Source organism: Pelodiscus sinensis, chromosome 28, assembly GCF_052426305.1.
Source record: "Pelodiscus sinensis isolate ZL-2025 chromosome 28, ASM5242630v1, whole genome shotgun sequence".
Lineage (NCBI taxonomy): Eukaryota > Metazoa > Chordata > Testudines > Trionychidae > Pelodiscus > Pelodiscus sinensis.
Genome location: NC_143079.1, coordinates 12,056,290 through 12,123,001, shown reverse-complemented (window position 1 = coordinate 12,123,001; position 66,712 = coordinate 12,056,290). Strand labels below are relative to the sequence as shown.

Below are 66,712 nucleotides of genomic sequence, written 5' to 3'. Positions count from 1 at the left end.
AGGCCCTTATTGCTAGTCACAAGGGACCTGAGTCCTGCACCAGCCCCAGAAATGCCAGAGGCAGCTTTAAACCGCGCCCCCGGCCGCCTCTCCCAGGTCCGAGTCTGGGGCAGGGTCCCCTGGCGGGGCGCACGTGCACACGGCCAAGGGACTGGCCCCCGGGCTGCACGTCACTTGCACGGCCCGTGCCATAGCGGGGCCCAGCTGAGCCAGGGACCTGGCGGGGCTGCTAGAGAAGACGACTCGAGGCCACCGAATGTGCTTGTCACCCAGACTATGCAGCCAGGTATGCGGAGGCTGTTCCCTTTTGAGGGGCACCGAGGGGCTGGGGGCAGGGGCTGCAGGTCGGGAGTGGGGGGCACCGAGGGGCTGGGGGCAGGGCAGGACTGGCAGGGGCTGCCGGTCGGGAGTGGGGGGCACCGAGGGGCTGGGGGCAGGGGCTGCAGGTCGGGAGTGGGGGCACCGAGGGATTGGGGGCAGGGCGGGGCTGCAGGTCGGGAGTGGGGGCACCGAGGGGCTGGGGGCAGGGCAGGGCTGGCAGGGGCTGCAGGTCGGGAGTGGGGGCACCGAGGGGCTGGGGGCAGGGCAGGGCGGGGCTGCAGGTCGGGAGTGGGGGCACCGAGGGGCTGGGGGCAGGGCGGAGCTGCCGGTCGGGAGTGGGGGCACCGAGGGGCTGGGGGCAGGGCGGAGCTGCCGGTCGGGAGTGGGGGCACCGAGGGGCTGGGGGCAGGGCGGAGCTGCCGGTCGGGAGTGGGGGCTCTGAAATGCTGGGGAGCTGCCGGTGACGCGGGCAGCTGGAGAGGCAGCGAAGGAGGCGGCTGCATTGATTCTAGTGCCCTGGTTTGCAGGGGGGGATGGTGCCCAGGCTGGGGGGGGGGCTCAGCTCCTGAGCGTGTCCTCAGCCGACCCCGGCTCTCACACGCCGGCACAGAGCTATATATAGCAGCTGGGCTGCAGTGCGGCTGCGCCAGCGGGGCCCTCGCGCAGCTACTGCTCCTCCGCCATTAATTATTCAGGCCTGGCTGCTCTGCACACGCCAGTGGGGGCTGGGCCGAGTGCCAGGGGGCATCAGCTGCAGGGAGGAGGGGAAGTCACTAGCCGGGAACGAGCTCCCACTAGGTGGGAACAGGTCTGGCTCGGAGTCCGGAGCGGTGCCCTTCCTGCACATGCACGCGCACTCCCGGTGCACGTACCCCTCCTGGTGCACACGCCCATCTACGCACTGTGCATGCCCATGTACACACACCTGTGCCGATGCATCCACAGCCAATCACGCCATGCGTGTGCACACGCACACACATGCACACACGCAGTTACCTGTGCATGTGCCAGTGCACCGCTGCGCCTGCGCTCGGACACACACTCGCCACTGCACACAGGCTGCCCGCTGCCTGCGAGCGAGATGCTGCAGCCAGGGCGAGACGCTCCCAGGCTGCGGAACGGGCCTCGTGAGTCGGAGCCGCGAGACGATTTTCCCTCGACCACAGCTCCAAGCAGGGGTGTATGGGGGGTGCGTGGGGCGGGGGCACAAAGCTCTCCTGGCCCCGGGTGGGGCAGGGACGCAGAAGAAGCCCCCCAAATGCTGCACCCGCCCGAAGGGCTAGAAACCCCGCAGTGACCCGGCCGGGCCCCGGGACCGAGCGTTCGGTGGGGCCGTCGGCCTGGCCGAGGAAGGGCCGAGACCTGCAGCTCGACACGTCCAGCTGGGAAACAAGGCGGCCAGTGCCCGGAGTGAGCGCCCCCCGGGGAGGCTCCAGCGCGAAGTCTGGGGTGTAGAGCTGGGCCAGGCGCCACTGCAGGCTCCGGGTCGCCGTCCGGGCGAGCCCAAAGGGCCCTCTGGCCAGGGGTTCTGTCGCACGTCTGCCCACGCACACACCACGCATACCCCGCACGCACACACACACACCCACGCACACACACGCATGTACGCATGCCCACATACCCCACACGCACGCACACACACCCGTACCCTACATGCATGCACACACACACGCACATGCACACACACCCACGCACGTACACATGCCCACATATACCACACGCACGCACACACACACCGCATGCCCACACTCACCACATGCACACACATGTACCGTGCACACACACGCGCGCGCCTACCAGCACACACACACACGCACGCGCACCCACGTACCCCAGGCATGCACACACACACACACACGTACGCATGCCCACATGTACCACATGCACGCACACACATGCCCGCATTCACCACACGCACATACATGTACTGCGCACACACACACCACACGTTCTGTGCACACGCACACGTACACATGCCCACACCACGCACCTGCACCCAAACACACCGATGTACATACACACACACACACACACACACACACACACACTCACACTCATGCCCACAGCAGAACACACCACACACAGCCCTGCCCCTCCCCCCGCGGCTGCCTGCAGCAGTGATCGGCTCCTGCGCAGGCGCCTGGCTCCGAGCCGGCTCTCACCTCACATGAACCCTGCGGGGGCTGCAGCAGATGGAGCTGACGCAGTGGGACGCCGCGCTGCTCGCTGAGCGCCGGGACTGCGCTAAGCGCCGGAGCACAGCGGGGGGGGGGGAGAGGGCACAGCCTTGCCCCAGAGCCCGGCCCCCTCCAGCCCGGCTCAGCCCAGCCTGGCCCGGCCCCCTCCAGCCCGACCCCCTCCCCAGCATGACAGCCAGAGCCGCCTACGCCAGGCCCAGCGCCCGCAGCCCCCTGCCCAGCGCCAGCGCCCAGCGGAGAGGCCAGCTGGGCCAACGGGCCCGTCCGGCACCAGACCGGGCGCAGCCGGGTCACCCAAGCAGCAAAGCGGAGATTCCCCCGCCCGCGCGGCGGCGGCGTTGAGCGCCCATGGCAGGCCGGTCAGCGGGCGCGTTACGTCCCCAGCTCAGCCCAGGGGCCGGAGCGGTGCCTGAGCCCCCCTTGCCCCCACTGCCCTCCGAGCCACTCGGCCGCAGCACGAGCCCCATCGCCACAGGCCCCACCCCACCTTGGCCTGGTGATTTCCGTGTCCTGGGGGCAGAGGCCACACATCAGGATGAACCTGTCACGGGCTGGGGGTCGGGAGCTGGGGGGAGGGGCTGGGCTGGCAGGGGCTTTGGGTCGGGGGGGCATTGGCAGAGCTGGGGGGAGGGGCTGGGCTGGCAGGGGCTGTGGGGGCACTGGCAGCGCTGGGGGAGGACTGGGCTGGCAGGGGCTGTGGGTCGGGGGGGCATTGGCAGAGCTGGGGGGAGGGGCTGGGCTGGCAGGGGCTGTCGCGTGGCAGGGGGAGGGGCGGGCTGCTGCAGTGGCCCGGGGAGCATGTGTCTCTGCTCAGGAATTCACACTGCACGGAGCACGACTCAGCACGTTCCCGCGGCTCCAAGCCGTAGCCAGTTGCCATGCAGAGCCCTTCCCCCCGCGCAGAACAGCCGCCTGCCCCCCTAGTGGGATCTGCTCTGGCAGGGCTGGGCGCCAAGGGGGCTGGGAGAGGGCAGCATATCCCAATGGGCAGAGCAGGCGCTGGGGCCCCTGGACACCTGGGGCCACATCACAGCGCAGCCCTGCCGGTGCCATGACAACCAAGCGCTGGCAGCCACGGTCCTGGTCTGTTTGAAGGACACGTCACAGGGCCAAGCGGAGGGAATTTGGGCAGGACCAGGGGCTCTGGGAGGCCCGAATACTGTCAGAGCAGTGGCCCAGCATCTGCAGCAGAGGAGGGGCTTGGCAAAGAGGCATGGAAACATGCCCAGCACCTGGCCAGCGCAGGTGAGCCTTCTGCCTGTGGAACTCCCTGCCACTAGACAGCATCCGCGCCAGAGGCAGCAGGCGCCCAGAGAGGGGCAGCCAGGGCCATAGCTGAGAACAGCAGCAGGCCCCACCCTGGCATAAACTCTCAGGAGCTGCCTGTGTCTGTGGGGGGGGTCACCTCTGTCCCAGCCTGTCGCCAGCTGGAGCCTGGCCGGCAGAGTGCCCGCGGCTGAGCCACGTGGAGGTCCCAGCGTGTCCGGGCCAACCTGCAGGAGACAGCAGCTTAACGGGACTGAGGCTAAGAGGGCTCCAAACTCTGCCGCCTCCCCCAAGCCCACAGCCTGGTTACTTACCTGCAGGCAAGGCTGGCCCATCTCCCGGCCCAGGCTCGGACAGGTCTGGCCAGGGGTGATCCCAACGGGGTGCGCCCCACCACACTGGGCATGCTAGGAGCATGGGTGGCTGGTTTGGGGTCCAAAGGAGCCGGGGAGGGGCAAGCTGCATCCATCACCCCTCGCCCCGCCTGCGGCCTGAGAGCGAGTCTGAGCAGCGGGCAGCCCCAGGAGGCGGGGCTCTGCCATCTCCCGGCGCTCGACCAAGGGGGGCCGGGCTGAGAACAGGAGCCCAGGTGCTGCAGGGGAGCAGGGAGCCAGAGGGCCCAGGAGTCCTTGTCCCAGAAGCTTGGGGGTGTTTTCTGAAGCTGGGGGCATAAACTTTCCACCTTCTAGCTGGAGGCCAAGCGTCCCGGCACTCCAGGAAGGAGCCCCTGCTGGAGGATGGGGGCTGGACAACCAAGCCCCAGGGCAGCTCCAGTTGCTTCCCACCCATGAGACTGGCTCCCTCCTCTTATCCCCTCAGCACCCGATGAGCCACACTGGGCACACGAGTCCAGTGCAGGAGAGATGCTCTTGGCCCTCTGGCCACCACCGGCACATGCCCCGGCTCTCAGCAGGCCCCCAGCCGAAGGGCTGTGAATTAGGGAGCCAGGTGAGCCGAAGCGCTGCCACTGAGCGTGCTCTGGAGGGGAGGGGAGGGGAGCTCACTGGCTGGCAATTCCCAACGAACCCTGCTACAGGCAGCAGAGGGTACAGCAACCCTAGAGCCGGCCAGGCCTTGCCTCTGGCCAGCACAGCTCCACGTCAGACTCCTGCGGAAGCAGGGGACATTGGCAGCCCCAGCTGGGACGCGGTGAGACGCGGCTAGACGCAGGGGTTCCCTCCGTGCACCAGACCAGACACTGGTACAGCCGCCCTGGAGCACACCGCCCAATGACCACAAGCTGCGGGAAGGGACCAAGGCACCAGGCCAGATTAATGGGGATACCAAGACGTGTCTGCCCGTGACAACGGACACAGCTGTGACGAGGGACTTTCCATTTCCCCCTCAGCTGGACACCCCCTCTCCCCCCCGACACTCTTCATGCCCAACGGCCACACACACGTACGACCCCGCTGGCACCCAGTACCTACTGGTTTCATTCAGTCCTGTTACATAGCATTTGCCTGGCTTGTCTTTGAGGAAAGGCCACTGTATTTGTGCCCGTGGGGGATGTTTGGTGCCAGCCCTAATATCGGGCTGTCCTGGTCCCACAGAATCGACATGAAGCTCTGCCAGAGCCGCCCTGTTCTAGCCAGACTCTGAGCAGCTCCCCCCTCCCCCCAAGCCGGATACAAGGGCTGGGCTCAGGCTCTGCCCCCCTGCTACAGGCAGCAGGAAGAATGCCAGCAGCCGTGGGAGGATGCTCTCACGCCTCAGAGATGGCCAAGGGCGGGACGGGCGGCCAGGCTTTCGAAGCCCCTGGCCTGGGGGCTGGCTGAGTCCAAGCACGTGGGGTTCACAAGCCCCCAGTGCAGCTCTGTGGCCCAGGCAACATCTGGATGCTTACAGCGAGGCTATCTCCCCTCCCTACAAGGCCCCAGGAACAGAGACAGGCGCCTTGTCTCCAGCTTCGGGGGCCACAGTTTCAAAATGATGTTGAAAAACTGGCAAGAGCAGAGCGCAGAGCCACGAATGTCTTCACAAACCAGAGAAAGGCCCAGTGGGGATCCACTCGAGGTGTTTAGCTTAGCACTCTGCTGGGCTGCGGGCAGGGGTGGCCGAGGGGCATGCTCTGGCCTGTATCGTCTTCTTCACATCTTTGCATTTTCATAAGCACCAACTTCCCACCATTTCCCTTAAGGTTACTGGCAACACTCACCTTTCAGCCCAAGCACCCGAGACAGACACAAACCAGATTCTCTTCCAAATAACCAGGAGGACGGCATGTCAGTTTCATTCACTTTTCCGCATACTTTATTTGTTACAAACATACAATTTTTTAAATATAGACTGTAAAACTCCATTTGCAAAAATCTGCTACTGTAGGGAGTGCTCACTAGCATGAGACTTTCTTACCATGGTTTGATTTCATCAATCATTGTTGCTAGTTAGCTAGTGGTAAATCCAGGACCTGCCATTATTTTGTCAACAGCCTGTAGCTTCTGGCTGTGGTCACACTGCTCTTTCAAAAAGGGAATCAGAATCTGAGCGTCAACCAACAGGCTGCAAGACAAAACCAGGCGGCTCGGACTCTGGTGTGAGTAGTTTTCAGCGCTTTGCTTGACAGGTGAGAAAGGAATATTTCGGGTCGTTTGCTGCACTTCCACATGCTTCCGTCTGTTTGAACTGCACCACGCAGCCATGTGTTTTGCCAGTTAAAGTGCATCTTTTTTTATTAAAAAAATAAACAAGAGGAATAAACTTTATTCTTTACTCAAGGTACTTAAAAGTGAACTTTTTGGTCTCTCAGCAGATATTCCTGACACCAGTCCTATGTACTACAAATTCCTTTCTAGCATTTATATATATTTATAGGGGAGCTTTATAGAAGTAGAGCTACTTTTGCATTTACTATGAGCAGAGACCAGTGTTTATAAATACATACACATGTACACAGACATCTCTATGCATACACTGTACAGACATGTGTATATTTACATATGGGTCAATTACATCCAAGGGTAATCATGTCACTTGCACAATAAATCATGAACCTTGTATCAAATTAACCTATTTGCCCACTTCCTAAACGCGTCCATTCAGCCCAACAAGTTGTCCCCGCGGGCACTGGCCCCCGCCTCTCAGGCTTATGCGCCTGCTGCTGTTTAGATGCGTGCACACTGACCAGCCGACGCTGAGAGACTGATAAGCAATGGCTGAATGGACAGAGGAAGCTGAGAGACGCTGGCTGGCAGGGACAAGCGTTAATACCACCGGGGGGAGGTAGCAGAGATGCATCTTGGGGGCATGAAAATGAAGCTGATCTTTTTGCCTCCTTAACTTTCCAGCCAGCTCTACTCTGGGCAGCCAAGCAGCATGAATGAACAGCATCACATTACGCAGCCATGCCCAATGCATCCGGAGGGCAGACGGCGCAGGAACACCGCCGGTGCAGCACACTGGCAGGAGCGGATTCCCTTCCTCGCCCCTGCCCATCCTGACCTGGGACCATGTTTACACTGGTGTAGCTACTGGGCTTTGGTGGCATCAGCCCAGAAGGACAGCAGTGTAAAGACCAGAATCTGGCCTGGGGAATCCACAGTAGCACCCATCCTATTAACGGGAAGGGGAGAAGGCTGAAGTATTACAAATGTTACACGTACAGCTGCTCGCAGTGTTATTAACTAATGACCCTTCCCCACCCGAAAGCTGGTATGGCCCCGTGTTCATGTTCCATATCATCCCAGACACAGCCGCTTGGACGCCTCTACACTAGGTTAAAATAGCGCTACCACTGCTTGAAGCCAGCTGTTCCAATTATGGGGGGTGGGGAGAGAAGAGCAGGAAGAAATTGAACAGACTAAGCTCTATTCTTCTTGTGAATCCTACATACATTCAAAGGCAGGATTTTCTAGCCAGATGGGTTTTTCACTACAGCAGCACAGAGCAGGAAATTAAACATTTGGCCTTAGAAATTCTCAGAGGTTAATGATGAGCCATAGCTGCTGCTGGAAATTAAGTGCTCTCTGCAAATTTCAACTCCCCCTCTCTACCTCGCCAGACACAGAGCAGCAGTAACTGAGACCAGCCGTCCTCCAACGGCTTGGAAAAGGCAGAGCACCTTCCCGCTCCCCTGTGGGCTGCGGCCCTTTCCAGATACAGTACGTAGGAGATTAAGGCTAGATAGCAGCATATTACAAGTTGCCTGTGACAAATGCACGTTGCTTCCACATTCCTTCCAGCAACACGCCAATGCAATCGCCAGGTGAGGGTTTCCATTTTGTTAGAAGAACTTGAGCCTACTCAAGTGCCCAGGCTACAGAGGAGAGGGGAGGCAGCAGGAATGACTAACAACAAATAAAGTCCTCTGGCACCCCAAGAGAGTGCCACTGCGCGCCCTCGTTCTTCCACCAGTGCGAGTCACTCCCCCACTTCGCAATGACTCCACCGGGCGGCAAATGCAACTCTCTTTGTAAGCATGGGCAAGTTTGGGTACTGAAGTGCACTGGCTCCTCCTCTCCTTGTGGAGAAGTCCAGACAGAGTACAGAACTGGGGCTCAAAGGCAGGGGGGCGTTCCCTGGCATTCCAAACACACAAAGATTTGGCAAGGGGATCAGACCAAAGCTTGCCATGATTTTCAGGGGAACAAAATCTCGGTGCTGTTCCATGTTACCATTAACTAGGATTGCTGGGTATTAAGCTGTTCACAAGATACAGGTAAGAAAACCAAAGCTAAGTGCCAGTGGCAAAATAATTGCTGCCACACGGGCCAGAGGTAGTCAGTGACCAGTCAGAAGCGTGAGTCTTGCCTCTGACACCAAGCCTCTGTGGATTGGAGAACACGGGCAAGAGGGCCGAGGCTTCCAGTACTATAAAGCTGGCTGACCAGCGAGAACACCACAAACAGCGCAAACCAGCATTTGTCACCGTTCCGTTTGGTATCTTCTCGTGCCGGCCAAAACCCGAAAGAGCAGGTGTGAGATTTGTCACAACCGGACAGAGGCTTCTTTCTGTTCATAGCCCTGGTTTCCCCACCCTCCTAATCCACTACACTAAACAAAGCACTTCGCTCAGCAGTACACAGCTTTTAAAAAAAAAAATCAACTGGGTCGTGGATCATTTTCAAAGCACATCTTTCAGTGCAGTGTCCTTGCCAACACCAAGTTCTCCTAGGCGTCACAGGACACACGACCAGAGGACCTGCAATCAGCGTGCCAGACCATTAGCTGGGAAAGGGAGCAACGGATGTTTGCCTGACAAGTGTCCTACTGAAGACACAGAACGAGCAATACCAACTCGGACAGGTATACACACAATTCAGAAACTGCCACCGCTGTTCCAACACGCATCTGCCTAGAGATACAAGCATCTGACGCCAGAAGAAAAGAGGAAACTGAGGGCAATAACTTGAGGATCTGCTGTCTACAACTAATCTTACTAGTATAGTATATTTATAAATGTATTCTTAAATTGATCTGAACTTTCAAAGACATTTCCCAGGGCTGACTTCTCATCAAGTTAAACAATTAAACCTAACACCAGATCAGTTATTCTACTAACACTATGCCTGTAAAAAATACCAAATGTGTTTGCAGCAAACAGCATATGGCAAGACACTAAGATTGTTCACCTGCTTAAGAGGCGGCATATTGGGATCCCATTTACTACCAAGAACTCACAACAATTTGCAACCAAAAAAGTGCCATTTTTTTATATAGGGAAATCGAGATTTTCCTTTCTCCTCCCCCAAAAATTAGACTCAAGGCCACTCTGGTTTTCAATGAATATCTGCTGAGAGATTAATTGTGCACCATATAAAGTACCATACTAATTCTGTTAAACTTGTAAGAGAAGACATCAGCGCATATACTATGCACTGAAGTTTTCCACCAAAAATTTAAAAAAAATTCAAGAAACTGCCACTCTCTCAAGAGCAAAGTAGTTTGTGAGTTATCAGTCACTTCTCAGAGCTTCTTGTGTGGAGCACATTCTACACCCTTATCCCGGATGGGAAAAGATCACATTTGAGCAAGTCCTCCTCAGCTATTACAATATCGGAAGTGTGCAGTCGTCGATGGGCCACTCAATATGAGGGGATTTATTGTAACCAGCCTCTTGTGTCCCTTACCCTGAACACTTCAAAATCAGACAGGATAATTACGTGTTTTTTGGGAGGGAAACTGAAGCAGAAGCTTGAATCTCTTCCTTACCAAGCCCTGTGATTTCTTACAAAAGGACTCCTGGCTAACTGACAGCACCGCCTGCTTTCTAAAGCCAGGCTGTGCTGCTACAGCAGGAATCCTTTTGCAGCAAACAGCTATGCAGCAGAGCACCGCCCCGTAACTAGGCGCAGGCTGAAGCTACAACCTTTAGACCTGTATGCCTCGAGTATGTACAGGTCAGGGTTTGGAGCTATACAAGATTTACATTGTGTTTTGTACAGCAGATGCTTTGACAGAGTTGCATTCTGGAACAATCATTCCCCGGGCAACAGAAATCTGGACATTTCAAAGTACCAGGAGATCTCATCTCATCTCCTCCACTCCAGAGGGTTTCTGCCATTTCCTCTACAGAATACAAGTTTATGGGGATTTTTTTTTAAAGAAACGTCCAATCCTTCTGATTGCAGGGGTCACCTTCTTGACCCAACCAGTAATACCCAGAACAGGGCACATTTTCCCTACTTGTCTTTCACTTCTACGGGACTTGCTTAAAGGTCACAGTTAACTATGATTGTCCCACAAACAATTCACGTGCTTGCCCGGAGCAAGCGGATTGATCATTTACATCCACATCTCTCAACCTTGCGATGCCAGATTCTATAGCCATATGACCGTTCTGAATATCCAAATAACTGAGAGGTTACGAATTAGTGTCAGAGCAAGGCAGTGTATCTTTAAGAAGTTGTGGATTGCAGGGGCTTTTCAGAGCACCAAGAGAGATCAACCCACTTATATGTATTGGATTATAAGTTTTCTGAATGAGTCTCTTTGCATTTCATAAGAAATATTCAAAGAGTAGGTCCAAGTACAATAGAAAACTAAAAATCTCGGCAGAAATTCTTGCAGTTCCGAGGCAAACTCTCTCCTTTCCTGCCCCACCAACCCTGATTTCCAGATTCCGGTTGCCCCCACCCCCAACGACAAGGAATGGTTTCCTCGCTCAGTGAACCACTATGCTCAACCTGGCCTAGTGCCACTGGAACTGGGCTTCATCTTCCTGCAGCGGGAAGGCCGGCCATGAACCCGCTGTAGGGAGAGATAATCCATAACAGCAGTTAAGACTCATCAACCCACCTTTCATGTCAGCTTAGCTGGATACAGGCAGGTTAACAGTTCTGAACATAACATTTCTTCTGGGAACACGCTGCATTCTTACCATACCTAATGTTTGCTGGAGGCCAAACTGAGCTGTACAGGAGTTTTGTACATAGATACATCACTTATCTGGTCTAATGACTACAGAATAAATGTTTCTGGTTGCCAAAGCTGGTGCCATATATGGCGGTGTTCTTGGCATACTTGATATACGCTTCTGTCCGATTCCACATACTTCCTAGACAGCTAATGATAGCATATGTAGCCATTGGCAAGGGACCGTCAAGATCCTGTCGCTACCACATTAGTAAAAAGGTAAGGCTAGGTACTGCAATTCAGCCAAAAAACAGAATCCTTTTGAAAAGGAGAGGTACTGCATCTTTGCAAAAAATGAATTGGCTCACTGCAGCTGAGCAACAAAAAAAAGTCAATCACCATGAAAGCAACAAAACAAGTTGTTGGTCTAGACATAAATTCTATGTTGTTTTAAAATGAAATGAAAAATCAAGCTATACACCAAATGTCTGCAGCCTTCAATTTTCATCACTGCCTCCAATCTCTAATTAGTTATGCAGAGTTCTCTACACTCCTAAGTGCTGTGATGTCCCAGCCCTTCTGTCTGCTGAAACGGTGGAAATTTGTTCTCCGCAGCAAAGAACTGAACACATTGGAACAAAATTACATAGGTAAATACAGCAGGACATTATTGAAAACAGCTGCCTTAGAGTACAAAATACAGTACAAGTATACGGATGTAATTAAAACATCAAGAAAAACTATTGCTCCCGTACAGTTTAGGAAACCCGGTTCTTTGCAACGGAGAAGAATTAAAAAAAAAAAATCTCTTTAAAAATTGGTGTTAAAAAGACCTACCATGGACAACAGGAGGAAAGAATTCATTTTAAAAGGGGGCAACAATACATTTCTGTGGCTGAAACAAAATTGTGGTTAATGTTCTGATAACCGATTTTTAATAGCTATCTCAAAAGCTATTTTTTTTTAAATCCTACCCCCTCAATCTTCCCCACAGCCACAACTGCATTTTGAAAAAAAAATGCATTTTGTATGTTCCTTATTTTCCAATAAATACAAAACAAAGATAGTATAGATAGAGTAATACCAAAATAAGGTAATAAGGGTATGCAATAAATTAAAAAGGCAGCTCAAATAAAGGACAGGCATGCACAGTTAAAAAAAAATATGAAAGATTCTATGAGGTCACCCAAGTAATACCCGAAACTTTGGAATGAACAGTGTACTCTCCATTCAGTTCAAAGTTACTAGTATACAACCAGGTGTCTAGAAATACCTTTCCGGAGGGGTAGGGTTGACTCGATTAGCTAAAAAAATAATTTTAGAGTGAAAAATCTTAAAATACAGAAGAGGCGCTCCCTGGAAAGAGCCCCAATTTAATTCTGGAACGACAGCTGGACGAATTGGCAGTAGCCAGTCTATGGTGAAATTTCAAGGTGGTAAAAAATGCTGCTAGGGTATATTTATAGTCACAGAGCTCATTCATTTCGTTTCGGCTCCTTTTCAGCGATGGATGTGAAGCTCCCACAGGTTGTGTGCTGCTCTGAACAATCCATCCATGCATTTTTGCCAACTCTGCTGTAACACAATGTGAGGTACTGAGGAAACAGATTGAGTTCTCTTTTTAAAAACTCTTGTAAAAGAATAAGTGATGGACTTCTGGACCTGAGGTTCTTGGTGTTTAGATTCATAGTTGAACATGTCCATTGATTTCTACTGAAGATGAATGAAGCCTTGAGTTTGCTCCTGTTTCACTGTGCCAGTCATTCTTTCACAGACTAGACGTGTAGCCACATGTTGCTGTTCTCAACCAAGTTATGGTTTAAAGATTTAAAAACCCAGCTAACAGGCTGGATTCCACCTATTCACTGGGTCCCCCACAGGAGCCAGGAGAAAGTTGGCTCTCACTTCTGCCTAGTACTAAAGCCATTTCTTTTTCAAGACCACCTTATTTGGAGAGAAGGGGAAGAACTTTAGTGAGCAGCAACCAATCCACTCAGCTTTCCTTGTGCTTTATGCCTGTTTTTTCTTTAACCTACCTCTTTGCAACCCTCAGGTTTAAAAAAATAAAATCAAAACAAGAAAGTGTCCTTTAATCTTCAGAAACCTGCCAGCTTTAATTAGCTCATTTACCGGTTCCAGCTCAGGTGCCCGGAGCTTAGCAGTTTGCATCCCAGAAAACAAGTCTGCAAGGAAAGGACAGAACGGGACGTTGGTCCAGAAACAGGCTCGGCCCCAGACTAAGCCCGAAGCAACCGGGGTTCCGCTCCCCACCCCCTCCCGCCCCGCGGCCCCCCGGCTAAGCCCCGGGCTGGCGAGCTCCTGCCCCATCGCGACCTGCACCCTCGGATCTGGATAGCTGCGGCGGCCTCTCCCTTCTCTTCAAGCGCTCGGCGGCGGTGGCGGCGCGGCCGCCGGGATGCTGGTTTCCATGGCGGGGCGGGGCGGGGCGTGGGGGGCACGATCTCGAAGAGGGCTGAGGATCCGGGTAGCGGGAGGCCTGGGTCAGTCGGGGCTGCCCCCCCGGAGGGGGAGGGGGCGCGGGGAGCGGGCAGGGTGCGGTCGGTGTCTGCGGTGAAGCTGGATTCTCCCCCCCGCCGCCGGCTCCGCGGGCTGGGGGCGGCGGCGGCGGCGGCTCCCCGGGCGCCGGGAGCGGGGCTCAGTCGTCGTCCACGTCGTCGCCGTCGGAGTCGTCGCCGGCCCCGCTGCCGCTGCCCGGCCCGGCCGGCCCGGCGCGGCGCTCGTAGAGCTTGTCCCGCTGGCGCTCCTGGATGTCGCGCATCTCGTCGGCGTAGCGGCAGAAGGCGCCGCCGAACTTGGCCCAGGCCTTGTAGGGCACGGTGATGGCGTTGCGGTAGGACGGCTTCACCTCGCTGACGCGCAGGAACACGCCGTACTTGTTGCAGCCCACGTCGAAGAAGAAGCGCTTGGAGTCCACCGTGATGGAGGTGCCCTCGGGCAGCTCGCCGCCCAGCCCGCCGCCCGCCCCGCCGCCGCCCGGGCCGCCCAGCTCCTCCTCCTCGCCGCCGTAGTCGTCGATGAGCTTGGCCAGCGCGTCGCGGAACTCGATGAGGCCCTGCGCCGGCAGCGCGATGGTCTGGCCGCTCTGCAGGCCGGGCGGGCCGCCGGGGAAGCCGGGCCCCGGGCCGCGGTTGATGGTCTGGCGGATGCGCAGGAAGCGGCCGCGCTGGTTCTCCTTGAGGTCCAGGTAGTACTTGCGGTTCTCCCGCACCAGGAACTCGCTCTTGAGCGCGCGGCGCGGGCCCGGCTCCTCGGCGCCGGCCGCCAGCTGCTCGGGGCTGCTGGGCCCCAGCTGCGCGTAGTGCTCGATGAAGTCGCCCAGGTAGTCGCGGAACTCGGCGGCCACGGCCATGGAGAGCGTGAGGCGGCTCTTGGAGCCGCCCGCGCCCACCTCGGCGATCTTGAGGAAGCGGCCCTTGGCGTTCTGCTTCACGTCCAGGTAGAAGCGCTTGTTCTGGATGTCCAGCCGCTTGGAGGCCAGCTCCTGCGTCTCCTGCTCGGGGCCCGGCCCGCGCGCCCCGCCGAACCCGCCGCCGCCGCCGCGCTCGCTGCCGCTGTCGCCGTCCGCCATCTTCTCCCTCGCCTCCGCGCGCCCGCCCCGCTCGCTCGCTCGCCCCACCGCCCGCTTCCGGCGCCGGCCGCGGCGCGTGGCGTCATCGCGCTCGAGCGGCGGCGGCCCCGCCCCCTTCCCAGACTCCGCCCCCCCGCAGGGCGCCGGCCGAGCCCCGTCACGCCGCGCGAAGCCCCCCGCCCACAGCTCCCTGTCCCCCCCTGGAATCCTCCCCCCCCAAGCCCCCCGCCCACAGCCCTCCCCCAGCTCCCTGCCCCCCCGACTCCCTCCCCCCCAAAATCCCCCGCCCACAGCTCCCTGTCCCCCCCTGGAATCCTCCCCCCCCCAAGCCCCCCGCCCACAGCCCTCCCCCAGCTCCCTGCCCCCCCCGACTCCCTCCCCCCCAAAATCCCCCGCCCACAGCTCCCTGTCCCCCCCTGGAATCCTCCCCCCCCCAAGCCCCCCGCCCACAGCCCTCCCCCAGCTCCCTGCCCCCCGAGTCCCTCCCCCCCAAAGCTCCCCGCCCACAGCTCCCTGTCCCCCCCTGGAATCCTCCCCCCCCAAAGCCCCCCGCCCACAGCCCTCCCCCAGCTCCCTGCCCCCCGAGTCCCTCCCCCCCAAAGCTCCCCGCCCACAGCTCCCTGCCCCCCCCCCAGAGCCCTCTCCCCCTCCCCCCAAAGGTCCTTGCCCCCCTCCCGGAGTCCTCCCCCATGGCCCCCGGAACCCTCCGCCCATCCCCCCAAAGATCCCTGCCCCCCCAGACCTCCCGCTCCTCCCCCAACAGCTCCCTGCCCCCCTGGAGCCCTCCCCCCCAGCTCCCTGCCCCCCCCCCCGGAGTCCTCCGCCCCTCCCCCCAAAGATCCCTGCTCCCCCAGAACCCCCTTGCCCCTCCCCCAATCCCGTCCCCTTCCTAGCTCAAAACTCCCCCACAGTTCTAGAATCCTAGGGTTGGCAGAGACCTCGGTGGGAATCAAGTCCAACCTCCTGCCCAAAGTTGGACCAACCCCAACCCCAACCTCCTCATCCCAGCCGAGGCTGTGTCAAACCGGGACTTAAAAACTTCTAGGGACAGAGATTCCCCCCTTCCCTAGGGAACCAGCCCAGCGCTTCCCCCCTCCTAGGGAAAGAGTTTTTCCTAATATCCAACCTAGACTCCCCCACTGCAACGTGAGCCCGTTGCTCCTTGTTCTGCCACCTGCCCCCACTGAGAACAGCCTCTCGCCAGCCTCTTTGGACCCCCCTTCAGGTAGCTGCAGGCTGCTCTCAGATCCCCCCTCCCTCTGCTCTTCTGCAGACTGAACAAGCCCAAATCCCTCAGCCCCTCCTGGTAAGTCATGTGCTCCAGCCTCCTCGCCATTTGGTCGCCTCCGCTGGACCCTCTCCAGTGCATCCACATCCTTTCCATAGTGGGGCCCCCAGAACTGGACGCAATACTCCAGGTGTGGCCTCCCCAGAGGGGAATAATGACTTCTCTAGATCTGCTGGCAGTGCTCCTCCTAATGCACCCCAATGTGCCACCTCCTCCCCCTACGGCCTCCCTGTCTCCTCCCACACACAGCCCCCTGCTTCCCCACATAACCAGAGCTGATCCCGCCCCCAAGCCAGTCCCCCGCCCCACCCCAATCCTCCACCCTGTTTCAGTCCACACCCTGCCCTTCCTGGACACCTCCGTCCCGCTGGCCTCGCTCTCCTGCTGAGGCAACAGCCTCCCCTCCTTTCCCTGCTCTCTCCAGGCCCACTGTTTGCTCTTTAGACGCACAGCTATACCCAGACCTCTGCAGCACCTACCGATAGAGCCCAGAAAGCCCAACCCAGTCAGCAGGCCAGAGGGTCCCCAGGACAGCTCCCTGCAGCATGGCCTTCCAGGAGCCTGCCCCTTTGCAGAGAGTGGAACTGACATTTGAACACAGGGCTGCAGCTAGCCTTGCTTGGGCAAGACGGGCCTTCAGCCACCCGAGTCACAGGGGAGCAGGGCTAAATTAAGAAAGGTGATTTAGGGGCTGCAGCGGGGAGGTGGAGGGGCCCTTACCTTAGGTCCTGCAGCTCCTATTGGCTGAGAATTGCAGCCAATGGGAGCTATGGTGGGCAGGGCCTGCAGGTGAGTGGGCCTTGTGGAGCCACCTGTTCCCTCACGTGCCCCAAGTGGGAACTGCCCCAGGTAAGTGTCCTGCACTCCAACCGCCTGCCCCAGCCCTGAGCCCCCTGCTATGCCCTAACTCCTGCCCAGATGCCGCACTCCCACCCCAACCTCCTGTCCTGAGCTCCCTCCTGCACTTTTAACCCCCAGCCCCTCACTCCTCTCCAAACCCCACACCTCTTAGCCCCAGTCTGGAGCCCCCTCCTGCACCCTCAGCCAGAGCCCTCCCCTTCCCTGGACTCCAACCCCCAGCCACAGCCCCTCCCACACACTGTAGCCTCACTTTTGGCCCCATCCCGGAGCCTAGTGGGCCCCAAGAAGAGTTAATCCTCCCAGTCGGGCCTGAAGCAGAGTGGCTGGCTTGCTGGGAACCCCTGGCCTAGCGGAGGAGGTGTTCACACAGACTGCAGGAGACCCCTTCCCACAGCCTCCGGGGGCCACACCCAACACTCCACGGCTACGTCTACACTGGCCCCTTTTCCGGAAGGGGCATGTAAATTTCAGCAGTCGTCGTAGGGAAATCCGCGGGGGATTTAAATATCCCCCGCGGCATTTAAATAAAAATGTCCGCCGCTTTTTTCCGGCTTTTAAAAAAGCCGGAAAAGAGCGTCTAGACTGGCCCCGATCCTCCGGAAAAAGCGCCCTTTTCCGGAGGCTCTTATTCCTACTTCAAAGTAAGAATAAGAGCCTCCGGAAAAGGGCACTTTTTCCGGAGGATCGGGGCCAGTCTAGACGCTCTTTTCCGGCTTTTTTAAAAGCCGGAAAAAAGCGGCGGACATTTTTATTTAAATGCCGCGGGGGATATTTAAATCCCCCGCGGATTTCCCTACGACGACTCGTGAAATTTACATGCCCCTTCCGGAAAAGGGGCCAGTGTAGACATAGCCCACAAGTTCCTCTTTCTGCAGGGGGAGGGGGCATTTGAATGAGGCAGCCACCTTTCAGGGAGGACTCTAAGCCGGCCTGTAGAGTGATCTAATTCCTTCACTGGCCCAATGAATATTCATTCCATTATTTCAAGTGGAACAGCTTCAGCAGGCGGGCTGAGGAGGCCTCAGTAGGATAAACTCTAGCCCTGCAGCGGCATGCACTGGAGCAGAGGCAGAGCCCTGTTCAGATCCCTTCCGCCTCTTCCAGAGAGCGTGGGATTTGAACTGGGCATCTCCCACGTGCTGGGGGATACCCAGCCACTGAGCTAAGGGCTCGGAGGCCGGTCTCACCCCCCAAGTCGTTAGGCATGAAGGTGCCTGTGGGACCCAAGCCAGCAAGCGATCTCTGTGCAAACGCTGCTGGATCAAGCCCCTGCCTCCGTAAAGTGTCTGGAGACATGGCTTTCCATGCAGGGGATGAGGAAGCCCTGGACAGTGCTATCCCAGGCGCTGCCCCACCTTTCTTTTGCCCCTAGGCCCGCCCGCCTCCTGTCCCTCATAGTTGGTGGCTCAGGTCCTTCCGGGGGCCTGGAGAATGGGCCCATTAGCAGCCGGGGAGGGGGGGCTGGGGTGATGCTGGGGCCAGCCCAGGGCTGGAGAGCTGGCCTGGCGTGAAGGAGAACTGGGGCTCAGGGCTCAGGGAGGTGGAGCCGGTAAGCTAGCCTGCCCAAAGGGGGCAATGGGGGGAGATGGGCACCCGGTGCCAGAGACACCATGTAGGCCCAGAAGCAGAAACATCACGGCAGCCGAGTGGGAGTTTTTTGGATCCTAACGGTGCCAGAGTCCCGGCTGTAGGGCCCTGTGTGTCTCCGCAGCTTGCGCCCTCCGAGCCGCTCACAGGGCACGGAGTGTTGCTTCCAGGGACTTCAGGAGGGTAATCGGCAGCTGGCAGCCCTCAGGTAGCTCTGAGATTGTATGAAGTCTTGCTGGGCCGGGGTAGAAAAGGTGCCAAGACAAATGACAGATGTTGGCTTATTGTGAGAATGGAGACATGTTCCACCGGCAGAAGCTGTTCTCCAGGGGCCAGTGCGATTCACCCGGTGAGATCCCTCCGCACCAAGGGTTTAAACCTCCTCGCTGACGCCAAGAGGGCACTGGCCCACTCCCCTGCCTCTGGCCAGGCAGCGCTCCAGCAAAGGCTGCTCCCTGGGAGGGGCAGCCTTTCACTCAGGCACATGGCTCTGTGCTCCGCAAGGCGGCTGCTCACAGTTGTGCTCAAAGCTTTAAGCCACGGAAGGGGCCCCAGTTGCACATTTTGCGCTCATGTGGCTCATCAGACGACTCCAGCGCTTCCCAGGGTCACGAGCCCCAAGTCACAGAGAGGAAAGCAGTCGCAGAGGCCGAGGGCTGGCCTGCACGGGCGTTGAATTGCCTGTTTTCCAGCACATGCCAGAGAACGCAAAGCCACACTGACAGTGTGCGTGCGAGGCGGAGACCCCCTCTCAGCGGGGCGTGGGGGGCGCCGTGGTGACCGGCTGCTGAGCAATGTGTATCTGGGGATTTCTCTCGCCGTGCGCTGTGGGGCAATGCTGGAAGCCAGATGAGTTGGTTTTGTACAAATCCCATGTTTCTCCACCCCCGCTTCCTTGCTGGGCAGGCTAGTGCCATTTTCAAGTCCCTGTCAGCCAGCCTGGGCCCAGCAATGCCCCACGCCCTGCGCTGGCAAGCCAAGCTCATGGGCTGCCTTCGCCACTTCAGGCTGGAGGACTTTGGCTGCAGTCTGCCTGCCGCCCCGCCCAGCGGCTGATTTGTCAGCAGCTCCAGGGCCCAGGACAAGCAAGAAACGGACTCCGAGCAGCTGATAATACCAGCCCAGTTCCTGGAACTGCCTGGGCTCGGGAGGGAAGGGTTATTCTGCGGGGGGGGAGGAGCTGTGTTGGAAGACGTGCTGAACTAACTGGAGCTGCAATGTGGTGCCCCGTACCCATAGACAAGGGGGTCGCTTTTGGCCTGAAAACTGGCCACCCCCAAATGCTACTGGTCCAGAGCCAACTGGTTTGTCATGGGCTAATCAGCACTCGGGGCTGTAACCATACGGGTGTGTGAGGAGTTCACCTGATTTCAGTCCAATTCTCTGGTTTGTCCAGGTCAGTTTGAATTCCAGCTCTGTCCTCCCAAGTGCCTGCAGCCCCTCCCAGCTGGGTGTCATCACAGATTTGATAAGCACCCTCTGCACTTCGCTATCTAGGGCACTACTGAAAACACTGAATTGCACTGGAGCGAGGACAGACCCTGCGGGACCCCGCTAGCTCCCTGCCTCCTTGGACAGCACCCCACTGTGACCACCCTTTGAGTAGACGCGACGAGGAGTCCTGTGGCACCTTATAGATGTATTGGAGCACAAGCTTTCGTGGGCAAAGACCCACTTCGTCAGATGCACGGAGTGGAAATTCCAGGGGCAGGTATAAATGATGCTGTTTCTTTGCCGGTGTGCTTTTGTCAACCAGGCAGGCTATAGAAGTGGAATGAATTTCAGAGTTAAAGGCACGACTGACGGCCTTTACGGTTAACGGAGTTTTTCCGTGTTTGTTATTGAACAATCTATGTTCGCGTGTGTCCGTTCTTTCAAGAACTCCAATACGGGCCACCAAATTAGGGATGCGGCTTTCTCTTCTCCTAACTTAAAGCAAGGTCGGGGGTTGGCCGTGCCAGGACACATGGAAGCCCTGGGAAAAGGACAGGTTTCCGTAACATGCAAAGGGAGAGGCTGCTGTGTGTGTGGGGGGGTGTGATATGAGAGTGGCCACTGGGGGAGCCCCACCACCAAGAAGGGAGTGGCCAGCAGGGCAGGGGCTCTGCCATTTTGCCTGCCAGCCCACCAGTAAGTAGCCTGCTTGCCCCAAACCCTTTCCCCAGTGCTAGAGAAAAAATTGGGGGGGAGGGAGAGAAAACACCCCTGGCTTCAGGGTGAGGGCTTGGAGAAGGAAAAGCTCCATGCTGGATGGGACTCCATGCCCTGAGCCCCTCCTCACCCCCAACCATCACTCCAACCCCCTACCCCCAGTCTTCTGCACCCTCATGGTCCCAAAGCCCTGCAGCCCCACGCCACCAGCCCCTGCCCTGAAAGACCTGGGCAACGCCGGTAAGTCTGCTAGTTCTATAATAAGCAACAATTAGCCTTTAAACCAGGGCTACTCAACACGCCCGTTTGTTTGTGGCCCGCGGGGCGGGTTGGGTTTGTGCGGGGCTCGACACGGCGCCCGGGGGTGGGATCCTGTGGAACACTGCACAGCAGCGAGGCGTCTCCCCGGCGGGGCGAGCATTGAACGACGCAAGTGGACGGGCTTGCTGGACAGACGGGTTCAGGGTATCGGCGTTTCTAGCCCCCAGGGAGGAGGTGCCGGGAGCGCTGGGGCATTGTGGGACGTGCTGGCTGCTTGGCCTTGTGGGCAGAGCCTGAGAGGTGCTGACTGGCTCACACTGGCCACGGTTGGGTCCGGCGCCGTGGCTTAATCTTTGTATTCATGCCCGTCAGTGTGAAAGAAGCTATTTGCATATATTTGCATATATATTTGCATGTACTTGCAACCACACTTAGGTTGCGGCCCTCAGCATGTGCTGTGAGCATCACTGTGGTCCCCGGGGCTGCCAGAGTTGAGTAGCCCTGCGGTAAATGAACTGCTGCTGCTGCTGCTGTCTCATAACGAAACTATTTCCTGAACCCACCCAGTGTCCGACAGCTACAAAGAAACCGTCGGGCGGGACACGCCACATCGCTGGCCTTGCCTCCCCTTGCTCACGGGCTTTGCGGGTGGAGTGCCCGGCTCCACCTTGCCAGGGCAGCTGGGGGCTCAGGTCGGACTCCCGGGTGCAGCTGCTCTCAGGACTCTGAGTTTGGGGCTGCAAAGGGCGTGGCCCAGGATGGCTGCACAGGGCAGGGAGGTGCTGGCATGCCCAGTGGCTGCAGGGCCTGCTGTCTGGCCTGCAGTGTGTGCTGCAGCTGCGCAGTTCAGCTTTGTGTGGCCTCCAGGGGTGCTCTGCAGAGCTGCGAGCAGCTTCCGGGGGAATAGCGCGGCTCTTGTTATGTACTCGCTTCCCGGGCAAAGTCTGTCCCGGCCAGGGCACGCGGGCACCTGACACAGGGCCGAGTGGGATGCAGCAGGAAGACTACCAAAGCAGCACGGCGCGCACACGGAATACACACGGAGCTAACTCCACTCCCCGCCAGCTTCACATGCTCCCACGGCTGGCGTCATGTGTACACAAGTGTTTTCAAACCGGATTCACTTGACTTAATCCAGGTTCGTCCCCTTTGCAGAGCCGCCCGAGGGCGCAAAGTCACAAAGGGATTCAGGGACTTCTGTGAGCTGCCGCCGAATGTTAAATGTTGGTTAATTGAATAGTCGAGTAACCTCACGAGTTCTTATCGGTTACTCGACTGTTCTGTAGACCCCGGGGCAGGGCTGGCAGCCAGTGCGCTCCGGGCGCATTCACGAGCAGCCCCCTGCCGCTCTGTGCTGCTGCCTCTGGATCAGGGGAGCCGGTTTAAAAACCAGCTCCCCTCGCGGACCGGCTGCCTGTCGCCCTGTGAAAGAGGCAGCAGCGCAGGGTGGTAGCAGCCCCTGTCCAGGGGCGGGTCTGAGCTCCCGGACCCGGTGTGAGCTGGAACTGAGCGGAGCTGCCTGCACACCTGGGTCCTAATCCACTTTAAATGCAGAGTAGCAGCAGGGGGAGATCCCGGACCCCGTGTGAGCCAGGACTCAGCCAGGCTGCTGGCCACCCTGTTAAAAAAGGCCCTGGCAAGTGTGTACAGCCCTCCTCGGATTAACTTCTCCGTCACAAGGAGGAGGGGGAAATGCGTGTAGTCCAGAGCATTGACCTGTAAGCTTTTGCTTATTGGTTAATCGACTCCACTGTTACCTCCCCGCAGCGAACCCTGCAGGCTGCGGTTTGGCTGGTCCCAAGACACCTGGCTCTCTGCCGCTGGGCCTGCGCACGTCGGCCACTTGGTGGAAGTCAGGCAGAGAGCCAGGCCGGGATCCCAGGCTGCAGACGGCAGTTCTCAGATGCGCTTGCAGGTTGAGTTAAAGGCGAAGGCGTGAAAAGTGCAAACTGCCTTGTCCCGCCCGGGCTACGAGCCCGAGTTCAGGGCAGCCCAGCAGCTGGTTGCTCTAACAGCAAGTGCTGGGTAGGGCACCGTGCACTCGCACAGCGAGCCAAACCCCTGTAGAGTAGGGGGCGGGGAGCCGCTGGCTTTGAGACTGGGAATGTCTGGGACGAGCTGATGGGGGGGGGGGGAGCAGGGAGCTTTCACGCCCGGCTCAGAGTCCGGAGACTCCAGCCAGCACCGATGCCCGTGTGCAGGCGGCATCGTCCAGCTGAGCCCGCCCGGCGGCAGGGGTTGCTCTGTGCCTCAGGCACGTTCCTGCCTCGTGCTGGGTGCACTGCCGGCCCCGGGCCTCCTGGACTGGCCCCTGCAGCTCCCCAGCCGAACCGGACGCCTCCCCAGTGCGGCCTACCCCTGCCCCGCCCAGGCCTGCTTGCTCCCCCCAGCCCCTGCGGTCACACCCCCCAGCACGTGCTGGCCCCACATCGGCCTCCCTGCATGTTGCCCAGCGCAGCCCCACACACGGCACGTGATCCTGACAGGTGCTGCCTCTTCTCTCGAGGGCCCGTGAGCCGCATGCGGCCCTTGTGCCGGGGAGAGGGGTTGGGAGCCTGCAGCGCCATCCCTGGGGGGGCCTTGATTTATTCCTGGGCCCTTTTGATTAGCCTGGCGCCCTCTGGTGGCGAAAGGCTGCACGGGCCCCTGCCACAGGTTGGGCCGACCGGCGTGAGGCCCCGCCCACCCAGCCTGGCTCCGTGTTTCCGACGCTCCGAGCCAAGCGTGGCCCAGCTGTTCACTGCTGACCCTGCCACGGCTGGTCACACGTGCCACGGGCCTGGCGGACGCTGGGCCTGCTCAGCCTTGCCCTGCTTGGCTGCATCACCGTGACCTGAGCGGGGGCCAGGCCCCCGAGGCTGCTCAGAGCCGGTCGGGTCCCGTTTCTAGCTGGGGGGTTCGGAGCCTGTGGGCAGCAGGGGACCACAGTGAAAACCCAGTGACTTCCGCCTGCCCATAGCTCCTCTAGCCAGGGCTGCCAGCTGCCATCCTCACCAAGCCCAAACCCTTGTCCTCTGCCCAGCCTGTTCAGCGTGGACTCTGCCCCGGCCTGCCTGCAGCTGGAGTGTTGCGTCCAGTCCTGAGCTCCTGCTACCGACAGGAAGTGGCCACATTGGAGAGGGTCCAGCGGGGGGCAACCAAAATGATTCGGGGCTGGAGCACGTGGCCTGCGAGGAGAGGCTGAGGGATTTGGGCTTGTTTAGTCTGCAGAAGAGAAGAGTGAGGGGGGATTTGAGAGCAGCCTTCAACTTCCTGAAGGGGGGTCCAAAGAGGCTGGCGAGAGGCTGTTCTCGGGGGCAGGTGGCAATGAGGAGCAATGGGCTCAGCTCGCAGTGGGGGGGCTAGGAGGGGGGAAGCGCTGGGAGGGGTTCCCTCGGGAGGGGTGGAGTCTCCGTCCCTAGAGGTTTTGAAGTCCCGGCCTGACCAAGCCCCCTGGCTGGGTGATGTAGTTGGGGTTGGTCCTGCTTTGGGCAGGGGGCTGGAGTTGATTCCTCCTGAGGTTCCTTCTGTGACACAGGCCCTGCCCCCACCCTGCCCAGCACGGGATCTGCCCCCCGGCCTGTCCTCCAGGCATTGCTCTGAGCTGGCTGATGTGGGCCCAGGACAGCCCCCTGGCAGGCTTGGCCTAATACCCACAGCTGCAGGATGGTAGTGTGTGCAGACTGCTGGGCAGGGGAGGGCGCGGGACAGATGGGGGGGGATCTGCCTGCCGAGGGAACCAGCAGGGGTCACTCAGTTGCAGCTCGTCCCCAGGCAGGAGGCCAGAAAAGCCACCACTGGGCAGGGGCCTGGCAGCCGTGGCTGAGCGAGCCACAGAGCCGCTTGTCACTGACAAACAGCCATTTCCTGGCTCTCCAGGACCCCAGCATCGCCGGCCTGTCCGGCCCCGCCCCCGCCCCGAGAGGTTTCAAGCCAGTCGCTGCTGGGTTCGATTCTTTGCCTTCTCCTTAAGCCTGCCCCCCTGCCCAGCCCTGGGACCTGCTCTCAGCCCAGGACTCCGGGAGCTGGGGCTTCCCACATGCACCGGGCCCGGGAGACTCGCAGGGGAACTGGCAGCGCTGGCAGCACTCAGCACCTCGCGGCACACAAGGGTGGGGGGGTCAGGCCACCGGGGTTCTCTTCCCGGGCCCGTTGCTGAGCTCGGGCCACTCTCTGCCCCGCGTGGTGCCTCAGTTTCCCCATTGATAAGATGCATGTGCAGGAGATCAAATTTAGACCCTGCTGCCTAAGCACCTCTGGGCAGCGATGCTGCTGCCAGCCACTGGGCGCCACTGTTGGACCATTTTTCATGCCAGCAGGCTGCTGGGGTAAGAGGACAGCTCATCCACTCCAGCCTTCTAGTGCCACCGCCAGCCCCACATCTTGTACAGGTAAGAAGTGATGAAACCCAGTCGCACCGAATCCGAACAGGTTCCCCCCATCCCAAAGGACCAGCCGCGGTCCCAGGTCAATGTGCCCCGCAGCTCTCACCAGAGCCCGCTGGGCCAGTCCGACAGACAGACAGACAGACAGGTGAGAACTGAAATGGTGAAAGGAATCAGACCCATTCGCCAAGGGCCAAGGGCTCAGCGCAGGCTTGCAGCGGGGGTGGAACAATCCGCTGGCCCAGGCCAGTCTCTGGAGTGCGGCCGCTCTTAGGGTCTGTCCTTTGCTCAGAGCTTCAGTTTGTAGCAGAGACCCTGCCCAGGGGAGACGCAGGGTTGAAGGCGACATGGAGGAATTTCCAGGGCCCTTCATATCCCTGGGGAGCCCATTGTCCTGGTGTAGCAGTGTGACCCAGAGGGAGGATGGAGTTCCAATGGGCCAGTCCCCCTCCATGCAGGACTCAGGCCTTTGCTGTGGCCGCCAGGCTCCATGTCCCAGACAGAAGCTTTGCAGGGAAGTCCAGTCAGGGGGGCAGCTGATACCTCCCGGGCCCCGTTGGCTGTTCTTGCTGGGCCCATCAGCCCGAGGAGTTACCCCGGACGTGCTCTGCGGGTTACCCCGGAGCTACCGTGTGACACACCAGCGCAGAGCCCGTACTCATAACTGTAAATGCAGAAACGACGCCAGCCTGCCAATAGCAGGCCCAGAGCCAGCAACTCGTGACCGTTTCAGACGCCTCACCTCACCCGACCACTTTGCGCACGACTTGGTGCAAACATAGAACAGTGGTTGCAACAATGACCTGAGCGGTCTCATCACAATCCAGCACTGTCACAAGGCGCCACGGGCTGAGTGCGAATACTTCTACATCTGCTGCTGCTTCATTTCATGGGCAACTCCTAATTCCTGCGTTATGAGCAGTAAATGACACGTCCTTATGTACCTTCTGCACACGGCGCGTGATTTATAAACATCCATCTTCTCCCCCCACGTCGTCTCTTTTCCACGCTGAAAAGCCCCAGACTTCTTACTCTCTTGTCCAGTGGCAGCTGGTCCCTACCCCTGCTTGTTTTGTTGCCCTTTTCTGAACTTTTCCCGATGCCAAGAGATCTGTTTTGAGATGGGTGAGCACGTCTGCATGCAGCACTCAAGGTGTGGGCGGCCCATGTAGTTAGAGAGGCGATAAGATATTCTCTGTCTTATTCTCCACCCCTTGCTCCAGGACGCCCCACGTTCTCTTGGCGGGTGGGTGTCTGAGAGAACTGTCCACGGTGACGCCAGGGCCTCGGGGTGGTACCAGCTGGTTTAGACTCTGGCAGTTTCCCAATGTGCATTGCTCATCGTTGGCTTGCATCTGCCATTTTGTTGCCCACGTGCTCAGGGTGGCAAGGTCCCTTCCGTGGCCCTCTGCAGACTGCTGGGGCCTAGCGGGGCTGGAGAAGTGGTTCTTAACCCCTTGGGCACTGCTACCCCTTCAGCTGAACCAAAAGCCCAAATGACCCTCCTCCTTTTAACTGGCAACAGACAAAGAAAATCACAGTGACTCCGTTTTCCTGTCGTTTGTTTCTCAGACATTATATTAACCAAAATTGACCCCTATTGTATTTTCAATGGATTACCCCTGAAATTCGCCCTTGGGAGGTAATTACCCTCAGGTTAAGAACCACCCACGTGATTCTGACTCATCCGCAAATGTGCCAGCTCCCTGTCCCCCCATTTCCCAGATGGTTATGAAAGTGTTTGCAGCCCCCTGGGGACAGCACTAGCCACCTCTCCAGGCTGAAAACAGAGCACTGACTCCTGCCTTCTGTTTCCTGTCTGTGACTGGCAGCCTGGCCATGTTTGCAGGGTCATCGAGCGGGCGGCCTTTAATTGAGTGAGAAGCCTTTTGTGATCTTGATCCCTCTGCTGCTGGCTAGAAACAGCCTCCCTGCCAAGCTGGGTTCTCTGACCCCAGCCTGATTTAGCCCAGCTGGGGCGTCCTGCGCTGCGCCCTCTCTCCCACCCTCCAAGGGACGGGACGAGGCTGAGAGGCTGCAAAATGCCGATGGGTGGCAGGAAATGCACCGTCTTGGCAGGACTTGCCACTGGGTCTGTGCTGGGGTGGAGGTCCCTGCATGGCCCCTATGCAAGGGAGCAATTACCGCCCTCAGCATCAACCCACGGTGCAGCGCTGCAGGAGCCCTGCTCAGCAGTACCCTGCCATTTCAACGATGGGGAAACTGAGGCACAAGAGGGTGACTTGTCTAAGGGCGGATGCTAAAAGAACCAGGAATAGAACCCAGGTACCCTGGCCTGCACCCCGGGGCTGACCAGTCATCACGCTGCCTCCTGCCAGGCTGGGCGCAACCCTGGGGCCTGTGGCACCCAGTGCCCAACCCTTGTGCTAGGAGCAGGGACCTGGCTGTACCCACCCCACCGCCCCCAGCTGCACATGGCCCAGGGCTGTGGCAGGGTCCGTGTGACACCCTGGGGAGCCCAGGGCTGGGTTTACAGGGGCTGCAGGGTCGGGGGGAGCCCAGGACTGGATGATCAGGAGATGTGAGTCCAGGGGAGCCTGGGGCTGGGGGAACGGGGGGGGGTGCCGTCGGGGGGAGCCTGTGGTGGGAGGATCGGGGGTTGCCGGTGGGGGGCAGCCCGTAGCAGGAGGATGGGGGAGGTGCCGGTCGGGGGGAGCCCATGGTGGGAGGATCGGGGGGTGCCGGGGGGGGGGTGGGGGGAACCCGGGCAGGAGGATCGGGGGGGTGCCGGTCGGAAGGAGCCGGGGGGGGGGGGGTGCCGGTCGGGGGGAGCCCGGGCGGGAGGATCGGGGGGTGCCGGTCGGGGGGAGGGGAACCCCTGCAGGAGGTGGGGGAGGAGCCGGGGGGGGGGGTGGGAGGATCGGGGGGTGCCGGTGGGGGGAACCCCTGGCAGGAGGATCGGGGGGTGCCGGTCGGAAGGAGCCGGGGGGGGGTGCCGGTCGGGGGGAGCCCGGGCGGGAGGATCGGGGGGAGCCCGGGCGGGAGGATCGGGGGGTGCCGGTCGGGGGGAGCCCGGGCGGGAGGATCGGGGGGTGCCGGTCGGGGGGGAGGAGCTGGGATGCGGTGGGGGCGCCTGCAGTTCGCGCGCCTCCTCCCTTCGCTCTGGAGACGCCCCCGCAGAGTCTCTGGCTGCTGGGGGAGCCCGGCTGGTGCCACCCCCCGAGCCGCCCCCCCGGACAGAGCCCCCCCTCCTGGGCGGGGCCCGGGGCGTCTCCGCGCCGCCTCCTGAGGGCCGGACCCCTCCCTCGGCAGCCCGGAGAGGGGCCAGACGCTGCAGCAGCGGCCGCGCGGAGCCGGAGCCTCCCGGACCCAGGTGAGGGGGCGGGGCCGGGGCCAGCCCAGAGTCGCTGCCCGGCTGGGGAGGGGGCGCTGGGCTGCAGACAGAGCCCCGCGTATCCCCCCGCGCATCCCCCCCCGCACTCTGAGCCGCGCGCATCCCCTCGCGCATCCCCCCTCACTCAGAGCCCCGCGCATCCCCCCCGCACTCTGAGCCGCGCGCATCCCCCCTCACTCAGAGCCCCGCGCATCCCCTCGCGCATCCCCCCTCACTCAGAGCCCCGCGCATCCCCCCCGCACTCAGAGCCCCGCGCATCCCCCCCGCACTCAGAGCCCCGCGCATCCCCCCCGCACTCAGAGCCCCGCGCATCCCCTCGCGCATCCCCCCCGCACTCAGAGCCCCGCGCATCCCCTCGCGCATCCCCCCCGCACTCAGAGCCCCGCGCATCCCCCCCGCACTCAGAGCCCCGCGCATCCCCCCCGCACTCAGAGCCCCGCGCATCCCCCCCGCACTCAGAGCCCCGCGCATCCCCTCGCGCATCCCCCCCGCACTCAGAGCCCCGCGCATCCCCTCGCGCATCCCCCCCCCCCCCCCCCGCAACTCAGAGCCCTGCGCATCCCCCCCCCCGCGCAGCCCCGCCCCCCCCGCCCCCCCCCCCCAGAGTCCTGCTCATGCCCCCCTCACAACAAGTCCCCAGGGCACACACTGCTCCCCTAGAGCGCCACGTATTCCCCCCTCACAGCGCTCTCCTTCCTGCACAGAGCTACACACTGACACACACCCGGCCTCCACACCACACACTCCGGGCCCTGCACACGCCCACGCACCCTCGCACACAGCTACACACACACAGCTCCCTTGTAGGCACAGAGCTACACACACACACACTCTCCCCCCTTCCCGCTGCCATCAGAGGCAGAGCAGGGCAGGTGTCTCCCTGGCACATGGCTCCGGGGGTGCCCAGGGAGGATGCCAGGCGATGGCACCGCACAGCTGACTTGGCCCACTCGGGTCATTCTGTGCCCACCTTTCCAGGCCCATTATGCTCTGTCCGGCACCATCTGGGGCTCCTTCCCGCTCCCCCACAAATGCTTTAACTCACCGGCCATTCCCTCCCTGCACTGGCCGGCCGTCGCCCGGCCCTGGCCCTCCGGCACCCCCTTCCCTCAGCCACTCACCCCTCAGAGCCCCCCCGGGAGTCCCCAGAAGTGGCTGGGGCACATGTGGGAGGGAGGGGGCGCTGCTTGGGCACACACAGGGCTCGGGCATGTGGGGGGCGCTGGACTTTGCAAAGCTGTAGAGGGATTCTGAGCTGCTAGGACATGGGGGACATCAGACCTGGCTCCAGGAGGCGCGGGAGGGAGCTTCGGGCCCATGGGGGGCTCTGGTGTGAGGCTGGGCAGCAGGTGGGCACGAGGCCCAGCTGGATGCCCTCATGGCGACACGCCCATGGTGCCACCCCCCAGCTGGTGTCCCCTGTCTTGCCAGGCTGGGACGCTGGGCGCAGAGGGCGACCCCTACCTGCGGCGCCGAGGATGGACGAGCTGCTGCAGCTGCTCTATCTGAATGTCTCCGGGCGGCTGGGCCTGGCCTGGGAGCAGGAGGGGCCGTGCGGCGCCTCGGTGGGGAACAGCACCCTGCTCATCGTGGCCTACAGCGCCCTGCTGGCCGTGGGGCTGGTGGGGAACCTCTGCCTGGTGGGCGCCATCGCCCGGCACAAGCAGCCCAGGAACGTCACCAGCATCTTCATCGCCAACCTGGCCTGCTCCGACCTGCTCATGAGCCTAGTCTGCCTGCCCGTCACCGTCATCTACACCCTCATGGACCGGTGGGTGCTGGGCGAGTTCCTGTGCAAGGCCAGCCCCTTCGCGCAGTGCGTCTCCGTCACCGTCTCCATCCTCTCGCTGGCCTGGATCGCCCTGGAGAGGCACCAGCTCATCACCAACCCCACCGGCTGGAGGCCGGGGGCCGGCCACGCCTACCTGGCCGTGAGCCTCACCTGGCTGGTGTCGGGCTGCATCTCCCTGCCCTTCCTGGCCTTCAGCGTCCTGACGGACGAGCCCTTCCGCAACCTCAGCCTGCCCTCGGGCGCCGGGGCCGGCCAGCTGGTGTGCGTGGAGAAGTGGCCGTCGGACGGGCACCGCCTGGCCTACACCACCTGCCTGCTGCTCTTCCAGTACTTCCTGCCCCTGCTGCTCATCCTGGCCTGCTACTGCCGCGTCTTCCTGCGCCTGCGCCGCCGGCGGGACATGCTGGAGCGGCCCAAGGACGGCGCCCGGGCCGCCAGCCACCGGCGGGTCAGCGTCATGCTGGCCTGCCTCGTGGCCGCCTTCGCCGCCTGCTGGCTGCCCCTGACCGTCTTCAACGCCCTGTACGACTGGGCCCACGAGCTGATCTCGGTGTGTCACCACAACCTCATCTTCTCCCTCTGCCACCTGGCGGCCATGGCCTCCACCTGCATCAACCCCCTGCTCTACGGCTTCCTCAACAGCAACTTCCAGCAGGAGCTCAAGGCCCTGCTCGCCCGCTGCAGCTGCCCGGCGGGGAAGGACGCCTACGAGAGCTTCCCACTCTCCACGGTCAGCACCGAGCTCTCCAAGGCCTCGCTGCGCAGCGGGGGGGTGCCGCCCTCGCCCAGCGGCCACACGCCCTCCCCGCACGTCTAGGGCAGGCTGGGGGATCCCGCCAGAGCCCGGCCACGGGGCTCCCACACTCCCCAGGCCCCCGGCAAGGTGCGCGAGGCCCCGAGAGCCCAGCGCTAGCGCCATAGCTCGGGCCTGGGGGTGCCAAGGGCTGCACTGCAGGGCGTTTGGCCCTTCACCTCCTTGCCCACCGCGTTCGGAGGGGCTGATCACACTTGGCTGCTCGCGGCTCCGGCCTGCTGGGGAGGGTGAAACGGGCCCGCAGTCCTGGCCCAGCAGGTTTTCAGGGGTGCGCGACCCCCCAATGGGGCCGTTGCCAGGCTGGGAGATTCCAGCTCTCGGCCACCAGAGCTGCAGCCACTGGGGCAAATAGAAACGGTCCCAGGTGCATTTCGAGAACAGCGGGTCCCAGGCTCCGGCACAGCTACTCAGCAGCTCATGGACTTGTGCTCACGTGTACCTGGGGCCTTAGCACCTGCTTGGAGTCCTCTGAGAACTCTGCCCCTGGGCGCAGGGTGGCACCCAGGGCCCCGGATTCCCCCAAGCCGGACGCGCCGAACTGACGGGGCTTCCGAGAGAGGAGGAGGAGCTGGCTGAACTTGCGAGCTGGCGCCGTGGGATGGAGCCGAAGTGGTGGGCTGGGCTTGCTGGGGGCGGGGGGAGTTAATTCCGTTCTGTTCTCAAAGCCACGCCACAGCGTGCGGGGCCCGGCCACAGGTGGGCTACGAACCCTGGAGAGGACTGGCAGGGTCCCACGAGATGCCTCGTGCCAGGGCTGCGAAGGAGCCGGGGCCCCACCACCACCAGGAGAGCAGACTCATCCCCTTGCTGGCCAGGAGCCCAGGCGGCCCCCCACTTTCTGCTGCAGCAGCCGCCGGGCTCCTGGGCCACGTGACCAGCTTCTCCTCTGCCCACTTGTGAGAGCTCGCTGGTCGTTCTGCGCTGGCTCCGGCTCGCTGCCCCCGGGGCGTAGCCGGCACTTTCCTGTCCTCATTCCCGCCCAGCTGAGTGTCCGATGTCGCCTGCTCGTCGCACGTGCCTGTCTCCTGCCGCAGTGCTGAGCGCGGGGCCGGCTGTGGCAAACGGTCCGTGCTCCTCGCCCGCCTGTAAATACGTATCCTGCCGAAACGCCTTGACTGCAGCCCGGGGATGAAATCTGAGTAATTCCCTTGAACTCCCAGGGCAGGTGCCCCAGGGTGCCACAGCCTGCCTGCTGGACACCTGTGTGCCAGGGACGGTCACCAGCCACACCAGGTCTCTTCTCCACTGGAGGGGGGCTGGGGGAAGCAAATCGACCCCCTTTAAACGATGCTCCGCAGCTCTCTGCACGTGGGCATTTAAGCACCTTCTCCCATCAGCCTCCTCCCAACCTTTCGTGTTCCCCTCACCTGGCCCACGAGCCACGAGCACCCAGGAAGTGACGTGTTTCAAGTAGATTTGGAACCCAAAGAGTGGCCATTCCTGGATGGAATTAGTATCAACCAGACTGCCAAAGCAACAAGGGGCCCAGGGCACCGGTACAGACGGACACTCGGACCATGACATACGCTTTCATGAGTTGCAATTCCCTTGGCCAGATGCAAGGGCAATCAGCAAAAGAAACAGATTGTGGGGATACAGAGGCGGGAGTGTTATATTTTGGGAGAGAACAGCTGACATAGTTAGCTAAGACTCTTGCCATTACAGTACTATTTATGGAGAATGTTAAAGAGCAGCTGCTACCGTTAGACATTTTAAAAATCAGCTGGTCCAGATAACCTGCAGCCAAGAGTTTTAAAAGAGCTGCCGGAGGAGTTTGCTAGGCCTTTAATGCTGCTTTTCAGTAACTCTTGGAACAGTGGAGACATTCTGGAAGATAGCTAATGTAGCAGTATTAAAATGTAAACAAGATGCCCAGGTAATTAAAGGCCTGCCATCTGACATCAGTCCTGGGTAAGATTATGGAGTGGCCCATACAGAACTTGATTAAAGGAAGTTTCTGTGACTAATGCCAGTCCACATGGGTTTACAGACCCTAGAGCCTGTCAGTCACTTGGTAGCTTTTTTTGGTGAGATTACACATTTGGGTGCCAAAGGAAATTGTGGTGCTGTCACGCACTTAGACTTCCCTGTGGTGTTCGGCTGGGTCCCCACTGACAATAGACTGATATAAAATTATCAGCAACACACTGCTGGGATTGGAAACGGGCTAAGTGACAAAATGCAATTAATGGGAATTGTCCGTGCATGGGCGTGTTTCCAGCAGGGCTCTGCGGGGAGGGGGGAGGTTCTGGGCGTGTTTTCAGCGGGGCTCTGCAAGGGGGGGGGGTCCTTGCCATGTAACAATTTGACAGATGAGCTGAAAGAAACAGAAATCAGCCCTAGGACAGCTGCCGATAACCCCCTGACTGGGGCGTGCTAAATGGCAGAGGGCCAGTCAGTGATCCAGAGCTGAGCGCACGCAGCCGGCAGCAGCAATGTGTATGTCTGGGAACAGAGAGTCAGACGCACGGCCAGGCTGGGGAGAGGGACGCCGAACAACATTTCGGGGGCCCGGTGGAGACTCGGTGGAATACGAGCTCCCGATGCAGAGCTGGGGCCAAAAGGGCCAATGTGAGCCGCGAGCGGAGAGGCGCTTTGCCTGTGTGGGGCCCTGGGGCAGCCGCAGCTGGGGTCCCGCGCCGGCTCTGGGCCCACCGCGCAGGAAGGATGCGGCTAAGCTGCCGAGGGGCGTTCGAGAGCCAGGGCAGAGCTGGCAGCTGGGAAGTGCTCGATGGGTTAGCGCAGCACAGGCCGGGGGGGGGGGACTGGATCAGTCTGCATGCAGTTCCATGGGCCCCTCCGCCTGGCCAAGGAAGGGCCCCCCCCCCCCGACTCAACCAATCCAGCCTGGCCCCAAGGCGTGAGTCCCCCAGTGGCCGTTCTGAACCCAGATGGGCTGGTTTCTCACAGGTCTGTGCTGGGGGCAGGGCTGCTGGAATGGACGGGGGGAGAGGCTAGGAGCTGCTGAACCACACTGGAAACACCAGATCAAATGGCAGCCCTACAAGCCAGGGTGCTACAGCTCCCCCCCCCCCCCCACCCTGCTCCAGCACCTCTGGCTAGGGGCAGCTGGGGGAGGGTCAGACCAGACGCGACTGTCCAGGAAGAAGCTTGCAGCAAGGGATCCGGGGGCCCACAAGCTACATGTGAGTCACCAGCTGCAAAAAAGCAAAGAGCATTCTGGGAGGCATGAACAGGAGCGTGGCAGCCAGACCCGAGGAGTCGTTCTTCCGCTCTGCGCCGTGCTGCGCTCACTGGGCCTCGGCTGGAGGACTGTGGCCAGGTCTGGGCACCACGTTTCAGGCCAGCTGTGGAGAAACTGGAGAGGGGCCAGAGAAGAGCCGCAAGACTGAGTGAAGGGCTAGAAGACGCCCCGGGCGGGAAGAGTGAAAGAACGGGGCTTGTTGAGTCTGGAAAGGAGCAGACAGAGGGGACAGGAGAGCGGTTTTCACGTCCCTAAAAGGGTGTCATAAGGAGCAATGCAAAAAATTGTTCTCCTGGGCCTCTGAGGACAGGACAAGGAGCAAGGGGCTTAAACTGCGGCCGGGGAGGTTGAGGTTGGACATTAGGAAAAACGTCCTATCGGGGGGTGAAACACGGGACTAATTTGCCCAGGGAGGCTGTGGAATCGCCGTCACTGGGGATATCGTAGAGCAGGCTGGACAGACCCTGCCAGGGACGGTCTAGCTGCTGCTGGGTCCTGCCGGGACTGGACTCGCCTCGAGGGCCCTGCCAGTTGTCGGATTCTCTCACCACAATGATCCTTCTTGCCCAGGAACTCTGTGACCTCTAAGGCTGGTGCCCTTGCTGCTGGGTGCCCGTGGGGGCAGCTGCTGGATTTACGTAGGCTCCCCTCCTCCAACACTCTAGGCCCCTGCCTGGGGCACCGGCAGCTCGAGTGTCTGTGCAAGTGAAACACGAGGCTGCTGAGCGAGCCGTGCGCCAGGGAACCCAGTCCTGGTGAAAGCTGTGCTGGTGCCATCGCACGAGAGGCCCTTACACGTGGAGAGAGGAGGTTGACTCCAACATGTGGCTCAGACAGGTCTCTGGGCATGACCAATCTCGCGGGGCCTAGCCTGGGGGAGCTACCAAGAGGTCTGGGAGCCAGGCGGCAGAAGGTGCCCTGGGCTTGAGGCCTTGGGGTGGAGCAGCAGGCGGCTGGGAGAGGACAGGCTGGAGGCCCGGGGGCTCCCCCCCCCCCCAGGAAATCAGCAGCTCCCCCCCCCCCAGAAGCTGCCTGGTCCCATCCAGCCAGGGCAAGTTGCCAAAGGATCTGGGCCCCACCACACTGGGGGGGGGGGGGGACATGCTGCAGAGAGCTCTGCCCCAGCTCCTGCCTCCCTGGGAGATGCAGCCAGACATGGTCCCACCCCAGCCCAAGCCTCTAGTCTCCATAGTGAGGGTCGCCAGGGAAACGGTGCCGTTTCTATAGCAACTATGTGCTCTGCTCTCCCTGCCAAGGGCCAGCTAGAGACAAGAACTGTGGGTGGGGGACAGCTGTGAAGTGGGTACGGGGGGAGGGCCCTCACTGGGCCTGTGGAACCAGCCCTGGGTACCCCAAGCAAGGCAGCCCAGATCCTGGGTGCCTCTGCCCAGGAGCTACCCAACGGCCTTGCCCCAGGTCTGACGGGGTGACTCATGAGCCAGGCTGGCCCAATCCACCCCGGGATGCCAGTGAGGCTGGGCTGCTCCCATCCCCCTCGCCGTGCACAAGCCAGCAGTGCATGCTACCCACTAGGCCACACTCTCCCTCCATGGTGGCTAAGCCCCTTTGGGATATTGGGCTAAGCAGGAACGGGGTTCATCTTCTGAGGAAGGGGAAGAGAGTATTTAGATTAAACTGGCTAACCTAGGGAGGAGGCTTCAAACTAGGGTTTGATGGGAACAGGTGACCAAAACTCACAGGTAAGTGAAAAACATGGAGACTTGGGAGATGGCTCAGAAATAGGAGGGAGCGTGGGCTATAACAGCAGAGATAAAGGAGGGACAAGGAAGAACTGGGAGGCATAATCAAATCAGTGTCTTAGATGCCTGTATACAAAAACAAGGAGTATGGGGAATAAGCAGGAAGAACGTGAAGTCCTAATAAATAAACACAGCTCTGACATAGTTGGTATCACAGAGACCTGGTGGGATAACAACACTATTGGAATATAGGTATAGAGGGGTACAGCTGACTCAGGAAGGCTAGGCAGGGAAAATATGGGGGAGGTGTTGCTTTATATATTAAAAATATACAGACTTGGACTGAGGTGGAGATGGATGTAGGAGACAGATGTGTTGAGTCTCTGGGTTAGGTTAAAAGAGGTAAAAAACAAGGGTGATGTCATGCTAGGGGTCTACTACAGGCCACCTACCCAGGCAGAAGAGGTGGATGAGGCTTTTTTTAAACAACTCACAAAATCATTCAAAGTGCAGGATTTGGTGGTGATGGGGGACTTCAACTATCCAGACACATGTAGGGAAACTAACACAGCAGGGCACAGATTAGCCAGTAAGTTCTTTGACTGCATTGGAGACAAATTTTTATTTCAGAAGGTTGAAAAAGCTACCGGGGGGAAGCTGTTCTAGATTTGATTTTAACAAATAGGGAGGAACTGGTTGAGAATTTGAACGTGGAAGGCAGCTTGAGTGAAAGTGATCACGAAACCATAGAGTTCCTGATTCTAAGGAACGGTAGGAGGGAGAACAGCAAAATAGAGACAATGGATTTCAGGAAGGCGGATTTTGGGAAGCTCAGAGAGCTGATAGGTAAGGTCCCATGGGAAGCAAGACTGAGGGGAAAAACAACTGAAGAGAGTGGGCAGTTTTTCAAAGGGACATTACTAAGGGCCCAAAAGCAAGCTATTCCGCTGCGTAGGAAAGATGGAAATATGGCAAAAGACCAGCTTGGCTTAACCAGGAGATCTTGCATGATCTAAAAATCAAAAAGGAGTCTCATAAAAAGTGGAAACTAGGTCAAATTACAAAGGCTGAATATAAGCAAACAAGACAGGTATGCAGGGGCAAAATTAGAAAGGCAAAGGCACAAAACGTTTGGCAATGTTCTACAAATATAATAGAAGCAACAGGAAGACCAAGGACAGGGTAGGCCTGTTGCTCAGTGAGGAGGGAGAAACAGTAACAGGAAACTTGGAAATGGCAGAGGTGCTTAATGACGTCTTTGTTTCGGTTTTCACCAAGAAGTTTGATGGTGACGGGATGCCTAACATAGTGAATACTAGTGGAAATGAAGCAAGTTTAGAAGTTAAAATACAAAAAAAAAGAACAAGTTAAAAATCACTTCGAAATGTTAGATGTCTGCGAGTCACCAGGGCCTGATGAAATGCATCCCAGAATACTCCAGGAGCCGATAGAGGAGGTATCTGAGCCTTTAGCTATCATCTTTGAAAAGTCATGGAAGACAGGAGAGATTCCAAAAGACTGGAAAAGGGCAAATCTAGTGCCCATCTATAAAGAGGGAAATAAGAACAACCCGGGAAACTACAGACCAGTCAGTTTAACTTCTGTGCCAGGGAAGATAATGGAGCAAATAATTAAGGAATCCATCTGCAAACACCTGGGCTACAGCTACACTGGCAGCTTCTTGTGCAAAAACTGTTTTGCGGAAGAGTTCTTGGGCAAAAAGACTTCCACAAGAGCACGTCTACACTGGCATGTGCTTTTGCACAAGTGCGGATGCTCTCTTGCACAAGAAAGCTCTGGTGACCATTTCTTTCTTGCACAAGAAATTCATGTTGCCTGTCTACTCTGCCCTCTTGTGGAAGAGCTCTTGTGCAAGAGGGCTTATTCCTCGTGGGGAGAGGAATAACTCTTCCAGAAGAAGCCCTGTTTTCCAACGCTGGACTGTACATTTACTTGCGCTAGAACGTGCGCGCAGTGTAGACAGCAGGCAAGTTTTTACAGCCGTTCTTGCGCAAGAAGCTGCAGGTGTAGACATAACCCTGGAAGATAATAAGGTGATAGGTGACAGCCAGCAGGGATTTGTGAAGAACAAATCATGTCAAACCAATCTGATAGCTTTCTTTGATAGGCTAACGAGCCTTGTGGAGAAGGGAGAAGCGGTGGATGTGATATAGCTAGACTTTAGTAAAGCATGTGATACAGTCTCGCATGGCCTTATCAATAAACTAGGGAAAAGCAATGTAGATGGGGCTACTATAATGTGGGTGCATTACCGGCTGGATAACCGTACTCAGAGAGTAGTTATTAATGGTGCACAATCCTGCTGGAAGGGCATAATAAGTGGGGTTCCACAGGGGTCTGTTTTGGGACCGGTTCTGTTCAATATCTTCAGCAGTTTAGATATTGGCATAGAGAGAGAGGACACTTAATAAGTTTGCAGATGATCCCAAGCGGGGAGGGGCTGCAACTGCTTTGGAGGATAGGCTCATAATTCAAAACGATCTGGGCAAACTGGAGAAATGGTCTGACGTAAACAGGATGAAGTTTAATAAGGACAAATGCAAAGTGCTCCACTTAGGAAGGTACAGTCAGTTTCACTCATACAGAATGGGAAGTGACTGTCTAGGAAGGAGTCCGGCAGAAAGGGATTGAGGGGTCATAGCGGACCACAAGAGAAACATGAGTCAGCAGCGTGACGCTGCATGAGCAGGAGTGTTGTGAGCAAGACACAAGAAGTCGTTCTTCCGCTCTGCTCTGCGCTGGTTAGGCCTTAGCTGGAATCTTGTGTCCAGTTCTGGGCACCGCATTTCAAGAAGGATGTGGAGAAATTGAAGAAGGTCCAGAGAAGAGCAACAAGAATGATTAAAGGTCTAGAGAACATGAGCTGTGAGGGAAGGCTGAAAAAATTGGGCTTGTTTAGTTTGGAAAAGAAAAGACCGAGGGGGGACATGGTAGCAGTTTTCAGATATCTAAAAGGGTGTCACAAGGAGGAGGGGGGAATCTTGTTCTCCTTGGACAAGCAGCAATGCGCTTAAACTGCAGCAAGTGAGGTTTAGGTTGGACATTAGGAAAAACTTCCTGCCTGTCCGGGCGGTGAAACACTGGGATAAGTTGCCTGGGGGGTTGTGGAATCTCCGTCTCTGGAGATATTGAAGAGCAGGTTGGACAGACACTGCCAGGGATGGTCTAGACCAGGGCTACTCAACAAGCGGCTCATGGGCTATTTGCCGCCTGCAGGTGGGAGCTAAGACAAACAAGCAGTCAATAGAATGGTCAATAGAATGGTCTTCTGCTGAGATGCATTTTAGTAGTTACATTCCTGGACTGTCATTGCTCATTAAAAGCAATGGAATGGAAATCGGATAACTGTTGCATTTTATTAATCTTAGCAGAACTGACTTAAATGGGGCCTGCATGTTGTGTAGTCCTGCTCTGATCTTTATATTCATGCCCATCAGAGTGAAAGCTATTTGCATAGTTGAATATATACGCAACCCCATTAAGTTGTGGCCCTCGGCACGTGCTAAGAGTATCATTGGGGCCCCCGAGCCCTCCAGAAGTTGAATAGCCCTGCTCTAGACAGTGCTGGGTCCTGCCATGAGGGCAGGGACTGGAATTGATGGGCTCTCGAGGTTCCTTCCAGTTCTGGTACAGGCGACCCTGCATTTACAACCTAACTGGTTCCTGGAGAACAGTTGTAAGTCAAGTTGTCGTAAGTTGAGGCCTTATTTCCCATAGGTGCAATGCTATAAATGACGGTTCCGTTCCTGGAAACCCATTTCATAGCCTAAAAATACCAACACTGACTATGGAAATGGAGGAAAACTAAACTAAATAGTTCAAATAATGCACAAAAATAACGACAAGGTGAAGATGCATGTAGGTCAAGCAGCAGCTGCAGACGGGTGAGTCTGACTGACCTTGTGGCTGTGTCTAGACTGGCAAATTTTTCCGCAATTTGCGGAAAAACTTGCCAGCTGTCTACACTGGCCGCTTGAATTTCCGCAAGAACACTGACGATCTCATGTAAGAAATCAGTGCTTATTGCGGAAATACTGTGCTGCTCCTGTTTGGGCAAAAGTCCTTTTGTGCAAAAGGGCCAGTGTAGACCGCAGAGATTTGTTTTGCGCAAAAAAGCCCCGATGGCGAAAATGGCGATCGGGGCTTTTTTGCACAAAAGCGCGTCTAGATTTGCATGGACACTTCCACAAAAAGTGCTTTTGCGGAAAAGCGTCCGTGCCAATCTAGACGCTCTTTTCTATGAATGCTTTTAACGTTAAAAGCATTTGCGGAAAATCATGCCAGTCTAGACATCGCCTGTGTGTTTCCTGTTTTGGGTTGATGTGTGGCGTCTGCGTCGTACGCTGTTGTAAATACGAGCTGCGGACGTAAATTGGGGGGGGTTAGGAGCTATCTTGCATGAAAAAAATGGTTGTAAATGCGGAGGGTTGTACGTCGGGGGTTGCCTGCATTCTGTGATTCTATATGGGCATGCAGCTGGACTCCACTCCCCAGCCAAGGTGCAGGGCTGCCCACAAGCCCCGGGGGGCTGGCAAAGACCCTGAGCCAGTGAACATCGGCCAGAGTCCGACACCTACGTACCAGAGAGTTGACTGCCACAAAGGCCAAGGCCCGGGCAGAGCAGGGAACCAGACCAGGCCCCAGTATGGCAGGCCCTGTTCCATCCCCACCTCTGCTCTCCGCCAGGGCCGTGTCTGGGTCACGCTGAGCGTCACTTGGGATCTGTGCCTGGGACCTGCACTCCCCTGCACTGGCAGCCCGGTCCTGGGGCTGAGACCCGCGCCTGCGGGGAGATCTCAGCATGGCCGTGGGCTTGAAGTGCCTCCTGCTTGTGAGAACCCTCTGGCCTTGTCGCCTGTCCCGAGCCCCTGCCTCTGCCTCCTCCACGGAGCCTCACGAGCCTGGCGACCACGGTGACGCTGCTCCCCACGTTCGTGATGGACACGGGCCTGGCTCTCACCTGGTGTGACCCATCGCTGGCGAGGCTGGAACCCTGGCGGTGCATGTTCTGCTGGCTGCATGTGCTGTGCCTGGCGGGGGGGAGCATAACCCTGTTTGCTGATCTCCACATCTAAGGGAGGGCCCTTCCTGGGACTTAAGGACCTGAACGGCCCAGTTCTGGACCAATGAGCTGTGAATGGACCTGCTTTTCCTGGGAGCCTGGACTCTGGCTGGTCCTAGTGCTGGAATCCATCTTGAATTTGGGACTTTCCCACGGGGGAGGGGAAGGAGGCAACTGAATAAAGGCTCCTGCCCCGGGGAAAGTCTATCTAAGGTGAGGGAAGCAAACAAGGATGGTCTCTAGCTGGCTTCACAGCCTGCCCCCAGCAAACACAAGGGCTGGAGAACTGCCAGCCCCAGGCCCCAGCAGCCAGTGTCGGGGTGAGAAGACTGGCCCGGGGGTGAGAGGCTGTTCGTGGGCGTTTTGTTTTGCTTAGTAACTTACGTTGATCTGTCTCTTCGGGGGGAGCCGAGCGAGTCTGCACAGAGAAAACGATCGAGGTGGCACTTCCTAGACTCACGGAACATGGCGATGGGAGCGCGGGCGAGTCCTCTGGAGAAGTGGGCGGTGCCCACGGAAGCTCACGATCCCATGGACGTGGTGTGAGTCCAGACGTGCGAGCGGCCCATGGGCTGTCCGATCTGTCTCTCGTCACTGGACACCACTTTGCACACTTCACAGAGTCCCTGGTTTGTCAGTAACCCGGGGAGATGACGGTTACCGGGGGCGCGTCTCTTGCACTGGTGAAAGCGGTGACAAGTTGTGAGCTCCCTGCGTCTGAACGCTGGAGCTGTGCCCGGGCTCTGCTCCCGCTGGGCTCTCAGGTTCCTGGACTGAGCCTTCCCGGAGCAGAGCCTCTCTCGGTGTCTGTGCTGCTCTGCTGTGGGCAGTGACCCCAACTCTGCCAGCGCCGGGGGAGACGAGGGCCGGTCTCGGCAGGATGGGTGGGCTCAGTCCCCCTAAGCTGCACAGCTTCCTACTAAGCCCCATGCAGGAGGGGGCTGCAGCAGGGAGAGAACTTTGGCAAGAGTCCAAGTCCCCCCCAGTCCTTGCATCTGATCAGGGGGAAATTCCCTCCTGACGCTGCCCAGGGCACCAGGGAGAGCTGGGGGGGGGAGGGGGGGCAAGACCCAGCCACACGCCGAGACAGAGTGCTCGGAACCACCCCTCTCCCAGCGGAGAAGACAGGGATTAACCCCCCCTCCCCCCCAATAGGGGACCTTCCTGACCCCTGCTGGCAGTAGGAACCAGGCTTGCTTTACCCACTAGGCCACGCTTCCTCTGCCACCAAGGCTCCCTGTGGCACGTGCATGCTATTCATATTCCTCCCTCAGCTTTCATGTTAACCCCTCGCGTTCAGCACAGCTGGGCGGCAGCTCTGCTCCCGCCACGCACGCCCCATGCACGGGCTCCGTGCGCCGCACGCGCGCTGGGCCTGGCCCAAAACCTGGGCACAAGTGCTGGCTGGGGGGAGGAGGGGGACACTAGCAGAGGGCCGGCTGCACCGAGCACTGCTCCGGGCAAGCCTGCGGCCAGGACCCCGGCCCACTGGGAATCCCCATGTGCCCGGCCAGCACTGGAGGCTGGCGCCCTCTAGTGGCTGGTCCCCGGCATCGCACGCTGCTTCCCCCCCTGCCGCCCTGGGCTCAAGCAAGCGACTGTCCTGGCAGAGGGGACCCGGGTGCGGCCTCCGTGGGGCAGGGATGGGACAGAAATGTGAGAGCCACGCTGTTGCCATAGGAATAGGCTCCTTGGGGCGATGCTACCAGTGCTGCCAGGCTGGGGCGAGTCCCTGGTGCGCGAGCCCAGGAGCTGGGAGGAAGTGGAGATTCTCTGTAATACTTGTAGGAAGCCTGTGTGAGCCTCAGTTTCCCCAGCTGCTGCTCTACTCTTGGGGGGCACCCAGCTGTCCTTTCTGGCTCAGCTCCCCAGCAGGGGAGACCAGACAGCGGCGAATCCCACCCCCGGGACATCAAACTCTGGCAACGCCGCCTCTCAGCACCCCAGCTCGGGACACGGGAGGAGCTACGCGTGGGCTGCGGGAACCCCGGGGGCACCTGGACTAGTACAAAGAGAAACCTCCCCCTGCAGCGGCCCCTGCTAGGACCCGCCCAGGACCAGAGGTGAGTGGCCCGGGGGGCTTAGGGGCAGGGTCCATTCACCCTGGTCCCGTGGCAGGTCCCAGCCGGGGCAGCTGCAGGGGAAGTCCAAAGGCCGCACTGGCCCTGCTCATGCCTGCGCCCAGCTGGGGGAGCAGGGAGAAATAGGGGGGAGGGCTCCCCGGTGGGGTCTGTAGCGAGTGGCTGTGGCACCCTCCAAACCATGACACAGGCACTGGGGGAAGGTGGCACCCAAATCACTGGCGCCAGGACGATCTAGGCTGAAGCCTGCCCCAGCTGCTGGGCTTACGGGAGCCAGCTCATGTGCGGGGCGTGGCACGGCGCCACCGCCCTCCCCGCTTCCCGCGTGGCACGGCACCACCGCCCTCCCCGCTTCCCGCGTGGCACGGCGCCACCGCCCTCCCCGCTTCCCGCGTGGCACGGCGCCACCGCCCTCCCCGCTTCCCCCCGCGTGGCACGGCGCCACCGCCCTCCCCGCTTCCCCCCGCGTGGCACGGCGCCACCGCCCTCCCCGCTTCCCCCCGCGTGGCACGGCGCCACCGCCCTCCCCGCTTCCCCCCGCGTGGCACGGCGCCACCGCCCTCCCCGCTTCCCCCCGCGTGGCACGGCGCCACCGCCCTCCCCGCCACGTGGCACAGAGCCACCGCCCTCCCCACTCTGCAGATGTGGGGCCAGGGACTGCTATTGGGGCTGGAGGCAAAGGGCACAAGAGCCCTGCCCCATCCCCAGGCCAGCATCACTGACCTGAGTGCCAGGGCCTCGCAGAGGTGATGGGCACCTGTCACTCTCGGGCGGGTCTCTGTGGGGCCTGGCAGCGTCCCAGAACCTGCTCCAAGCGCTGGGATCCGCGTCCTAAAGCCAGTCCAGCCGCGCCCACCTGAGCCAGCCAAGCGGGCCGTGGGGCGGCTCTAGAGGGGCGGCCCTAGGCGGGTGGGCCCACTGGTGGTTTCCAGGCACACGTGGCGTGAGCTTCGTGCACCAATCCAGAGCCCATCTCAAGTCACTCCGTGCACGGCCAGTGCGTGGCGGGCTGGGGCAGGAGAGGCCCAGGGAGCTCTGGCTGGAGATGTGGGCTCTGGGGAAGGGCTGAAGGGTCTGGGGTGCAGGCTCCCCTGAGCCCTCTCTCACCGCAGCAGCTTGAGCCAGCAGACAAGGGCCTCTCCCCGGGTGCAGCACCTGTCCCCAGCCAGGGCAGATCCATGCTAGGCTGGGTGGGGAGAGGGAAATGGCACCTCTCCCCTGGCAGCTCCAGCTGGGGCCCAGTGGGCAGAACCTCTCCCCTTGCCCCGGCAGCTCCGGGCTGGCGCCAGCGGGCAAGCACCTCCGCCCCGCCCCTGGCAGATCCGCGCTGGGGCCAAGCGCCTCCGGCGAGGGGCTGGTGGCTAGGGGTGGCCCTGGCAGCTTCGGGGCTGGGAAGAGGCAGCTCGTCTCGCTGCAGCCCTGGACTGTCCAGCCCAGTACCCGCACGGCCCGGGGACCAGCAGCTCCGCCGGCAATGCTGGCTGGGGGAGAGACCCACTCAGGCGGCAGCAGGGAGCCCCAGGGCGGGAAGCTGCCCCCCCCCCCCCCCCCCCCCAGGAACAGCACAGACACACCCGGGATTTCAAGTGGCTATTTATAAAGGGGGAGGAAGATGGGGGACTCTGGGGGGGCACCCAGGCTGTCGAAGGGAAGCCCCCCGCTGTGACTGCAGGGCACAGCGCCAGTGGCCACGGAGCTGGGGGTGACCAGGCAGGGGCCGGGCGCCAGGCCTAGCTGGCCTGGCCTGGGGCAGCGGTGCCCCGCTCCGGGCCTGGCTCCAGGAAGTCGAGGATGCGCCGGTTGGCCTGGAGCAGGTACTGCTGCTGTTTGAAGTAGACTTTGAGCGCGCCCTTGATGGCCACGAAGGTGATTCCGCCCTGCAGAGGAGGGGAGGCGATGAAGCCAGCTCCTGTGCCAGCCCCGGGCACCAGGCCCGGTGGTACCAAGCCCTGGGCTCCCTCCGAGCTCGGGCTCTGCCCTTGCCCCGGCCCCCGCCGCAGCAGGGGGCCTCTGCTGGAGCCTCAGCCCCGGGCCAGGGCCCTGCCCAGACTCACCAGGATGGTGCGCTGCAGGCTAGAGTCCACGCGCCGGAAGAGGAGCCTGCCTGCCAGGCTGGCGACGGTGGGGAACACCAGGGCCCCGCACAGCGTGCGCGAGAGGGACGGGTGCTCACTCTGGGGACGGGACTCGGCCAGCGGCCCCGGGCGCCCGATCCCTAGATGAGGGAAGGAAGGGGAAACTGAGGCACTGATCGGTCCCTGCCACTTGGCCGGAGGCTCAGACCTGAACTGCTCCCCACGCCTCCGCCCCAGCGTCTGCCCCTTGTCGCTGTCTCCCCACCACCAGGCCCATCTCTACTGCCCCGCTTCCCCTCCCCCAACAGGTCTGCCCCTCAAATCTTTCCCTGCCACCCCCCCCCCCCCGGGAATCCCCTTCCCCGGTGACCCCCCCCCCCGGGGCAGCCCCCTTCCCCGGCGATGCACGCACCTGGCACCAGGGCCTGCAGCTTGCTGCAGTGCTTCTGCCAGAGGCGCAGCGCATGGTCCTCCCAGCGGATCAGCCTGCCCAGCACCAGCATGACGGGGATGGTGGGCAGCCCCATGAGCAGGAAGAGGGGGTCGGCCCGCTCCATCACGTCCAGCCCCTTCTTATGGCCGACCACCTGCAGCCAGGGAGCAGGCGGCTAAGTGCCCGGGAGAGCTGGGCTCCCGCACTGGCGGGCCCGGGAGCAAGGCCAGTGGCACGCCAGCAGCATGGGCACCGAGTCGCCTTCCCCAGCTGGGAGCGCAGGGCTATTTGGAACCACTGGCAGTGCCAGCTTCCTCTGGGCACCACCCTGCCCACGCCAGCCACGTGGCCCCAGCTGTGCCCGCGCACAGATATCCTGGCACCACCCTGCCCACGCCAGCCACGTGGCCCCAGCCGTGCCCTCACACAGATATCCTGGCACCACCCTGCCCACGCCAGCCACGTGGCCCCAGCCGTGCCCGCGCACAGATATCCTGGCACCACCCTGCCCACGCCAGCCAAGTGGCCCCAGCCGTGCCTGCGCACAGATATCCTGGCACCACCCTGCCCACGCCAGCCACGTGGCCCCAGCTGTGCCCTCGCACAGATACCCTGGCACCACCCTGCCCACGCCAGCCACGTGGCCCCAGCTGTGCCCTCCCGCAGCCAGCCTGGCACGCAGCAGCACCCTTTGAAGCAGTGGCTCCAGCGCTCTTGCCTCTGTTCCAGAGCCTGGCAGAACCAGACCTGGCTCAGCTCAGGCGCCATTCAGCCCCTCCTGCTGTTACCTGCATCACAGTGACGGCCCCATAGGTGACAGCTGACCAGTACACCGTGCCCACCACGATGCCAGCCATGGCAAAGGGGCTGGCTCTGGACAGGACCCGATCCACCTGGTGGAGGAAATACACCAGGGGCCCTGCAGGGAGATCAGAAAATCAGGCCACAACCCCCACCTCCCCCGGTACTCCTTGGGCCAGCCCCATGTCCCCCCAGGGACAGACCCCAAGCTCCCAGCCCTTCCCTGCCAGGCCGGCAGGAACTTCCCCAGCCCATTTCACAGGCCACGTGGACTAGTGGGCAGAGCACAAGGTCAGGAGCCAGGGACATGCCCAGGCTGGGCCTGTGCCAACCTCTGTGCCCTGGACCCCTGCCCCTCACTAGCCCCTTCAAACCCACCGGCCCCATCTCCCAGCCCCGCTCGGGGCAACCCAGGCCAGGCGGCTCAGGGGCCAGCTGGGCCTGCGGCGCTCACCCAGCGTGGGGAAGACGATGTGGTACTCGGTGCCGCACTGCGGGCAGCTCACACTGCCCGTGCTGTTGCCCTTCTGCTTCTCGTCCAGCCAGCGCTGCAGGCAGGCCTGGTGGATCCATTTGGTGGAGCCTTTACAGCGGCAGGGGCAGACCCACTCGGCCGCCTGGTCCTCCCGCTCCGTGGCGAAACAGACCCAGCAGTGCCTGCCGAGGGCACCAGGCGCGTCAGGGCCCCGGGCTCCCCCTGCAGAGCAGGGCAGGTGCCAGGGCGAACCTCTGGGGCACCCAGCACCTCTAATGCCCACCCCAGGGCAGGGAATCAGTGCCCCCCACAGCACCCAGCACCCCGCTACCACCCAGCGTGCCCCTCAGAACTCCCCAGAGCCCCCCACAGCACCCAGTGCCCCGCCACCACCCAGCGTGCCTCTCAGAACTCTCCAGTGCCCCCCACAACACCCAGTGCCCCGCCACCACCCAGCGTGCTCCCCAGAACTCCCCAGTGCCCCCCACAGCACCCAGTGCCCCGCCACCACCCAGCGTGCCTCTCAGAACTCTCCAGTGCCCCCCACAACACCCAGTGCCCCGCCACCACCCAGCGTGCTCCCCAGAACTCCCCAGTGCCCCCCACAGCACCCAGTGCCCCGCCACCACCCAGCGTGCCCCTCAGAACTCTCCAGTGCCCCCCATAACACCCAGTGCCCCGCCACCACCCAGCGTGCCCCTCAGAACTCCCCAGTGCCCCCCACAACACCCAGTGCCCCGCTACCACCCAGCGTGCCTCTCAGAACTCTCCAGTGCCCCCCACAACACCCAGTGCCCCGCCACCACCCAGCGTGCTCCCCAGAACTCCCCAGTGCCCCCCACAACACCCAGTGCCCCGCTACCACCCAGCGTGCTCCCCAGAACTCCCCAGTGCCCCCCACAACACCCAGTGCCCCGCTACCACCCAGCGTGCCTCTCAGAACTCCCCAGTGCCCCCCACAACACCCAGTGCCCCGCCACCACCCAGCGTGCTCCCCAGAACTCCCCAGTGCCCCCCACAGCACCCAGTGCCCCGCCACCACCCAGCGTGCCCCTCAGAACTCCCCAGTGCCCCCCACAGCACCCAGTGCCCCGCCACCACCCAGCGTGCCTCTCAGAACTCTCCAGTGCCCCCCTCAACACCCAGTGCCCCGCCACCACCCAGCGTGCTCCCCAGAACTCCCCAGTGTCCTCCCCAGCGCCCCCCACAGCACCCAGTGCCCCGCCACCACCCAGCGTGCTCCCCAGAACTCCCCAGTGCCCCCCACAGCACCCAGTGCCCCGTCACCACCCAGCGTGCTCCCCAGAACTCCCCAGTGCCCCCCACAACACCCAGTGCCCCGTCAACACCCAGCGTGCCCCTCAGAACTCCCCAGTGCCCCCCACAGCACCCAGCACCCTGCCACCACCCAGCGTGCACCCCAGAACTCCCCAGTGCCCCCACCGCCACCCAGCGTGCCCCTCAGAACCCCCCAGCGCCCCCGCCACCACCCAGCGTGCCCCTCAGATCCCCCCAGTGTCTCCCCAGCACCCACCCCAGGACCCCCCTAGGATCCAGCACCCTACCACCACCCAGCGTGCCCCCCAGAATCCTCAGGGTCTCCCCGGCCCCCAGCGCCGACCCCCCGTGCCTCCCCAGCACCCAGGGCCCCACCAGGATCCAGCACCCAGCTCCCGGTGCCCCCCCGGCCAGACCCTGCCCCCACTCCTGGACCCAGACAGCAGAGATCGGCCCCCTGCTGGGACCCCAGAGCCGCCCAAAGGAGGACGCGGCAGCGCCGCCGGGGGACCCGGGTGCTCCGCGCCGGGAGGGGGGCAGGTCCCGGCACCGGGGGGCGGGGGTTCAGGCCGGACCAGGGACCCCCCCCGCGCTCACCTCTCCTCGGCCGGCTGGGCCATGGCGAGCGGAGCGGAGCGGAGCGGGCCGGTCGCACCCCGGCCCCCCCGGGCGCTGCGCGGCTCCTTCCGCTCCCGGCGGCCCGGCCCCGGGGCGGCGCCGCAGCGCGGAGCCCGGCCCTGCGCAGCGCACACGCAGCCCCGCCCGCCCGGGCCCGGCGGCTCTACCCGCTAGGCCCTACTGCCCCAAGGCAGCGGAGTCTGCGCCTGGCGCAGGCATGGCCCGTTTGGGTCGCGGGTAGCGAACAACTCGGGCCCCTGGGCGGCAGCGCCAGAGACTTGGCTGGGAGCCCGGGTCCAGGCCTTGCACCCGGCCCCGGGACCCTCCGCCGCCCCCTCGCAGCGGGCCCCGCCAGGCGAGTGTCCAGTGTCTGCCCTCGGCGAAGCCGGGCTGGACACGGAGCGCGCCCTGCGCCTTCGGGGATGGCTGAGAAAAGCGCAGGCGGGGTCCCCCCGGCTTCTGTGCACAGGTGCCCCTGGGTCCCGCCAACCGCTCTGCACGAAGGCGGAGGAGCTCGCAGGGCCCAGGCCTCCCTGGGAAAGTCCCAGGAGCTGCCCAGGCCAGCCCCGCAGCCCTCTGATCTGCGGGGAAGGGGGACACGCCGGGCTGGGACGAGGCTCACGGGGCCCCAAGTTCTTGCTGCCTGTGCCCCAGGAAACACACGGCCCCGTGCTCAGGCAGGGCCCGCCCCGAAACTCAACGGAGACCAGCTGGGGCTTCCCCTCTCTGCCCTTTGGCTCAAGGGATCAGACCAGCGGCATCTTCCTCCCGCAGCGCACTGCAGCCTAGGGGGGAAATGCAGCCACCTCTGGGGTGGAATCACCAGCAGTGCAAGGCAGCGGGTCGCCCCCGGGAACTGCTCCTGAGGGGCGCAGGGCCTGTCCCCGGGCCCCCTGCGCGGGCAGGGGCTGTAGGAGCCCCGTGCAGAAAGGCTCCTGATTCCCTGCCCCCGGCCTGTGTGGGAGAGGGATGCGCTGCACATGCGCACAGGCCTCCCGTGTCTCCTGCCCACCCTCCAGGCCCTGGGCGGGGCAGGCAACCGTGCACTGGCCCTTTAAGAGCAGAGCGATGACATCACCCTCCCTCCGCCGAGCAACCCGGCTTGATGCGGAAGGCCCGCCCCCGCCGCCGCGCCCCATTGGGTGGCTGTCAAACCTGTCGCCCCGCCTCCCCTGCGGGCCCCTTCGGCTTCCGCCTGTCACTCGAGCTCAAGGGAGGCGCCGATTGGCTGCTGGGGGCCCGCCCCTTGAGAGGCTGCCGAGGGCAGGTTCGGTTGCGCAGGGCGGGTGGTTGCGGGGCCGCAGCAGCGAGTGAGACTCAGCGAGCCCGGAACCGCGTCCCCCGCCCCGCGGTCGGCCCCGCCCCCACAGCCCCCCCCCGCGCGGCCCGGCCCGGCCCCGCCCCCCCCCACAGGCCCCCCGCCGCGCGGCCCGGCCATGGAGTCCTACGACATCATCGCCAACCAGCCCGTGGTCATCGACAACGTGAGCCCGGGGGCGGGGGGGGCAGTGGGGGGGGGGGGGGTCTGAGCCCAGGGATGGGGGAGGGGAGGGGGCAGGGGGCGGGTGGGGGGGGAGCGGCAGGGGGGGGGGGCTGGGGGGGGGGGGGCTGAGCCCAGGGATGTGGTGGGGGGGCAGTGGGGGGCGGGGGGGGTCTGGGGGGGCTGAGCCCAGGGATGGGGGGGGGGGCAGTGGGGGGGTGTGGGGGGGCTGAGCCCAGGGATGTGGTGGGGGGGGTGGGGGGGTGGGGGGGCTGAGCCCAGGGATGTGGTGGGGGGGCAGTGGGGGGGGGGTCTGGGGGGCTGAGCCCAGGGATGGGGCGGGGAGGGCAGTGGGGGGGTGGCCTGGGGGGGGGGGTTGAGCCCAGGGATGGTGGGGGGGAGGGGGCAGTGTGGGGGTGGCCCGGGGGGGGCTGAGCCCAGGGACGGCACGGGGGGGGGGGGCACTGAGCCCAGGGATGGCGCGGGGGAGGGGGCAGTGGGGGGGTGGCCCAGGGAGGGGGGGGAGGGGGCTGAGCCCAGGGATGGTGGGGGGGGAGGGGGCAGTGTGGGGGTGGCCTGGGGGGGGGGGGGGTTGAGCCCAGAGATGGCATGGGAGGGGGGGAGCCTGAAGTGCCTGGAAGTGACCAGGTCCTCAGTGGGTGGGGGCGGGGTGGGGGGCGATGGGGGCAGATCTCGTTGTGATCAGTATGTCCGCCCCCCCCCCCACACACACACTGGGACACTGCCTGCTCGCCCTGCGCTGCAGGCTCCCCAGGGCAGGGCCCTGCTGGATGTGGGCAACCCCCGGCATGGGCGCTGGAAGGGCCTGGGGGTCGCCAGCGCCAGGGTGGGCTGCCAGCCTGAGGCTCTTGGTGCCCTTCACGAGTCTCCAGCTGCTTTCCAGCCGCCCTGGAACAGGTCACCACCCGGCGCCGGGGATCCCCTCTGGTGTGCAACGCCTGGCGTGGCTGCGCCTCCGCTAACCTCTCAGAATGCCCCGGGCACAGCCCTGGAGCCAGGGCCGCAGCCCTTCCACCCACGCTGCTCCCCCAGCATCCCTAAGCATCAGCTTCCGCCTGGGAGATGAGCGTGCTCTGCGGCGCTGTAGCACCCTTCTCCCTGCCTGCCAGGCTGCTGGGCATTTCTCCTGCTGCGGACGAGCTGACTCAGCCCAGCTAAGATCTTCCTCACTTCTCTCTGTCTGGGTCCCTTGGCTCAGAACCGTCCTCTGCATGTGAATGGGCTCTGCCTTCCTTCGGCAGCTGCGTGTGGCTTGGCCACGGAACCTCTCCCACGGGAGAGAGGCTCTGTGCAAAGATCGGGTCACGGAGTTTGGCTAGGAGCATCCGGCCAGGCTTTCCAAGGGTCCCCGCCGCAGAATCCGGGGGCCAGTGATGCTGCTTGCATGTGGTCTCTTCCTCTGGGGATCCAAGTGCATGGGGAGTTCAGCTCTCCAGCCAGCCACGCCTTAACTGAAAGTGTCTAGCCCTTCCGGCCTTCTATTCTAGCTGGGTGCTACCAGACAGGGCAAGCAAAGTCCTCTGACATCCCCATCTGGGCAGGGCGACGATTTCCTTGCCCCTAGCTTACCATGTGCCCGGTGTTTTCCTTTGCACGTGACGGCAGGGACACAGCGCAGGCTATGGGCTATGTTCTCTGGCAGTGCGGCTCTCCGGGTGTTCCAGTGCACAGGAGGTGCAGAAGGCCACACTTGCGCTGTGTGTGTGTGTAACGCGCCTGCCAGGGCAGGGAAAGGGTGTGGTTGGGAAGAGTTCTCGCTTGCTCATGCTGTGAATCGAACGCGGCAGAGGGAGGAGAGGCTGGCGAGCCAGCGATGGCTTTTGGCGCTGTTCCTGGGAGGTTGGCAGGGCAGAGCTGGCCTCTGGTGACGGCGCCTCTCCCTGGTGGCTGCTCTGCTTACAGTGGGGTTTTGCAGCAGCCCTGCTGAGATGCAGCGCTCAGCGTAAGCTCCTTGTTCAAAGGGCGTTTCCACACAGGCGTGTTTGTCTTCTAGCCAGCCTTGTGCCTGCAGCTGCTGGCTGCCTCTGTCTTTAGCCAGCTCACTGGTAGTGCCTTCACTGCTTCCCAGAACACGAGGGCTCGGGGAACAGGCAGCAGGTCGCGTGCCGTGCAGCCTGTGGAACTCACTGCCAGGGGATGCTGTGAAGGTCAAGACTAACTGGGCTCAGAAAGATCAGTTCCTGGGCGCTCGGCCCATCAGTGGCTCTTAGCCAGGATGGGGGGCTCTGGGTGTTCCTCGGCTTCTGCGACTGGGTGCCAGGGAATGGCCTGATCTGCTCGTTTCCTTGGAAGCGCCTGGCGCTGGCCGTTCCCAGCAGAGAGGACCCTGGGCCAGGTCTGACCCCGTCTGGCCATTCTGATGTCCCTGAGACTCCCAAGATTCTGCTCCTGGCTCTGCCACTCGTTCCACGTGACCTTGGCTGTGTTGCTTCCCTGCTTGGTGCCTCAGTTTCCCTATTTGTGACCCTGGCCTGCCTGCTGGGAAGGCATGTTGCTGGAGCAGCTGGCACTGCAGAGGGAGAGGGAATGCTGCCAGGCCCATTGGGACTCATGGCTCTTCTTGCGGTCATTGGCAATGTGAGCCAGGCTCTGCCTGGGGGCAGCCTGGCCTGGGGGCGGAGCGGGGGAAGGGGGCAGCCTGGCTGGGGGGAGCGGGGGGGGGCACAGGGGGGGCGACCAAGTGGGGGGAGGGGGACCGAGCAGGGGGAGGGGCAGCTTGGGGGGGGGGCAGAGCAGGGAAACGTTGGATTGGCCGGAGAGCTGGGACTCGTGGGAAGCATCTGCCTCCACCTCGCTGCCTTGGCTGGGGATCTCCCCGGCCCTGCCCCCTGACAGCAGGGCTGCGCCTGGGCACCTGGTCCCCGCAGGCGTGAGGTGTGGGGCGGAGTGGAGCCCCTTGTGGGGCAGGATAGGCCTCGGTAGCCCGGCCATCCCAGCCCCAGAAGGAGCGCCCCAGCAGCAGGCAGACCTCCCTGTGGCCAGGGCTCACGGACCCTTTCTTGGGGTCTGTGCCCTGAACCCCCGTCCCGCTGGGGCACAAGCCCCCCGGCTAGCGCAGAGCTCTGGGGCGCAGGTGGGCGGGAGGGGCTGCTGGGGGCCAGAGGGTGTGTATGGCAGTGACCCTTCTAGCCCCCGCGCTGGCGTTTGGGGGCTCTCTTAGCTAGACTCAAGGGGGGTTGGGCTCGGTCCCACCTGGCCTGGGGCCCGGCTGGCTGTGCAGTGCGGGTGCCCGGGCGAGGGGCTGGCTACCTCCTGCCGTGGGGCCGGGAGACGGACTGGGGCGGGGCGGCTTCCCTTCGGCCTGCTGGGCCCCTCGGCGTGTTGGTCCTCGCAGGCCTGGCCGGGCCATTCTCCCTGTTGGACCGATGGCAGCTGGCGGAGCTGGCCCAGGGCTGAGCTGCAGGTGGTGCTGACCCTGGGCAGCCGTGTCCCGGGTGTCCCTTGCCTGCGAGCTGGGGCCTGGACGGGCGTCTTAACGGCTCTTTGTGGTTCCCCAGGGCTCGGGGGTTGTCAAGGCCGGCTTTGCTGGAGACCAGATCCCCAAGTACTGCTTCCCGAACTAGTGAGTACCCGGCCGGGCGCAGAGGGGCCTCACGCAGCGGGGGGCTTGGGGGCGGGCTCCCTCCGGGGCAGTGGAGCTGGGGCTGAGCCCCAGCCAGCTCAGCACTTCCCCTGGCGCTCTGCCCGCCTGCGCACCGAGCTGTCTCCTGTCGCCTCCGCCAGCATCCGAGGTCCCACGCGCGGCTCGGGGGGCAGACGGGGAGATCTCTCCCCAAGCCTGGACAATGCCGGGGCGGGGGGCCCCCATCCTGCCTGCCACAGCATGGAGCTGCCATGGCCGGGGAAAGGAGCCCTCCTCACCGTCCAGCAGAGAGCCCCCCCAGGGAAGCCTAGGCCCCAACCTTGGGGGATCCCAGCCCTGAGCACGCTCCTGCACCCCAAAGTCACAGCCCAGCCCAGAGCTTCTGCCCCGCAACCCTGCCAGAGCCCTTACACTCCTGCACCCCACGCTGAGCCCCCGCCACACTCGGAACCCCTGGGGCCACGCCCGTCACGTGACTGTCTCTAGGTGCCGCGCTGCGGGGGAGATGGGAGGGAGCCGTGGCCCTTGGGGGCGGGAGGGATCCCTCACCCGGCCGGGTCCGTGCTCCCACAGGGGGCATGTCTGGGACGTGGCAGCCGCTGTCGTCTGACGCCGACGCCAGCGACCGCCTCCTAGGCTGGGGCTTGTCTGTTCTACCCGGAGCTGGAGCCGCTTGGCCCCTTGGGGGGGCTGGGAGGGGCTAGCGGAGAGCCGTGCGCCTGCAGCCCACTAACGGGGTCTCTCTCGCCAGTGTGGGGCGCCCGAAGCACGTCCGGGTGATGGCGGGGGCGCTGGAGGGGGATCTCTTCATCGGCCCCAAGGCAGAGGTAATGGTGCTCCCAGGCCTCTCGGGGGCTCTCCCCTGCCCCACGCCAGGTCAGGCGGAACAGGCAGGGGCCGGTCTCCAGCGGCAGGGCGGGGGGGACGTCAGAAGTGCCCAGCGCCCCAGGCACATGCAGCAGTCTCCAGTGGCCAGGTGCATTGTGGGAGTGGGGCCTGGCTGTTCGGTGTGCCCTGGGGGCTCTTGCGAAGCCCTGCGACCTGCCTTCCCCTGCAGCCTACACCCGGGGGTGCTGCCAGGCCCGGAGAGCAGCTACCCTGAGTTTGCTCCTCGGCCACCTGCCCCTTGGGCAGGGCTCGTGGCTCTCAGAAGTCTCCCCTGCTGCTGCAGGGCTGGCTCCAGGGCGGCACGGGGGGGGGGGGTACTGCTGGGGCAGGGGCTCCGTGGGGCGCTCTCCCTTAGTCAGGGCTGGCCCCTGGGCGGCACGGGGGGGGGTACTGCTGGGGCACGGGCTCCGTGGGGCACTCTCCCCTAGTCAGGGCTGGCCCCAGGGCGGCACAGGCGGGGGGGGCTGGGCTGCCTTGGCCTCCCATTCCAGGTGTGTGGTGACTGGTTCCATCTCCCTCTGGCGCCAGGAGCACCGGGGCCTGCTGTCCATCCGCTACCCCATGGAGCACGGCATCGTGCGGGACTGGAACGACATGGAGCGGATCTGGCAGTACGTGTACTCCAAGGACCAGCTGCAGACCTTCTCCGAAGAGGTACTGGGCTGTGGCGGGTCCGGGCGCCTGGTGTCACCTCGCTGCTGGCCCAGGCTGTCTCCGCGTGGGCACGGCCGACGCAGCAGTGTCTGGGCTGGGGCTGGATACAAGACCTGTGCAGGCAGGGGCTGCTCCCCGTGGGTGCTGAGGGACCTGGAGGTCCCCTCAGTGTGGGCCTCCTGCTGGACTGCCCCATAGCAAGCGTGGCCGGGGGGCACTGGGTCCAGCTTCCCTACCCTGTGTGGGGGCTTTAATTCCCCTCTCCGCCCCCGAGTTTGGGCTCTGCTGATCTGTCCTGCAGCCAGTGGCCAGGAGCTACCTGGTGTGTTCTAGGGAGGGGGGCTTAGACACCTGGCTGAGACCCTCCAGCTCGTGTCACCCCGAGTGACTGTGGGGAGGTGAATTCAGTCCCTCCATCTGGCCTGGCTTTGCGCTGGCATCCTGCAGGAGAGAGGCCCCGCTCCCCGGCTGGCCCCGCTCCCCGGCTGGCCCCGCTCCCCGGCTGGCCTGCTCCCGGGTTCTGCTTGGCCCCAGGACACTGGCAGCCAAGGCTGTGCACGAGGCACCTCCCTGGGCGGCAGCCTCCGCCGTGGGTCAGCGGCTGGGGGAGGGACTCCCCGCCCCGTCTCTAACTGGGCGTCCTGCCCCCAGCACCCGGTTCTGCTGACAGAAGCCCCCCTAAACCCCTGCAAGAACCGTGAGAAGGCAGCCGAAGTTTTCTTCGAGACCTTCAATGTTCCGGCGCTTTTCATCTCCATGCAGGCCGTCCTCAGCCTGTGAGTACCGGCGCTGCCCTCGCTGAGCCCGCGGGGCCCCAGGCCTGGGGCAGCCAGGAGCAGGGGGTGGGCCCTTTCAGGTGCTGTGGGATCAGCCCCAGGCAACTTGTGATTGGGGCAAAAGACGCTGCAGATTCTGGGCCAGCGTCCTGGGACCGACCCTCTGCCGTGGCAGTTAATTCGGGCGCCTGAACGGCTCCGTTGCTGGGGGCTGCTCTGTCGCTCCCCAGAGGTGGCCGCCTCTTGTGGCAGGATGGAGCTGACCTGGCTGGGCGTGCGTCTCGGGGGTGTTCTCTGCTGATCAGACATAAGGCACCGGTGTCCCGAGCTCATGGGGTCTGGGTGTCTCCCTCTGCTCCAGCTACGCCACGGGCCGCACGACGGGGGTTGTGCTGGACGCAGGGGATGGCGTCACGCACGCGGTGCCCATCTACGAGGGCTTCGCCATGCCGCACTCCATCATGCGGGTGGACGTGGCCGGGCGGGACGTCTCGCGCTACCTCCGCCTGCTGCTGCGCAAGGAGGGCTCCGACTTCCACACCTCGGCCGAGTTCGAGGTGGTGAAGATGATAAAGGAGGTAGGGACGGGAGCGCCAGGGCTGGGGGTGCCAGGCAGGGCCAAGCTGCTCTCCACCAGGGAGCCAGTCCTGGCATCGCGCTCTGCAGGCCAAGTGCTGCCGGGGGGACAGGGCAGATGCCCAGGGCTGCAGCTGTCAGACAGGTGCCAAGCTCCGCTCTGCCTGTCTGTGCCCTGGAACACCTGCCCGGTCAGCCTCAGCCTCGCGCCTGGCGCACGGGGGGGGAAGGGCTCAGTCCTGGCTGGCCACTCACCTGCTCTCCCTGGCACAGCGGGCCTGCTACCTGTCCATTAACCCCCAGAAGGACGAGGCGCTGGAGACGGAGAAGGTGCAGTACACCCTGCCGGATGGGAGCACCCTGGAGGTAAGGGCCGGGCTGTGGGGAGATCTGTGGGTTTGGTTCCTGGGCGACTGAGCAGGTGGATGGGGGGCAGCTGGTCTCCAAGGCGCCATGTCTCTTGGGGAACCAGCCGCCGGCCCTGGCTGCGTGATGCTGCCCCAGGGCAGAGTCTGAGGAATGGGTGAGATCCCTGGAGTCAGTCACGTCCCCTCGGCCCCCTTCCCGGGCCCCTGTGCAGCGAACAGCCCAGAGAGCAGGGCCAACGTTGCTCTCTGGCAGGTGGGCCCGGCCCGCTTCCGCGCCCCGGAGCTGCTCTTCCAGCCGGACCTGGTGGGGGACGAGAGCGAAGGGATCCACGAGGTCCTGGCCTTCGCCATCCAGAAATCCGACATGGACCTGCGGCGGACGCTCTTCGCCAACATCGTGCTGTCTGGCGGCTCCACGCTCTTCAAAGGTACGGCCCCTCGCCAGCACCTGGCCTGCTCCCGGGAGAGCCTCCCCCGCCCTGGCCAGGGCCTGCAGCTGGGGCCACCTGCCACGCCCGGCTTTCCCTGCCCCCTCGCCAACAGCCTGGCACCCGGGATCCTGTCCAGCCTGGCACCTGCCTCACACCTTGGCCAGCAGAGGCAGGGGGCCCTGACCCACTCGGCTCGGTCACCAAGGCAGGGGAATGATTCCTTCTGACCCTTGCGGAGCTGCGCCCGGGCCCTGGAGCGCGGCGCCTGGGAAACTTCCTCCTGCTTTAGCTGTGGGAAGCCCAGAGAGCAGAGTGGCAGGGCCCTGACATTTCTGCCTCTCCAACAGCGATGATCCCTAGCCCCTGGGGGAAACCGAGGCACATGCTACCCCAGGCCGAGCCTGCAGCTTTGCCTAGCAGAGGGTTCTCTCACCTCAGCTTGTGCTTGCGACGAGCCATGGGGTGCTTTGGCCGGGTCTGTCCCGAAGTGCCTGGTGAATCACCGGGCTGCTGCTGGGCTCTTGTGGCGCGCTGGGCTGTTGGCAGGGAGGGCGGGTGCCCAGCTGGCTCTTTGGGGCAGGGGGCCCCTCCCAGGCGCACAGCTCATCCCCCAGGAGCTGCCACCTGCCCGCCCCCTGAGTTCCCAGCTGGGAGCCTCATGCTTGGGGCCCAGCTGTGCAGCCCTGGGGGGCAGCAGGAGAGTGTAACACAGGGCGAGGCCCGAGAGCCTGGCTTCGTGCTGGTGCATGGGGAGCCCTATGGAATGGGGTTAACGCCTCTGTTCCCCCTTCAGGGTTTGGGGACCGGCTGCTCAGCGAGGTGAAGAAACTCGCTCCCAAGGACGTCAAAATCAAGGTGAGGTTTGGCAGCCGCCCAGCGCCCCCCAGCCCGGCCCTGCAGCTGCTTCCACTGGGATCTGAACGACCAGTCAGCTGTCCAATAAGCAACTGCTCATCCGAGAGTCCCCCCTCCTTGATCAGAACGAGGGTGCGGGGAGGAGGGCGCTTCGAAGAGGCAGCGCCGCGTGGAGCCTGGGGTCACCTGGGGACTCCGCCGCTGACCCTGGGAAACCGCCGCGGGGGCTGCGTGAGCCCCCCACTGGCCCATGCCCCCCCCCCCCGGTGCTTCTGCCTTTGACGTGGGAGAACAGGCCTGGGGCTGTCGCTACGCTTGGAAGGCGCCGGCGCCGATCCGCCAACCGCTGGACTGGCCAGTTCATCTAAATGTAACATCCCTATTGGCACCCTGGCACCTCTGCCGTCCGCTGTGGTGTGCGGTGCCTGGTGCCTCCTGCCTGGCCAGTCCGTTACCCGGGCTCCCAATCCCTGCCCGCCTGAACCACGCCCCCTGGGCCTGGGCCACCCCTCCCCCGTGAGCAGCCACCTGGGCTCCAGGGAATCCCCCCGTAGGTGTGGGTGTCCGGCCGGGTGAGGGGGGGGTCCATGGACTGGGTGCTGAGCCCCGTTCAGGGCTCGGGGAGTGCGGTTTCCCTGGGCTGATCCTCTGCTTCCTTCCAGATCTCGGCCCCGCAGGAGCGGCTGTACTCCACGTGGATCGGGTGAGTGGCGGGGCCTGGGCCTCTACTCTGGGGGAGGGCAGACCCGAGCCAGGCCTGCTGGGCCCAGGGCAGACTCGCTCTGTTGGAAGGGAGAGGCGGAGCCCTGGGCCTGTCCCTGGCAGGCCTCCAGCCCCTGCTGACTCTGGCTTTCCCCTGCAGTGGCTCCATCCTGGCCTCGCTGGACACCTTCAAGAAGATGTGGGTGTCCAAGAAGGAGTACGAGGAGGACGGGGCGCGGGCCATCCACCGCAAGACGTTCTAGGGCGGGGCCTGCGGGTGCGGCTGGGGCAGGGTGTGTCCTTCCATCGCCACTTTCCAATCCAGGGCTGCCAGTGCCACCCCTCCCCCCAGGCTGTGCCCTCGCTGCATCAGCATCGGGCAGCCCCGGGCAGGTGGGGCAGCCCCCTCAGCTGGACCTCAGAGCCGCTCGTCTCTGCGCACATGGCCCCGGGCCAGGCCTTGATCCCTGCTGCACCTATGGGGCTGGGCACCTGCTGGCAATGCCACAGCCCCCAAGGGGTCTCCAGCCATCTCCTGCTGCTTTCAGAGCTCCTCCGGCCTGGCCGCCAGCCCAGGGTGTCCCAGCGCACTCAGGGACCATTGGGAGCCTGGCAGGGGCACCTTAGGACAGCCAGCCCATGGGAGCTGGGTTTCAGCCTGAGGGTACACGGGGTTGCCAGTCCCAGGCTGGGTCCTGCCCGGGCACATAGATCTAGCCCCCATGGGATGGCTGCCCTTTGCTCCCCCGGCTCCTGAGCCGCAGGGACTAAGCACCAGGGGCATGAGGTTCTCAGCTCCCCCTGCTCAGGGCTGAGGCCAGGCCCCTTCCAACGCGGCCCTGAGCAGCTGGCTCTGCCTGGCTCCACAGGCCCCTGCCCAGCGTGGTGCCGCTCTGCTCTGGGCACGTTTGTTCAGACTCTTGCCCCCAAGGCCTGCTGGGGGCTACCCTCCCCCAGCCCTGGTGTCACACTCAGCCCAGCTTGCCATCCTGGCTGAAGTGAGCACAGCCTGGGGGCAGGACTGTGGGACGGGCACTTAGCCCATGGGCAGGGCTGTACCAACCTTGGATTGGAAAGGGGTGAACCCTGAACTTTTTTTAAAAGAACTAAGTGAACTGCCCCAGAGCACAACAAAGGGCCCAGCTCAGCCCCAGCGGCCTGTATCTCGGCTTATCCCTGCTACCTACCTGCTGGGCAGCTGCTGGTGCCCGGGCCGCCTGGGAAGCCCCTGCCCCAGCCTGGCTGCAATGTACAAACTCAACACAGTTGCCTGTATTTTTTTTTGTAAATCCATTATAGTAATAACTATAAATTAAGCCCCTTGGCCTTGTCTCTGTCCTGGATACCCCCCCCCCCCCCCCCCCCCGGTGCTCAGTGGGGGCCCTGGGCTCAAGTACTAGGAGCTGAGCTGCAGGGGAGCTGGCTGAAGGGTTTTGTCCTGGGTGGAGGGTGCTTTGGTTTTGGGGCCACGCTGGGCCTGGCCCAGAGCAGGGACTTACACCCAGTGCTCTACCCAGGGCCTTAACTTCTCCCCCTGCCCAGCACCCTTGGCCTTGACAGCAGGCCTGGCCCCCCCAGCAATCTGAGGCAGCTCTCAGCCGGCAGCTAGAAAAGGTGCATTAGGTGACCAGGAAGAGCAGCCTGGTCAGCCCAGGAGCAGCCTGTACAAGCGGCCTGGGAAGAGGGGTTGGAGAGCCAGGGCCCTGCTCCCCAAGCCTGCTCAGGCTATGAGGGGCACTGGCCATTGGGTGGGTGTAGGGGGTTGGGGCAGCCTCTCTCCAAGGAAGAGCCACCCCCAATTCCCCTCACCATCTGGCATTAGCACATCTGGCCTAGGGAAACTGAGGCACTCTCATGGGGTTACTGTAGGACAGTAGAACTCAGGGCCCTGCTCCCACTCCCAGCAGGGCCGTGCCCCTACTGATCCCTCCCCTCCGTGTTGCCACAAGGGGGCAGCCTCCTCCAGAGATGCTGAGCCAGGCCCTGCAGCTCCACTGTATTCCCCCCAGCCTTTGCTGGCTGAGCCTAGGGCAGGGCCCTCTAGGGCTACGCCTGCTGCTGCCTGTGGAACCAGCTTCTCTGAAACCCCAGGCTGTGGTGCCAGGCCCAGCCACCGCCCTCACCCCGCCTAGTTCCTGTGCAGCTGGTCCCTGCCTGCCCTGGCCTGTGGGAGCCAGGCCCCCAGCTGCTGCCTTACCAGCCCTGCAGAGGGGCACAGGTGTGTGCTGCCTGCGCCCAGACAGCAACGTGCCTGCATAGAAGGGCTGTGTTCACCGCCCCCCCCCCCCAACGCACACACTTGCTCCAGGGAGCTGCTGAGGGAAACAGACCAGGGGGGTTGTGGGCTCAGGAACCCAGCCCCCGCCTCCCTTTGGTCCCCCCCTCATCCAGCAGCCCCCAAGGGCCTCAGGACCAGCCCACTCCCTCGCCCCAAAGTGCAGAGCACCCGGTCTGCAGGCCTGTCTCCGCTCAGGCAACCCAGGTCCCACACTGCAGCCAGGCCAGGCCCTGCTAGACCAAGCTACACAGAGGGCAGCTGTGGGGTGGGGCCTGGGAGGTGAGAACAGGCTGCAGGTGAAGAGACAATGCCATGCCTGGGGTGAGGGGGAGCAAGCATGGCCAGCAGCTGCCCTGTGGGCCAGAGGGACCTGGGGTCTCCCCTTCCCCTGTAGGAGCTAGTCTGTGGGGTGGAGTATTAACCCTCCCACACTGGGATGCAGTGGGTTGGGCACCCAGCCTGGCACAGGGCTTTGAACACCAGGCCCTTGACAGACCCCTAAGCCCACTTCCTGCTCCCTCTGCCAGCGGACAACAGCACCCTGCCCTCGGCCAAGCTCCCGCTGCAGGGCCCATGCAGGTTCCGCCGGCCCAGGGAAGGGTTGGCATCTCCCTCACGTGGACCAGCCTGAGGCAGGCCCACTGCAGGCCAGTAGAGGGAGCAGGGAGCCCTCCCCTGTGCATGCAGCCTGGACGCTGGCCAAAGGAAGCAGCCCAGACACAGGTAGGGGCAAGGCCTTGAACAGCAACTCTTTATTGAAACCACACAACATTGCAGAGCAGCAGGCAGCGGGGCCTGGGGTCCGAAGGAGCAGAGACAGGAGGGTCAGGGCACCCTCAGTGCAGCAGCTCGTGGGGGACCAGCTTGTAATGGGCCCCACAGGAGGGGCAGCGCTGGGGCTCCCCCTTGTGCAGCCAGAACCAGATCACACAGCTGTTGTCCTCTTCACCTGGGTGGGGAGACGGGAGGGTTAGTGAGAGGTCTCTGGGGCTGGAGCACAGGACTTGGGGGGGTGGGGGGAAGCACCGCTGGCTGCCAGCAGAGCCCGGCTCAGGGACACCCATCAGCAAGGGGAAATGGGCACCAGACAGCATCACACGCTGCACTAGCCAGAGCAGGGCTGCCACGTCCTTCGGGGGCCAGGTAACAGCATGGCTGGCTCGGCTCCCGCTGGAACGCCCGGGGAGCTCAGGGGCCCAGTCGTTGGTTCCAGAGGCCAGAGCAAAGCCCTGTGAGCCCAGCAGCCAGCTCCCACCTTCCCGCAGAGCAGCACAGCAGTGCCAGGCCCTCCCAGCACCACGGGGCATGTTCTGTTCACCCGTCTGCCCCGGTCACTCACAGATGCAGCCCACAATCCTCTTGCTGGAGATGGAGGAGACTAGGTGGGGATCCTCCTTGGTCCCTGAATAGCGCTTTGGTGGGAGGATGTTGTACGGATCCTAGAGGGAGCGCGGAACCATTAGCCAGGGCTGAGCACGCCTCCCATGCCAGAGCTACAACTGGGCCCAATGGCTCCCAGGCCATCAGCCCCCAGCACCAGCTGGTCTGCTCCCACACCCAGGCCCGGCTCTGGAAGCTGTGGCTGGATGCTGGTTCCACGCCATGCGGCACTGAGCAGCACAAACCCAGGGATACAGGAGACCAGTGAAGCCCCTGCTCAGCTTGTCTCATTCTAAAACTAGGATCCCCCTGGCCCACCCTGTCAATGATTTCACCCGCCTATCACAGCGGGAGCCTGAGGCAGTGAGCGAGAGCATGGTGCCGTGGTTAGGCTGCTTGGTGACGGTGAATCAAGGAGGGTGGGCTAGAGATGGAGTATCAGCGGGGGAGAGGCTGGCATTCGGGGACCCATTTCAGGGTGGCTCTGCTCACCTGTCCCTTTTCCATGGCCTGCATGACTTTCCTCTCCAGGCCTGTTGCCTGCTCTTCATCAGTGGGGATACCTGGGCATGGGGGAGAGAACAGCCAGGCGTGAGGATCCTCACCAGGAACAGATCCCTCCCGCCCCATGCACCCCTCTGGCACCGGGCAGAACGGAACAGCTGGGCCCCCCCCATCACCAGGAAGAGGCAGATACCAGTAACGAGGGATTCCAGCCTTGGATGTGCAGCTAGCTGGATTGTGATGACCAGGAGAACCTCATGGTGATTTGCCTGCTGGGCATGGCTCTCTCCAGACAGGCTGATGTACAGTGCTGAGGGGCCAGCGGCTGTGGGAGGTGTAGGTACCATTGACATAGGGAAGGAGGGGGCCTGGAGTCCAAATTTGGGATGGTAGGTAGGAGATTGAAGTCCAGGATCTCCATGGTAGCAGTCTCTGAAATGCTTCCAGGTCCACATGCAGTGTCTCAATGCGTGGAAGAGACAAGGGAGCAGGGAGGAGGCTGTTAGGAGCCTCTACAGCCAGGGCAGCATCCAGCTAAACCAAACCAGGCTGTGCAGGGGAGTGGGAAAGGCGGTACAGCTGCATTTCAGTGCAGATGGGGCAGTGGAGAGCATGGCTTAGAGCCATCCCTTAGGAGAGGACCTACTAATGTGACACTATCCTAGTACAGGGGAGAAGACAGGAGTGGATGCAAGCGGGAACTGAAGTCAAAGGAAAGAGCCCCATTCAAATGACATCACATGAAGGCAGACAGTGACTAATTTGGTAAGTGCTAGGAGCCTAAACACTCAGGCTACGTCTAGACTGGCCTCTAATTCCGGAAAAGTCATGCAAAGCAGGTAAGTCAGAATAGGGAAATCCGCGGGGGGATTTAAATAAATATGTCCGCCGCTTTTTTTCCGGCTTGGGGAAAAGCCGGAAAAAAGCGTCTAGACTGATGCGATCCTCCGGAATAAAGCCCTTTTCCGGAGAATCTCTTATTCCTACTTGAAAGTAGGAATAAGAGATCCTCCGGAAAAGGGCTTTATTCCGGAGGATCGCGCCAGTCTAGACGCTTTTTTCCGGCTTGGGGAAAAGCCGGAAAAAAAGCGGCGGACATGTTTATTTAAATCCCCCGTGGATTTCCCTATTCTGACTTACCTGCTTTGCATGACTTTTCCGGAATTAGAGGCCAGTCTAGATGTAGCCTCAGATGGGTGAACATGAGCACCTGGTATTGAATGAGGAGGTTGAGATAATCAGCATCAGAAAAACTTGTCAGGACACCAATACTCAATGGCTCATGGAAATACTAGAGTACAAGAGTCACACAGCGTGGAGTAGTTCGTACTGGTGGGGGATGGCTCTAATGGCCCAAACTAAAAGTAAAGTCCAAATTAAAATAAGAGAAACAGTAAGAGGCCCAGAGTAAGGGAGGCATAAGCAAAACAGCCTGTTAAAGTGGAAATCAAATCCCAAAGAAAACAAGGAACTCACTCTGGCAAGTCACATGCAGGCCAGAAAAACTATTTGAAGTGCAACTAGCAAAAGACCAAAAGTCTATCACAAGCAGGAAGCTGCCAAGCAGCCAGTGGGGCCACTGGACCATCCAGATGCTAAAGCAGCACTCAAGGAAGACAAGGCCATTGCAAAAAATTCATTTAGTTTCTCCGTAACCGTCTCCACAGCAGAGGATGCGAGGGACATTCCCATACCAAAGCCATTCATTGTAGGTGACACATCTGAGGAGCTGTCCCAGGTTAAGGTGTTAGCAGAGGGGGTGGTAGAACAAACTGCTAAATTACACACTAATAAGCAGGTATTCACCCAAAAGTTCTGAGAAACACAATCATGAAATTGCGGAACTACTAATTGTGGTATGTAACCTATAACATCAATCAGCTTCTGTACCAGACGACTGGAGGACAGCTAATGTAACACCAATTATTTTAAAAAAGCTCCAGAGATGATCCTGGCAATTACAGGCCAGTAAGCCTCAGTTCGGGACCAGGATTCAAACTAGAATAAAGAACAGAATGATCAGACAGATGAACACAGTATGTTCGGAGAGCATCAAGGTGGCTTTTGTAAGACCCCGCACGTCACTAACCTATTACAATTCTTCCCACCGGGTGGTGGGGCAAAGAACATGGACAAGGGCTGTCCAGTGGCTACACTGTACTTGGACTTCGGAAAAACCTCTCACAAGGTCCCTCGCCAAAGGCTCTTAAGCAAAGTCAATCGCCCCGGGCGAAGAGGGAGTCGCTCTCGGATCCGTGGCCAAACCTGCGGGCGGCAGCGCCACGGGGGGAGCCCGGGACCGAGCGGCGGGTGCGAGTCAGCGCCGAGAAACGCGAAGCCCCCGAGACGGGTCTGAACACCCCCCCCTCTGAGCCCCCCCCCCGTCCCGAGCCCCCCCTCCGGGACCCCCCCTTCAGAACTCCCCCCCCCCGTCCCGAGCCCCCCTCCGGGACCCCCCCTTCAGAACTCCCCCCCCCCGTCCCGAGCCCCCCCCTCCGGGACCCCCCCTTCAGAACTCCCCCGCTCCCGTCCCGAGCCCCCCCGGGATTCCCCGAGCCCCCCTCCGGGACCCCCCTCCGAGGCTCCCCCCGCTCCCGCCCCGCCCCTCACCTCCGGACGCCAGGGCGCGGGCGGGGGCGCGCAGCGGCGCGGGCGGGGGGCGGCGCAGGGCCCGCAGGGCGCCGCTCACACGCAGTAACCTTGACGCCATGGCGCGAGCAGACTGAACCGGGCGCTCGCGGATGGAGGCTTCCTTCCGGGAGATGGCCGGAAACGGGGCAGGACTTCCGGGGCACGTGAGCGGAGACCGCCTCTCCGGTGCCTCCTGTGACCAATCAGCGCCACTCACGGGTTCACGTGACCAGGAGGTGAGGCTGGGCTGGGCCAGGCGCGCAGCTCCCTGCCACGTGACGGAGGGTGGGGCGGGGTAGACTCGTTGGCCCCGCCCCCTGCTGGGGTCTTCCCGGCTTGTCCCGCACTCGCTCGCGGGGCGGGGCTTCCCACTGGCCCCGCCCCTTGTCCCCCGCAGGGTTCGCGGCACCCCGAGGTGCTGGGGGCAGTTGGGGTGGGGCCGCCCCTCCTCTTGCCCCGCCCGCTGCCCCTCCCCCTCCTCTTGCCCCTGCTCGTGCCCCGCCCGCTGCCCCTCCCCCTCCTCGTGCCCCGCCCGCTGCCCCTCCCCCTCCTCGTGCCCCGCCCGCTGGTCCTGCCCCTCCCCCTCCTCTTGCCCCTGCTCATGCCCCGCCCGCTGCCCCTCCCCCGCGGCGTTGGCGGTCCGTGGCCCCATTGCTCCCCCTTGGAACTTTCCGGACCGAGGCCCCTCCGGTGAGC

General features: G+C 61.9%; 5 protein-coding genes across 6 annotated transcripts; 2 read left to right on the top strand and 3 right to left on the bottom strand.

Moving 5' to 3' along the window:
• Positions 1 to 6,011: 6,011 nt before the first annotated feature.
• Positions 6,012 to 14,732, bottom strand: PURB (purine rich element binding protein B). Its single transcript, XM_075911002.2, has one exon. It carries the CDS (start codon positions 14,665 to 14,667, stop codon positions 13,735 to 13,737), a length of 933 nt encoding a protein of 310 aa, XP_075767117.1. The 5' UTR covers positions 14,668 to 14,732; the 3' UTR covers positions 6,012 to 13,734.
• Positions 14,733 to 29,150: 14,418 nt separating this feature from the next.
• On the top strand, positions 29,151 to 33,009 carry LOC142820942 (neuropeptide Y receptor type 1-like). The gene has a single exon (XM_075910884.2). It carries the CDS (start codon positions 29,800 to 29,802, stop codon positions 31,141 to 31,143), a length of 1,344 nt encoding a protein of 447 aa, XP_075766999.2. The 5' UTR covers positions 29,151 to 29,799; the 3' UTR covers positions 31,144 to 33,009.
• Positions 33,010 to 44,786: 11,777 nt separating this feature from the next.
• On the bottom strand, positions 44,787 to 49,886 carry LOC102444713 (E3 ubiquitin-protein ligase MARCHF5-like). Of its 2 annotated transcripts, none has more exons than XM_075911093.2 (6): positions 49,696 to 49,886; positions 46,973 to 47,175; positions 46,506 to 46,636; positions 45,697 to 45,871; positions 45,264 to 45,424; positions 44,787 to 45,086 (listed from the first exon to the last, which is right to left on the bottom strand). In XM_075911093.2, the coding sequence occupies exons 1-6, from the start codon at positions 49,869 to 49,871 to the stop codon at positions 44,940 to 44,942; spliced, it is 993 nt and encodes a 330-aa protein (XP_075767208.2). In that variant the 5' UTR covers positions 49,872 to 49,886; the 3' UTR covers positions 44,787 to 44,939. The 2 variants fall into 2 exon arrangements, with proteins under 2 accessions (XP_075767208.2, XP_075767209.2); XM_075911094.2 differs by lacking the exon at positions 49,696 to 49,886 and adding an exon at positions 48,869 to 49,664.
• A 270-nt stretch (positions 49,887 to 50,156) lies between these two features.
• On the top strand, positions 50,157 to 60,539 carry ACTR1B (actin related protein 1B). The gene is made up of 11 exons (XM_075911092.2): positions 50,157 to 50,373; positions 53,888 to 53,952; positions 54,725 to 54,800; positions 55,390 to 55,515; positions 56,167 to 56,291; positions 56,653 to 56,869; positions 57,141 to 57,233; positions 57,489 to 57,663; positions 58,460 to 58,521; positions 59,184 to 59,224; positions 59,384 to 60,539. Exons 1-11 carry the CDS (start codon positions 50,326 to 50,328, stop codon positions 59,484 to 59,486), a joined length of 1,131 nt encoding a protein of 376 aa, XP_075767207.1. The 5' UTR covers positions 50,157 to 50,325; the 3' UTR covers positions 59,487 to 60,539.
• A 1,686-nt stretch (positions 60,540 to 62,225) lies between these two features.
• On the bottom strand, positions 62,226 to 66,377 carry COX5B (cytochrome c oxidase subunit 5B). Its single transcript, XM_075911095.2, has 4 exons — positions 65,996 to 66,377; positions 63,374 to 63,444; positions 62,841 to 62,940; positions 62,226 to 62,450 (listed from the first exon to the last, which is right to left on the bottom strand). The coding sequence occupies exons 1-4, from the start codon at positions 66,093 to 66,095 to the stop codon at positions 62,338 to 62,340; spliced, it is 384 nt and encodes a 127-aa protein (XP_075767210.1). The 5' UTR covers positions 66,096 to 66,377; the 3' UTR covers positions 62,226 to 62,337.
• Positions 66,378 to 66,712: the final 335 nt, after the last annotated feature.

What these genes read in the sequence shown, in the direction of transcription:
- PURB (XM_075911002.2), bottom strand. Translation starts at nt 14,667, where the DNA reads ATGGCGGACGGCGACAGCGGCAGCGAGCGCGGCGGCGGCGGCGGGTTC.
- LOC142820942 (XM_075910884.2), top strand. Translation starts at nt 29,800, where the DNA reads ATGGGGGACATCAGACCTGGCTCCAGGAGGCGCGGGAGGGAGCTTCGG.
- LOC102444713 (XM_075911093.2), bottom strand. Translation starts at nt 49,871, where the DNA reads ATGTGCAGCGCATCCCTCTCCCACACAGGCCGGGGGCAGGGAATCAGG. An exon ending in CATCGTCTTCCCCACGCTGG is followed by an intron (nt 46,637 to 46,972) that starts GTGAGCGCCGCA and finishes ATCTCCCTGCAG; the next exon opens with GGCCCCTGGTGTATTTCCTC. An exon ending in GGGCCGTCACTGTGATGCAG is followed by an intron (nt 45,872 to 46,505) that starts GTAACAGCAGGA and finishes CCCTGGCTGCAG; the next exon opens with GTGGTCGGCCATAAGAAGGG.
- ACTR1B (XM_075911092.2), top strand. Translation starts at nt 50,326, where the DNA reads ATGGAGTCCTACGACATCATCGCCAACCAGCCCGTGGTCATCGACAAC. An exon ending in AAGTACTGCTTCCCGAACTA is followed by an intron (nt 53,953 to 54,724) that starts GTGAGTACCCGG and finishes CTCTCTCGCCAG; the next exon opens with TGTGGGGCGCCCGAAGCACG. An exon ending in TGCAGACCTTCTCCGAAGAG is followed by an intron (nt 55,516 to 56,166) that starts GTACTGGGCTGT and finishes TCCTGCCCCCAG; the next exon opens with CACCCGGTTCTGCTGACAGA.
- COX5B (XM_075911095.2), bottom strand. Translation starts at nt 66,095, where the DNA reads ATGGCGTCAAGGTTACTGCGTGTGAGCGGCGCCCTGCGGGCCCTGCGC. An exon ending in CCGCGCCCTGGCGTCCGGAG is followed by an intron (nt 63,445 to 65,995) that starts GTGAGGGGCGGG and finishes CCCCATGCCCAG; the next exon opens with GTATCCCCACTGATGAAGAG. An exon ending in GAGGATTGTGGGCTGCATCT is followed by an intron (nt 62,451 to 62,840) that starts GTGAGTGACCGG and finishes CTCCCCACCCAG; the next exon opens with GTGAAGAGGACAACAGCTGT.